General features: G+C 34.9%; 4 protein-coding genes across 6 annotated transcripts; 2 read left to right on the top strand and 2 right to left on the bottom strand.

The window, feature by feature from the left end:
• Positions 1–1,956: 1,956 nt before the first annotated feature.
• LOC133030260 (uncharacterized) lies at positions 1,957–4,309 on the bottom strand. Its single transcript, XM_061102808.1, has 2 exons — positions 3,925–4,309; positions 1,957–3,832 (listed from the first exon to the last, which is right to left on the bottom strand). The coding sequence occupies exon 2, from the start codon at positions 3,013–3,015 to the stop codon at positions 2,251–2,253; it is 765 nt and encodes a 254-aa protein (XP_060958791.1). The 5' UTR covers positions 3,016–3,832; positions 3,925–4,309; the 3' UTR covers positions 1,957–2,250.
• A 19,237-nt stretch (positions 4,310–23,546) lies between these two features.
• On the top strand, positions 23,547–27,991 carry LOC133030259 (uncharacterized). 3 transcript variants are annotated; one of them, XM_061102805.1, is made up of 4 exons: positions 23,547–23,992; positions 24,435–24,498; positions 25,783–26,680; positions 27,024–27,991. In XM_061102805.1, exons 3-4 carry the CDS (start codon positions 26,501–26,503, stop codon positions 27,588–27,590), a joined length of 747 nt encoding a protein of 248 aa, XP_060958788.1. In that variant the 5' UTR covers positions 23,547–23,992; positions 24,435–24,498; positions 25,783–26,500; the 3' UTR covers positions 27,591–27,991. The 3 variants fall into 3 exon arrangements, 2 of the variants coding, with proteins under 2 accessions (XP_060958788.1, XP_060958790.1); XR_009684113.1 differs by lacking the exon at positions 23,547–23,992 and having other exon boundaries at positions 23,999–24,498; positions 27,024–27,187; XM_061102807.1 differs by lacking the exons at positions 23,547–23,992; positions 24,435–24,498 and having other exon boundaries at positions 24,532–26,680.
• A 136-nt stretch (positions 27,992–28,127) lies between these two features.
• Positions 28,128–29,174, top strand: LOC133030258 (uncharacterized). The gene is made up of 2 exons (XM_061102804.1): positions 28,128–28,801; positions 28,906–29,174. Exons 1-2 carry the CDS (start codon positions 28,299–28,301, stop codon positions 29,045–29,047), a joined length of 645 nt encoding a protein of 214 aa, XP_060958787.1. The 5' UTR covers positions 28,128–28,298; the 3' UTR covers positions 29,048–29,174.
• A 133-nt stretch (positions 29,175–29,307) lies between these two features.
• Positions 29,308–30,283, bottom strand: LOC133030557 (uncharacterized). Its single transcript, XM_061103342.1, has 2 exons — positions 29,696–30,283; positions 29,308–29,391 (listed from the first exon to the last, which is right to left on the bottom strand). Exons 1-2 carry the CDS (start codon positions 30,281–30,283, stop codon positions 29,308–29,310), a joined length of 672 nt encoding a protein of 223 aa, XP_060959325.1.
• Positions 30,284–72,089: the final 41,806 nt, after the last annotated feature.

Here is a 72,089-nt window from a genome sequence, read left to right as displayed (position 1 = left end):
TTTAGAAGTTCATATTTAGGTTGTTAAATCAACATACTTGTGAGTAGATCTAAGTTCCTGGTAAAATAACTTCCAACAGCTAGATCTGTTTATTACCAAACTGAACAAGATTTTCTCACTCAAGGATCTTGGACCACTCAACTAATTTCTTGGCATTGAGTTATTTAGAGACAACATAGGGATATACCTCTCTCAAGGGAAGTATATAATAGAGCTGTTGCAAAAGGTTGAATCAACCAATCTAAAGCCTAATCGTACACCCATGGTTGCTGGAAAACCTCTATCTTTGTCTGATGGAGAACCACTCAACTCACCTACAACCTGTAGAAGCATAATTACAACTTAACAATATCTGAGTCACACCAAACCAGACATCTCATTTGCAGTAAACAAACTGAGCCAATTCCTTAAAGCTCAAACAACTGCTCACTGGAATGCTACCAAGAGAGTTCTCAGATACTTGAAAGGAACTATGTACCACGATATTCACATCTCACCAGACACTCAACTCAACTTGGTTGGCTTTTCCGATGCAGACTGGGCCTGCTGCCCAGATGATAGATTATCCATTGCAAGTTATTGTGTCTACATGGAGGATTCACTCATTTCTTGGTCATCTAATAAGCAATTTGTTGTTGCTCGCTCTAGCACTGAATCTGAGTCCAAGGCTCTTACTCAACTTGCCTCAGAATTGACTTGGTTACAAGAATTGTTCAAAGAAATGAAGTTGTATCTCTCTGCTCCACCAGTCATTTGGTGTGATAATATGAGTGTTAGTGCAGTAGCTTCTAACCCTGTTTATCATGCAAGAACTACATCAAGTTAGGTGTTCACTTCATAAGAGATAAGATGATACAAAGGAAATTAGAGATTCGCTATATACCCTCTCATGATTAAATAGCAGATTGCCTCATCAAAGGATTGTCACCTGCCAAATTTCAATTTTTGATTGACAAATTCCAAGTGAAAGAATCACCTTATCGTTTGAGGAGTGGTGTGAAGAAATGAGAGGTGACTTAGCTGCATACCGGTGTCTTATTTGGCAGCCTATATGACTCCCAAATATTTGGAGAATATGTCTGAAAGAATATTCTAGATTGTACAATTTGATTACAACAGTTTTTCTGCATTGTTCTCATTGTTTCTGTAATATTTTTTTTTTGTATAATCCTTTGCCATCTATCCTTTATTCAGTGGCTATGATTAAAGTTTGTAACACCTTAAATATCAATAAAACTGCTCATGCTAATTGAGCTGAGATTTACTTTCTTCCCTACTCTGCTTTTCGTCAAGTATTTCTACTCTTAACTTGTATATAATCTAGCTCAATTGAGCTCAATAATAAAACTCTCTTTTCTCTCCTCTAATACTCTTTTTTTTTTTTTTCTTTATCTTTTCTTGCATTTGTTACTTGTTCTTAATTCGATTTTTTCATCAATCAATGCATCAAAAATTCAACAATAATGGACATAAATCTAGACTAACTAGTTATAAAAATCTCAACTTTGAGCTGTGTTTTTCTTTACCCAAACAATCTAATTGTATATAAATACAATAAGTACATATATGTATATTTATATAAAGGAAATAATGTAGTTTGCCTCTGGTTAAAACTAGCTAGTAAGAATAAGAAAAGGCATTCTAGTTAAAATACGGGTCAGTACTGTACCCTGAAGATGAAATGTGTGTGAGATAGATGTTCAGATCCAATAAGTATATATAGCATATAGTTCTAAAAGTGATCAAAAGAAGACTAATGTCGAACCAAAAAAAAAAAAGAAAAAGAGAGAGCGATTAATCAACAGAGGAAATAAGAAAGAAGAAAAAGTGGGGCTTGCGATCCATGCCATAATCATCAACAAAATTTGTGAATTATAAAAATGGGCCATGCTATAACTGCTTTAAAGGGGTATCCAATTAAAGTTCATGATTATAAACATTTATTATTTGCAGATCTATAGAGAGTAGGTGAGTATACTGTATAGTGCACCACAATACAATATATTGCTTATTAATTTTTACTATTATAACACGACAAAAAAACACCCAAAGGAAAAAGTAGTGTACATGTAATAATTAAAATCCTAATAATAAGTGATATACCATTTCCAGCCAAATCCATGTAGTGGATCAAAAACTTTAAACTTGAATAGGAAAATTTAAAGTGAAAAAAGAAAAAAGAAAAGCATATATGGTCTCATATATTATAATTAGCTGTAAGTTAAGTAAAGCTAGCTCCTGATCATATCATCAAGCTTGAATCTCAAACCTGGAACACTTGATGGATCCCATAGATATATCAATCTCAATCAAATTTTCTTCTTCATTCATCTCATTAATCTCCGCCAATAACTCCATTAAGCTACGCTGTCTGAAGATATTATTGCATGATGAAACAACGTCCGGGAACAAATCTTTACTCATTATATTATTATTATTATCACTCTTCTGATGATGATCGACGTAATGCCCACTTCGGAGAGAGATCTCAATGAGGCTTTCCTCGTCAGAGATGGAACCACCGTCGTCGTCGTCGTCGGAGAAATTATCTCTGTTGCGCGGCCATTGTAGTTTCTCCATGTTCTTCTTTTCGTTTCTGTACGGCCATTGATGCTCATAATCAGCTTCATCTGAATCATCTGTCGTGGTAGAATGATAATCCAAGAACTCGCTTTCGGATTGTGAGTCATCATTATTTGGTGAGTTGGTATGAGGAGGAATAGTAGTAGTACTACTACTTGTAGTGATGATATCTTGGTTTTTTTCAAAGATTTGAACACTATCTTCTTCCTGGGATGGTACTAAACTTTGGACCAGTACAGATTTTGGCTTTGAGATTATATGTAATGTGAAGAGATAGATTATTGTAGATGTTATGATGAGAAGGGTAGAGAAGAAGAACTTGAGCCCAAAAACTAATCCCACAAAAGTTAACAGTAATGGAACAAGGAGTAGAAACCATGGTGGTGAGTTTCTAAAGGAGCATAAATGGTTGATTATCTCATATTCAACCATTTTGTTTTCTTCCCACTTTATGGATATATAGATCAAACTAATTAAAATAAAGGACGAAAATAGTATGTAGAGCTATGTGACAGTAAGCCACAAATAAACTTTTTCTATTAATATCTTTTATTTTCTCATCTATAGATTGGATATTATGAAGTAGAGATATGCTTGAAATATAAACAAGGATCGTATGGTGTCTATATGAACCCTTTTACACTAAAAATATTGTAATGTGGGAAAAGAAAGAAAGAATGAAACCAAGGAAATGGATGGATCTATATATATATGTCAGAATGAAAAGGCTTAATAGCTAGGATGAGGAAAGGAAAGGCTTACATGGGAGTTGAAAAGAGTACTCTGTAAAAGAGGGCATCAATATCAAGAAGGAAGAAAATGAACATAAGCTGTAAAATGCTTTGAGATGTGAAGAAACAAATATACATGATGAAGTACTGTTTGCAAAGAGGAAGCAGCAGGGGCAATAGTGAACACAAACATGAGACTTTTTTTTTTTTTTTTTCTATTACAAAATTAGTGGACTTTGCACCGAGAAAAGTTTGCAATTTGGCCCTCTTATCACATAAATCACACTTCCCCAAGTGCCAATTACTTTTTAAAATAATGGTAAAATATAAACAAAAGGGTTGATCCTTCAATTTAATAACACCAAGTCAGGTGGGTTTTCCCCTCTGCAACTGATGATTCTCTTGAAAACCCAAAACCCTTCTCTTTCCCCTGCTCTGATTTGGACTCTCTTTGCTTTGGTATCTGAGAAACCATGTGCACACATCTGAGCTCACCACATGGCACTTTTGCCTTCCAACTTCAATGCAGCCATATTTATATTAATATAATATATTATTATATTATCAGAAAATGCATGTTTTATTATTATTATTATGAGAAGCACCGTACCTGAAACTTCATGGAAGATCGATGATCATGTTAAACCTATTAATAATATAGGCTCACATACATAACTATTAACTCTATTGGTTATATTCTTTGGAAATGAAAAACTTGTCAAACCTAGCTTATATACTCTCAAACACTGGCCCTTCACTTGATGTAAAATTTGACAAATTAATAACAAAGTCTAAAAGGGGCCTACTTATTTCATTAAAATGAAGAAACCAATCTTTTCTCCCGCTAGTTTAGTTTCAGTGCCTATGCTGAATTTTCCAGGCCACGAAAACCAAATTTTATTGTTTGACACATATGGACAAAAAATGTCAGGCAGGTCCAACTCCTGTCTGGTAATATTGCAGGGATTCATTAATTGGAGTGTTTGACTGGAAATTAATCAAGTTCGTATCTTCAGAAATAAAGTATTTTACTCTTCTGCATAAGAAAAGGTACGCAAGGTGGTAACTTTATCGCTTCCTTTGTTTCTATTGGAGAACATTGTCCCACATGGATCAAATGTAATAGTATTGAGCCATATATAAGAACATGGGCTACTCCACTCATTGCCAATTGGTTTTGAGATGGATCACCATCTTGAGGAGGATATTGGAGAACATTGTCCCACATGATTCTCAACAGTTTCAAATAATTTTTCTATTAATTAATTTTTAGCAGAAAAGTGCAGTACTGCTCAACTGAGGTACAGGTTTTGTTTTAAACATTATTTACCTAATAAAAGTGGAATATTATTCCAAATTCTTAAGATCACAAGATATCAATTCCTTAGGGTTTAAATTGAAGAGTGATATATTAGACATGTAGCAAGTAGTATGCCTATCTTGAATAAAAATGATTGCTTGAAATTATTTGTTAATTAAATTTGTAAATAATTTATGCATGCACATGTTATCTTGATAAACATATTTTCCCATCTATCCCTTTTTTTTCTTTTCTTTTTTTTTTTTAATTTTTTTTTTATTATTTCTGTGGTGGCTGTTGACATTATATAAAAAAGGTTAATTAAGATTTTTGCCCTCTAGACTTTAACAGGTACCAAATTATGTGCACTGAATTTTTAAGGTCGTTAAAAATGCTCCCTGAACTATTGAGATTGTTAGATTTAAGGAATATTGTCTAATTTCATTCAATCTTACTATTTCAGTGATTTTTTATGTACTAAATCATACCCCTTAGACTTTGATATCTACCAAATCATGCCCCTCGAACTTTGAAATGTACTAAATTATGGCCCCTGAACTTTCATCCATGTTAGACTTGTTTTACTAAAATTAGAAAAAAAATCCTTAAATCCAACAATCCCAATAGTTCATGGGACATTTTTAACGACCTTAAAAGTTCAGGGAGTATTATTTAGTACATGTCAAAGTTCAGGGCGTAAAAATCCTAATTAGCCTATAAAAAAGCATAAAAAACATATTAAATAAATTAGGCAAAATCTCTAATACTTTCATCTCTCTATAAAGAATAATTAATAATTTATCTTCTAAATTTTCAGCAATACTGATTCAGGCCCCTAAAATATAGGACTTGTTAAGAATTCTCCATAAACTTTTACATTTATCGAAATTTAGTCCTTTTGTTAGGTTTCGTCACATTATTTCCTTTAAATGTTGACGTGTCTTTGTAAATTAGTAACTTTGGTTCCTAAACTTTGACAACTATTAAATTGTACTTCCTCTAAATAAAAATGAGAAAAATTCAATATTTTTTTTAGTAAATTTTAAAAAATTAATTTAAATGTTAAAAAAAAATATTTTGAATTATTAAGAAAATTAAAAAAGAAATTAAAATTTTAAAACTAATTTAGCGATTTAAAAAATTATTTATTTTTATTAAAAAATCTATTTTGATATAAAAGAATATATTAAAAAAATCATTTTTTTTTTTGTAATAACTAAAGAATATATGAATTTGTTTAAGCAAATATAATATTTTTTTTAGTTTAATTTGTAATTTTTTTAAAATAATTTTATATTTTATATTTTTTTTTATTTTTTATGATATGAGTTTATAAATATAAATAAGTTTGATTATTTTTTTTCAAAAAATCTTAGTTTGTTTGAATAATTTATTGTATTTTCAATCATTTTGTGTTATTTTTTAAGATATATGTTTATAAATAAAATAAAATTTAATTATTTTTTTTATAAATAATGTAGGTTTTTTTAAGTAAACTTAATATTTTTTTATATTAATTTAATATTTTTTATCAAATCTTTCAATAATTTTTATTGATTTTTTTCGGAAGTAGTAGAATATTATAATTTTTAAAATTAAATTTTTAATAAAGGGGGTAGAATTTTGTATTGGTCAATGTTCAGGGGGAAAATGCTAATTTTTAACGGTAAATGAATCAAAATCTAACAGAAGGGGCATAATTATGTAACTGATATATTTTAAGGGGAATTTTTTACAAGCTGTATATTTTAGGGGGCAAGATCAGGTAGTGTCAAATGTTCAGGGAGCAAAAATGCTAATTATTCCCCTATAAATTAACCCCCAAAACTTATTTATTGCTCGCAAAATCCCCAAAACCCCTTTTCAATAAAAAAAAAAAAAAAAAAAAAAAAAAAAAAAAAACTTGTAATCTATTACCAATTTATCATTTTCATTCATTTTAGGCTATTAAATGTTATGCCGGATTGTTATGTGTACACAATGTATTGTCCACATGATACATAACACAATTTAATTAGTCTACATAGATAAATATTTAAAAGTTTAAAATAAAAAATAGACCATTTTAAAATTAAAAAACGCATATGCTTGTATTTTATTTCAATGTTAATAAAAATACTATTTATTGAGTTTTTTTTTTTTTATTTAAAGTAGGTTTAAAAGGAAAATATCATTTACTATCTTTGAAAAAACCCCTATTACAAAAAATACCCATTTAATAAATCTATACAATTTTATCCTAATAATTCCACACTATACCCAAAAAAACTCTTCCCATTTATTTTGTTTTAAAAACCTAAAAAAATTATTTTTCTCTCTCTACATCTCTCTCATCAGCTTGTCCAAAAGGAATCGTCGCCCTCCTCCCACTATTTCTCTCTCTACATCCCTCTAATCCATCCAAAGAACCCGCCACCCTCAACTCATCTGGTCCTCCGTGGAAGTCCAAACATCCGCCATATCACATTATAATTGAAAGTCGTAGCTCATGGGTTAATGGGTAAATATTTTTTTTAATATTTTATTAAATGATTGTAAAAGTATAACATATTTTCGGTAGAGCTTTGTTTTTTTGTTGCAAAATTTATGCTATGCAAGTGCACACAGTCACAATTTGTAAAAAATCTTGGTAAGACCAAATATCGTCCCACAAGGACTGATTATTAGTTACCAAATAATTAATCTTTTCTTTCTATTTGATTTAATAAAATATTAGAGAAAAATGAATAAAACAAAATAAAAATTAAAATTTAGAGAAATAAACAATGAGTAAAAACAGGAATTACCCAACCATCTTTTCTTTTACTTCTTAAAGAAATTACCCAATTTCTCTTCTTCATATTCAATCGACAAATTGAATTAAATAGTTCATAATCTGATTAAGATTTACAAATTCCATCTATGTGAAAACTCCCTATATTTCTATGGAAAAATTTAATCATACAGAAAGTATTAAATACATCAACTCATAAAATTATACAAATAATCTAAATACTTTCGTTCTAAATCAATTTGCATCCATAACAATTAAAGTATATTCAAATCACTTTTAAGAATTTTGATTCGAATTCATAAAAATTATATGTGATCAATCAATAATTGCACAATTTAAATCAGATTTCATGTAATCGAAACAATAAAAAAAGATGAAATTGAATATCTACTTTAATCTATATATAAAAAAAAAATGAAAATAGTTCACATAATAATCCTAAAAGGATTTTGCCAATGACAATCATCTTAAACATCCAAGGATTAAATTAAAAACATAAAAGATGAAGAAAATGAGAGAGAACACTAATTGGAGTCCTCCAATGGTGATTCCTATGCTTTCAGCCATCATTCATTATCTCCTAATGTCCTGAAAAGGGAAATTTGAATTTTTATGCTTACATTACCATAAAATTTTCCCCTAAACTTATACTTACCAACATTTCTAATATATGACAACTTTATTATTTTGTCCAAAATACCCTCCCAAGTTACATCAACTCTTCTCTTCCCATCATCTTCCCCTAAATGTACATCGGACTCATTGGGCCCAAGGCATCGGGCCCAAGCACCCAAAAATCGGACCTTATATCGGGTCATCGGGCCCATCGGGCAGTTATCTTCAACCTCCAACCAAGCCCCCATCGGACGGGCATCGGGCCCGATCTAAAAAATCCAAATTTCGACCGATCTCTTCCTAATCTTCATAAATCTAACCCTAACTAACAGATTTCACACAAAATTGCAACATATTATGCTATTTCATGAATTTAAGCACCAAAAATTAATGGAAAATATTGGAAAAAAAATTATCTTAGACATTTTGGGTTTTGGGCGGTCGGTCGTGGGTCACGTAGGCCGGTAGGCTGCGTGGGTGGTCTGCGTGTGTGGGTGCGGCGAGGAGAGGTGACACCGAGCGAGGGAGAAAGAGAGAAAGAGAGAAAGAGAGAAAGAGAGGCGAAAGAGAGAGGGCATATTTCAAATGTGGGGGGGGGGGGGGGATAATGTGAGAATTAAGTAAATGTTGTCCCATTTTACCAATACCCCCTATTTTAGGTTTAGGGAAAAAATTACCCCCTAAGCATAAAAATTCAAATTTCTCCCTAAAAATTCGAATGTATCATGAAAACCTAGCCCCACTCATTTTTTATGTCAAAAATAGTCAAGAGTCGTGACCTTCGATAGAGAGTCGTGGCTCTAGGAATTTTTACATAATGCAATTATTCAATTTTTTCCAAAGGGTCTTTTCCATGGCTCTTGCTCAATATTACAGAATTGATACCATTTTGAAATCCTACTGCAACGACTGATGGTATTTTAGTCATAACTCTCTTGATATAACTCAGAATTGGATAATTCAAGATATTTTAAAAAGCTAAAAGAGAGGTCTAGAACTTTCATTCAGAAAGTTTTTCTTAAAACTGAACAGATTATAGCTGGAGAATGTTGAACATCCAAAACTTAGAATTTTTCACACATTATATCTTAAAACTCCAAAATTTATGCTAAATCCATAAAATTCATCTTATTTAGCATGTTTCCTCTCAATTCAATCCATATGATGTATTTTACCATTAAAACCTAAAATAAGAATAAAATAAGCGTAAACCTAAACAATAAAATATAAAAATACTAAAAATACACACTAAAATGGACTCTAAAAATACATAAAAATAAACCTAACAAATTTTTCCAAACTCATCCTTTACTCGTGCTCGAGTAAATATCAAGTTAAACTAACAAAACAAACACAATTGAACAAGCTAAACCCCCATTTCCATCTACATTGTTTTGCCACTACTCATGAATTCTCAATTGCATTATCAACGAGAACTTCAATCTAACCACTTTGAAAATTAACCTTAAAGCTCAAATTAGGGAATTTAATAATATAATTCACAAATGATCACAATAATTGGATTCTATAGTATATGCTCAACTCAAATCAAACAAGTCCACAAGCCAATTTTTAATATACTTGCATCATTTAACTTTCTCCAATAATGTCAATAACACATGTTCTGAAATCAAAAGAACTTTCACGGGCTATAATGTTAGGCTTAGGCAAGGTAGATGAAATTGTAATTTAGGCTCAGAATTACCATAAGCATATAAACTTTACAAACTAACAATAAACCAAATAATGCATCCAAGAAATAACCATTTGTGTCACTTGTTTTCAATATTGAGAAAATATTATTTTATACGACCATATAATAATTATTTTTTTTTCAAACTACATTCCTCCAAACTTATTTTTATCTATGCATAACAAGAGTGTAGCTATTTTTTTTTGAACAATTCTCTATCTTATTATTTTTTTTTTACTCTTCATCATTAAATTACATTACCAACACTCACAATCCATCACGTTACACTTTATTCCCCAATTATTCATCCATATACTCATGGTAAAATTCAAGGGAAGGGAAATTAATAAAATGTTTCAATTAGGCTCAAGAATGGTGTCATACAACAAAGAGATATTAAGCTCAAAAAGGATAACAATGGATAAATATTTAAGGCTCGCTTGAAAGGCTCAATCGTTCTAAAAATTTCCTAAATCTCTTTCCAAAACACATGTCATCAAGGATTTCGCCTCAAAGTCCAAATAATGCAAGTTCTAGCCAATTCAAATTAGCAAACCTCCAACCCTAGTCAAGCATATAAAATAGAGTCAAAAATATTGCAATTGCAAAATATATTATCAATTTCTAAAAACATTGCAATTAAACTCCAAAATGGTTAAACCAAGCACACGATTATTAATAGAATCTTTTTCATAAGTAAAGATAAAGCAACAACAGAGAAGAATATTGGCTTAAAGTTTTACTCTAAACAAAAAGCAAAAAAATTAAAAAAATAAAATACACAACAAATAAAAGTAAAAATTCATAAGCCCTCCCCCAAAATAAAGATGCACATTGTCCCTAAGGTAACATTTAAACTAAAGATAGAGAACTTCCCTCAAATACATACCACATCAATGAGCGGTTGATGCCCATAATAAGGGTCATCCATGACCACTTAGAATTTTCCATTGTGAATGCCCTCAAGCTTTGAAGGATATGAATTTGTTCCACATGTCACACCAACACTACAAACCAAAAACATTATTGATATTGAAATAAAAATAAAAAAAAAACAGAATGAAAATTAATTTTATTGATATTAATTAAAATCAGTCCTCGACATCGATGGTAAAAACTTGTTACAAAATTTATGTTATGTAAGTGCCCGCGGTAGCAATTTGTAATAAATCTTAGTATCATCCCGCGATAACTGATTATCAATTACCAAATAATTAATCTTTTCTTTCTATTTCATTAAATAAAATATTGGAAAAAAATGAATAAAAAAAACTACAATTAAAATTTAGACAAATAAACAATGAGGAACAAACAAGAATTATTATGATTCCCAACCATCTTTCTTTTACTTCTTAAAGAAATTATCCAATTTCTTTTCTTCCTATTCAATTGACAAGTTGAATTAAATAGTTCATAATCTGATTAAGACTTACAAACCCAATCTATGTGAAAATTCTCTACATTCCTATGACAAAGTTTAATCACACAAAGAGTATTAAATATAACAACTCATAAATTCATACAAATAATTTAGATACTTTCGTTTTAAATCAATCTATATCCATAACAATCAAAGCATATTCAAATCTCACTTTTAAGAATTTTGATTCAACTTCATAGATAAAAATTATATGTGATTAATTAATCATTTCACAATTTAAATTAGATTGCATAGAATTGAAATAATAGAAGAAGATGAAATTGAATATCTACTTTAATCCATAAAATAAATTAAAGAAGGATTCACATAATGATCCTAAAAAGATTTAGCCAATAAAAATCATCTTAAACCTCCCAAAGATTAAATTAAAAACATAAAAGATGAAAAAGATAAAATGGAACACTAATTGGAGTCCTCCAATTGTGACCCCTATGCTTTCAGTCATCCATCCTTGCCTCCCAATGTCTGGAAATTTCAAATATATCATGAAAACCTAGCCTCCACTCGTTTTTAGGTCGAAAATAGGAAACTGTCAAAATAGTCAAGAGCAGCGACCTTTGATATAGAGTTGCGACTATTAGAATTTTTACAAAACGCAATTTTTCAATTTTTTCCCAAAGGTCGCGAATCTTGCTCAATTTTACAAAATTGATGCAATTCTAAAATCGTGCTGTGACAACTGATGATGTTTTAGTCATAACTCTCTTGATATAACTCGGAATTAGATGATTCAAAATATTTTGAAAAGATCTAGAACTTTCATTCAGAAATTTCTTTCTGGAACTGAACGAATCATAGCCAAAAATTTGCTTGAAGCTTTAGACTTTATTTTTAATCACAAACTCAGCGTCCAAAACTTAGAATTTTTCACCCGTTGTATCTTACAACTCTAACATTCATGCGAAATCCCTAAAATTCATCTTATTTAGCATGTTTCCTCTCATTTCAATCCATAAGATATATTTTACCATTAAAATCTAAAATAAGAATATAACAAGCGTAAACCTGAACAATAAAGCATAAAAACACTAAAACCACACACTAAAATGGACTCTAAAAATACATAAGAAAATACACCTAATATTCTTCTTTGTATTTTTTTGGTTTTGATATATGCTTTGTTGAAATCGTGAGATCTAGTTTTTTGGAGTATTTTGTGTGTTCGTATTTTTTCGATGCTCTTTTGATATGTTTTCGATGGATTCTAGACGTAAATGTCCTAAGGTCAGTGAAGACCTTCCTCAATAGTTTCAGTAGGTTTTTCATTATTTATCGAATGACGAATAATTTTGTGTTCGTAACCATTCTTGACATGTTATCTACGTGTTCTTGATTCTTTATCGATAGTTTTTTGATGGTTTGTATATTTGTCTTTTTAAACTTCTTTGTCCCATGTTATCGACAACTTCTCGATTCATTATTGATTATTTCACGATGATTGATTGTTTATTATTTTCAACAATTATCGATTGCTTTTTGACAGATTCTCGATTGATTCTCGACTATTTATCAACAATATTTCCCAATATTTTAATTGATTGCTATTTCAATTATTTTGATTTAGTTGTTTTTGGTTTATATTGAATTGCAGGATTGTCTGTGTATCTCGTTGTATTGTATGATGGTGTTTGGAGTGTTAAGAGATTTAATTGGGTGTATAAAAGCGAAAGAAGTATGACATTGATAATTTAAACTAACACAACCTTATAATAAATGTGTAACATTTTATATGAAGAGTTGGAGGTTAACCGATTGGAGTATAATTTGAAATTGGTGATAAAATAGTAACACAGTCTCGAAATTTTAGCAGCTGTGGCGGTTCGGTCCATAACAGAGCTACATGCCAAACCCATGTTTGACGCATTGTTCAATGTTACTTAGGGTCCCTAAAACTGGTTCTGTTATATTTAATGCTAATTGGAACTGCTATTGTGAATTTTCATTATACTCTCGATGTTTTTTTCAATGCTTTTAAAAATTTAGTTGAAATGTATTTTTTTTTATGGTTTCTCGATGGAAAATCGATGTGTTCTTGATAGGTTTTTAATAATATTTCATGTGACGGCTCCAGATGTTTTCATTGAAATTTTTAAAATTTAATGATGGTATATCAATATGTAGTTCACGATGCTTTGTCGATGGTTTGTGTAGTCCTTTACAAAATTTAGTAAATGTGTTCTATGATGGTTTCTCGATGGAAATTTGATGTGTTATCGATGGTTTGTTAAGTCTAATTAATTAATATATTAAATGAAAATATTATTTAATAATTAATTTTTAGTTATTAAATAATTGAAATTGGTATTTAAGTGGTTAAATTAGAAAATTGGCATTTTTGAGAAAATAAGATTGGAAAATGACAAAATGGCAAAATTGTAAAGTGGAGCCCATTATCCAACCCATGGCCGGCCACTATGCATGGATTTTACCATTTATTTTTCTAATATTTTAATGCTAATTAAATCTAACCTAAGCCTGGTGGTTCCCTATAAATAGATAGTGATGGCTCACACTTAAAGTTGATGAAATTTCTCGCCTTCAGGATAAAGTGAGCCATCTTTCCTATACCATAGCCGAACCACCTTTTCTCTCTTTTCTTCTTCAAATTTTCATACCTTAAGTGATAGAGTGAGTGCCCACACACATCAAGTGGTATCTCAATCATAGTGTGTAAGACTGTGAAGAATCCAATCAACAAGAAGGAGAATCGGGCTCAAGAAGGAGAGAAAGAGATCCAGGTTCAGATCTTGATAATCCTCAGCTACAGAAATTAATCAAGGTCTAGAGATCTGAACGGAAGGAGTCATTATATTGCGCTGCAATCAATGTAAGGTTTCTTAAACTTTATATGTGTTTATTTCATTGTTTTAGAAATTCATATTAGGATGTTAATGAAACATACTTGTTAGTAAATCTGGATCCTGGTAAAATAATTCCAACACCTATATGGTTTAGATAGCTTATAGGGTTTTGTGTTTAATGTCTGTTGCATGTTAAATTTATCACGAGAGTAGAAAGTTTGCATGTCATTGAGATTTATATATCTGAGAAGACTATAAATTACCTTAGTAAACCTGCTATTGCATAGAAATTGATAATAGGGAGATAATTATATTAGGCCATAATCAATAGAAACAATTGAAACCGAAACCCTAGTTTTTATTATTTGCTTCTTACTAGTTTTCTTATTTTTAAATTTCTTTCTTAATTTTTATTTAACCAAATAGAAGTAAAAGTTTAATTTTAACATACATAACTACAATTCCTGTGGGATCGACCTCACTCCTAGTGAGTTTACTACTTGTAACGATACGTGCACTTGCGTGTGCAACATATCACAACAAAGCCGTAAAGCTTCCTTGAATGCTTCCGTAGTAGTCATAAATTCCAGTTCTGTGGTGGACAGAGCAACCACGAACTGTAACTAGACCTTCCAGCATACATAGTTCTGGTTTGTTATGAAACTAGGAAGTGGTTGATTTTCTCATATCTCTATTTTAGGCATAGTCAGCATCCACGAATCCATTCAACTCCAATTTTCCTTTTTCTTTCTCATAGGTAAGACCATAATCCCAAGTGCCCTTTAATTACTTTAATAACCATTTGAGGGCCTTCCAATATTCACTGCCCAGATTGGACATGGACCGACTCAGGATGCTTATAAGAGCATAGGTTATGGCCGACCTGGTGCTCACCATCACATACATTAAGCATCCTAATTCCACTGAATATGGTACATCCTTCATTTCCTATTTCTCTTTCGCAGTGTTTGGACATTGTTCCTTCAAAAAGACAAACTATTTGCCTAACAGAACGGATGTACTCTTTGCATCTTCCATGTTAAAATGTTGAATAACATTCTTTATGTACACAGACTACTTTAAGTGGATTGTCCTTTCCAGCGTATTCCTTGGAACTTCAATACCAAGTATCTTTTGAACTGGTCCAAAATCATTCATCTCTAACTCTATCTTGAGCTTGGCTTTAATACTTTTGATCACTGATTGGTCTTTTCTCATTATGAGCATGTCATCAACATAGATCAATAAGAACACAATTGTAGATTGCTCCAGATTCTTGAAATATAAGCAGTGATCATATGCAGATGTTTGAACCTGATTCATTGCATATAAGTATCAAATATTTTATTCCATCGTCTTGGAGTTTGTTTAAAACCATATAGAGACCTGTTGAGCTTGAAAAGTAACTTAAATCCCTTCCCTTCCACCTGAAACCCAGGTGGTTGCTTCTTATAGATCTCTTCATTGAAGAATCCATTCAGAAAGGCAGTCTTAACATCAAGTTATTTAACTTCAAACTCTATTTGAGCTGCCAAGGGCAGCATCAATCTTATCGTCTTTTGTTTTACCGCAACTGAGAAGATTTCAGTGTAGTCTATTCCTTCTACCTGATTAAAACCCTTAGTCACTAACCTGGCTTTGGACTGCACTGGTTCATTCTCATTAATTCCCTCTTTCACCTTGAGAATCCATTTGCACTCCACAATCTTTTTGTTCTCTAACTTCAATACAACAACCCAAGTCTTATGCTTCTAGAGTGAATCCATCTCCTCATTCATGGCCTAGAGCCATTTTTACTTGTTTCCACCTGAAATTGCCTCTTTGTAGCTTCTAGGTTCTTTAATTTCAGTTTGTTGTACTTATGCCAGTGCAAATTCTATTAAGTCAGCTTCCACAAACCTTTTTGGAGGGTGAATCTGGCTCCTGGTTCTATCATGCGCCAATTGATAACCTTCCAGATGAGCTTATCCGAATCCTTTTAAAACCTTTATTTGGTCTTCGTTATCTTTTGGCTTAGCATCAACTTTTGTCTGCACACTTTGACCTAGTTCCATAATCCCTTCCTACTGCGAACTCTCTTCTAGATGTTTCGTTCCTTATTCCATTTCCATGTGTGTAGTTTCTTGTTTCCTGTTTTTCCTGCATCACACGGAGATACACTACCTTTCATGGATGTCAAGTGAGGATATTCAACCTCGTCGAACATGCAAATTCTATACCCATTGGTACCTAAGGCATAACCTAAGGAAGTTTCCTTAACTAATTTAGGTTCCAACTAATCAATAGATTGTTGTACTTAAGCTATACACCTAAAGGTTCTTAGATGCATTAGGTTCGAGCTTCTGTCATACCACATTTCATAAGGGGTTTTTACGCCTGTAACACGGTTTGAGCTTCTATTTATAAGTTAGGTTGCAGTAGCTAAAGTTTCCCTCAAAATGGTTTCTCTAATCAAGAACTGAATAACAAACATCTAACTTTATTCAATAGGGTTCGGTTGATCCTTTCAACAACACCATTTTTCTTCGGGTTCTTCATTACAGTTTTATGTCTAGTGATCCCATACTCTTGGCACAACATGTCAAGTTCAAAGTTAATAAACTTTAACCCATTGTTCGTCCTAATAAGATTCTTAACTTTTAGACCAGTTTGGTTTTCCACCTGAGTTTTCCAAATTTTAAACTGTTTCAGGCACTCATTCTTAGTTGCTAGCAAATAGGTCCAAACACACCTACTATAATCATCAACTATATAGAAAAAAAATATTTCTTATCAAAGTGAGTAGGCACTTTGTATGGCCCCCAAAGATTAGCATGCACATATTCAAGTATCTTAATAGTTGTGTTACTTTTCGAAGTGAATTTTAGCTTATGTTGTTTCCATAAAACACAAGCTTCACAAAATAGTAAGGCACAAGAATTTAAATTTTCAATTATAACTTATTTATGCAGTTGTTTGAGGCCTTATTCACTGATATGCCCAAGTCTGTGATGCCACGACTGCATATTCGATTCTTGCCCTTTCACCATACTTGCTTCTCCATCTGGAACAATTTATTCTTGGAGAACGTATAAACCATTGATCTTTTTACCTTTCATTATTATTATCGAACCTTTGGTGATTCTCAAGCTTTCGTGTATGGACTTGTATCCATAACCCTCATATGTAAGCACTGTTGGGTTTTATGCCCTAAATAAAACTCTGTTTCAATGTAATCCAGATTATTCTATATCAATAAAGTAACAGAAGTAATTTTTCATTCACTTGTGTATGTTTTGGTTCACTTAATCAATTGCTTATCTATTTGATTTATAAATTCATCCAAACCCCTTTCACATACTTGAACATGTTTATTGTGTTGTCAACACAGTGGAAAATAAACATGACTATGTGAATAAAGTATTCCTAGATTTATCAGAACACTGGGTTTCACTGATATGACAATCTACAACAGAGTTTACTTACATTTGGAGAAATGTTATGTTCTTTCCAGAACATAGGTTAAAGTAAAGCTCAGGTTGGATGCATGGAGTATGCATTGGAATGGACCGATATTGAACTTTGAATTAGATTTTGAAACTTACCGTAAACATCTATTCAATTCAATATCAGAAGTTGATCCTAGATCACATGATCTAAATCCTGATATGGTTAGGCTTAATTTCAAGAGTGTTATTCGTGTTCTTTGATTTGTTAGTTAAGCCTAAAACTTTAGTCTGGGCAATACATACATTTTGGGAACACGGTAGTGCGATTGAGTGGGAGCGCTAACATAAATATGGAGTCTATAGCTTCTATCTGGCGAATAGTAAGCAAAGGGTGATTTCCTTCGAGCTTAACCAAACGAGATAAATGATTGAGTACTCATTTCACTTAGTTGAAATATCATTTATACAGGGTTAAGTGTTTTAAGGATAAAATACATTGTAGGGTGTTACGGTAATCTAAGTCCCTTTACAAAGGTAGATCATCCATATAGAGGATCATTGATCACATTAGGATTATAACAATGGATAACTAATAATGTGTCTATATGGTGGAACATATAGAGCATTCTATATACTGAGAGTGCAATTCTGAGTTCTATGTGTGGATTCAACGAAGAATTAATAAGTCAGTGAATTTAAGTGGTAAATTCAAGATCTGCTTATTGGAAGCTCGGATATATAGACCCATGGTCCCCTCACTAGTTGAGATGATATTACTTGTAGGACTCATTTAATTGATTTTAATTAATCAATTAAAAATTCTCAAGATAGATTTGTCAGTTTGAGAATTTAGCACTCATTAAGGGCAAAACAGTAAATAGAGATTTTGAAGGGCATATTTATTAATTAGGAAACTTTAATTAGTTTCATTATTAATAAAATAAATGATAATATATTATTTGATAATTATTTTTAATTATTAAGTAATTAGATTTATCATTAATATGGTTGAACAATGGAATTGGCAATATTTCACAAAAAGGGAAACTATCAAGTGTAGGAAAAAGGAAAGTTGGAAAAGAGGCAAGCCTTGTTTCCACATTGCCTAGGCCGGCCCCTTTACCTTCCTTTTCCCCTTGATTTTCTCAGTTCAAAATGTCAATCATAGCCCTTGGTGGTCTTCTATAAATAGAAGGCAAAGGCTTCAGATTTTAATATCTCTGTACAAGCTTTTCACAGCATTATTCTGAAAGAATTTTCTCTCAGAAAATTCTCTCTGAGCCGCCACCCTCTCTCTCTCTATACCTTCACTGTTTCGAAATGTATGAGTGCTAGAGTAGTGCCCACACACATCAAGTAATACCTCAATCATAGTGAGGAAGGCTGTGTAGATTTCAGAGACAACAAAGAAGGACTTTCGGGCTCAGATCTTGATTATACTCTGCTACAGAAAGGAATCAAGGGTTAGAGATCTGAGTGGGAGGAGACATATATATTCCGCTGCAATCACTGTAAGATTTTTGATACTCTTATGTGTTTAATTTCATATCGTTTTAGAAGTTCATATTTAGGTTGTTAAATCAACATACTTGTGAGTAGATCTAAGTTCCTGGTAAAATAACTTCCAACAAGCACATCCAAGGATATGAGGTTTCGTCTTAAATTCAGAATGTGTCTTATGTTTGTCAACACTTTGATTCCACCATCATACTGTTTCATGGCAACCTTTTTGGTTCCAATGACCCTGCAAAAATAGTCATTTCCCATTAGAACTTTACCTTCATCAATTGATTTATAATCAAAAAATGATTCTCGACTCAGACACATGTGATAACACTACTTAAATACCCAGAATTATTGACAATTTTACACTGTCGGGTAAAGAATTCTCGACGGTATATAAAACCGTCGCCGTGTCGCAATATTTGGTCGAATAGGCGATGGTAGAAAAATATCGGTATAAAAGAATTCTCAATGGTTTAATACTGTCAGCTATAGTCGATGCTATAGGCCACAGTTTAAAACCCCCGGCTATACTATAGCCAACGATTTTAAACTGTGGCCTATAGTATAGCTGATGGTTTTAAACCATCGCTATAGTGGATTGCCCTAAAAAATTATCTTCTTCATCCTCCTCAAAACCACTTCTCACATATGTCGAGCCGCTCCAAAACCTTTACAAGTTTCATTCTCCTCCTCCATCGTTGTGCTCGTCTTCATCCTACTTGAAATTTTCTTTTACAAGTTTCTGATTGCTTTTCACTTGACAATTTTGGAAACTTTCTTCAATTTGCAAGCTTTAGATTTATTTTGAACACACACAAATCAAGATTAATAAACCAAATCATGGCTAATAGAAATTTAAACAATAAATAAGAGAATGTTGTGCTTACCTTTGTGCTACCACGAGAGAGTGGAGAAGAGGGATATGGCGAGAGAGAGAGAGAGAGAGAGAGTGTGTGGAAAAGAGGGACGGTGTGGCTCGTGTTCAACAATATTTTCCCTCCAAATTATGGCTATTTATTATTATATTTATTTTTTTTGAACTTTTAATTAATATTATAAGCTAAAAATTAATCGTCTAAAATTATAATGTACTAAATAGATTTATTTTCTCTTTTTTTTTTTTCTATTTTTATTCTCCTAACTATTTTTTTAGTATGTATAATTTCAAAAATAAAAATAATATATCTATCACTACCAAAGATTTGTAATATTGTTAAGCTCTTTTACTTAATTTTGGCATATTTCTTATGTTTTAAAAAATAATTGCACATTCATTCAAAAAAAAAAAAATAATAATAATAATTGCACATTCATTTAGGTATAAAATGAGTAGCTAACCTATTGTTTAATTATTTTTATGTACAAAGCAAACCTATTGATAGAATGAGATATAATAATGATATGGACTAATTTGAATGTAGTACCTGCTAAAGTATAATATAGTGATGATAGTAGTTTCAAAATAAAATGATAATTTTTCTATAAATTTATCAATTATTATACATGTATATATAATTTAATTCTAATTTAATTTATTCAAATAATAATATATTTTGGAAATATTTTTTTTATGTTATTAAAAATAAAAAAATATTTAGTAAAATAATTACTCACATTATTAATATATATAAGTATCGAAATTTCAAAGTTAATTTTATGACTTAATTATCACTAAATAAAATACAACTACACGCGAAGCGCAATATATTTCTTAATTAATTATAATAAGAAAAAAATACCCAATATTTATTTCTACTCTAACATTTATTATCTGTGACAAAAAATATCATTCTTTCTCGTCAATATCTTTAACATTTGTTTTTTTTTTTTTTTTGATTTGGTGGGGCTAATTTTATTAACATTAATATTTGAGTTCCTTATAATAATTTATTTCACTTGGTTTAATTAGACAATGAATAGTAAATTATATCAGAATAATTATTAAATTTTCGAGTTGAGGTAAATAAGGTACAAAAATGAAAAGAAAGGGGATTTGGGATTGGTTGCATGAAATGATTTATGCAAATCCAAACAGGAAAAAGGTTTCGGGTTAAGAAGAATTAATGAGTGGAATGAAGAATTAAGGAGTGGAATGAAGCGACAATAGAAAAAGAATACACTATGGGTTACAATGTACATAGGGAAGGAGGATTGGAGGGTCTATGAGTCGCCTCCCAACAATAGCTGGTATTGGAAATAGGTAGTTCGAGTAAAAAAGAAATTGATGGAGCTAAATAACTTTCTAAAAAATTCAAGAGGTACGAATTTGATTAATGATTCTTATAGATGACATTGCCCAAAGTTCCCGACTGTTTACTGGCAAGGTAAAGTGTGGAATCGAATGTCTATATGTACCAAAACATAGAATTCATCTTAAAAGACTAGCTTTCAATACGGCTCCGGTGGGTTCCCTTAACTAAGCCACTGCCTATGAGTCGCCAACTCATTCTTCAACAAGCACGCGGTCAGAGCCCTAGGCTCAATATTACCAACTCGCCCAACATTACTAACTTAATTAATAAGTAGGGTGGAATCAAATTGATTCCTACTTCAAGCATTAGGTCTCCTGTCTTAGTTTAATGAGTCTTCCACTTATTTGATGGGATGGTAAGAGATTATCTGTTAGAGATATTATTACAATGGAAGAAAATCAAAATATTACAACTCTATTGTAATACAATACAAGGACCAACAAAGAGATTAAATAAATGTTACAACAACATAATATACAATATATATACACTATATATATTATATATAAGAAATGTAGAAGAAGATAAGAACACATGCAATATAAAATATGTATATATAATAAGAGAATAATATATATATAAACACTCACTCACAACCTTGAGTGTAGATTAGTGGGGATCACCATGACTTGAACAAGGTATTACACATTTGTCCAAAAGCTTATTTCCCCCTATCTCTAAGCACTAAGGGAACTCTAGCTTTGGGAATTATCAAGCCTTTTAGGGTTTTCTAGCAAAGTGCTTTCTTGATAGAAAACTTCATCTCCAAAATGAGCACCTTAGACCTCTTTATATAGTGTTTAGGATATCATCACCATTTGAAATTCAAACTCATAACCCAATAGATGTTATGGACTCAAATGTAACTCCTACACACACCATAACTCCTATAGCATTAAGAATTTCAAATTAAGATGTGTAACATCTTTTTACACTCTTAATGTTGGTGATGATGGTGGAGGTTACTCAAAGTAACAAGTAACTCCCAAATGTTACAAAAAGATGACAACTAATATACATTGTCATATGTTACATATTATTAGTTTATTACACATATTTAATCTATATATTATATTATTATAAATAATATAACAATCCCCCACTAGATTAAATATTATTTCTTTAGTAACAAACTTGTAACTTTTGTAACATTTATTTAATCAATCAAAAATATTATATCAAAATATAACATTCCCCCACTTTGATTGACTAAATACACACTTTTAAGAAGTCTTGCTTAGGTGCATTAGATAAAATGTCTTTCGACTTGAATTTTATTTTAGTGTAATTACCACAAAGTTTGATGAAATTTTGGTTGCCGTAGCATTGAACCATTATTCCTTTAATACAAACCGGTGATAACACACACACCCTCGCTAATGCTCACTTGAGACCGCATGTCTCGCTCTTGCACCGTTAATGACCATGTGCAAAATTCCAATTCATGGACTCTCTAGAGAATAACTCCATATTCTCATAAGAGGCGGCACCACATCTAGTCCATATAGGTGGAGTTTTAGTGTCTCACCACTCTTTAGACACTTCTTAAGCTTAAGCTCCATTAAAAAATCTTTCGATTTTAACCCTCAATTTTCACAACATGTACTCATTCATAGGTGGGACAATTGAGTACCATATTCACTCTATTGACTTGTTATTACCTATTGAACTTAAGGCTAGATGTTTACTAGTGTTAAGATAGGTTACCATCAATGAGAGAAACACTAAGGGAGTTTAGGTCCCATCCCTCGAAAATTCATGCTTTAATCTTGTACGGAGATTAAGCGATTTATTATAACCTCTCACTATTGATTTCATGTGAATCATGCATGCCAAAATATAGTGTTCACTTTGTGACCACTTTTCTCCTTAAGTACTTAAGCTTTGAAAATTCAATCATAAAAGATTAATTTTCACACAACTCAAATTCTCAATAATTTTGATACCAAACATATCAAAAATACACCAATTTAGACACCAAATATGTCTAAATTCTCATATTTTATTTTTAGACACCAAGTATGTCTAAACTTTCTCATATTAGAGTATACACCCCCACACTTTCACATTTCATTATCAAGACAATATCTTGATTTTCAAATATAAAAGACCACTTTGTCTCTATAACTCTTTTAATTAATTTCTTTCTTGAAATTATTTTCACTTAACTTTGATACCAAAATATGTCAAAATTTTACATATACACATAGCCAAATTTGATTTAGAATTTGAATTCAAAATCAAATAAATTAATCAATAATGTCTCAACACGTTTTGATTAAATTTGTGGCTCACCCCCACATTTTTACCATAAAGTGTATATAAAATATCACTTTTGTGCATTTTCCTCTTCAAATGACTCTTTAAGGCCACTTTAAAAATACCATTTGACATTTTTAGTTTTCTCAACAAAACTAAAATATCAAAGGGAAATTTGATAATTTATGCTAAAAAATTAGATAGGGTGTTTAATTATACCCAATTATTACACATAAAAAAACTATACCTATCTTTTAATTATCTTCCAAAAATACCCCTGTCTTTTCAAACTTCTCACATTCCCTCTAACTCTATTCTCTCTCTTCTACCTTCTCTCTCTTCATTCCCTCTCCCCACCGACGCTGCAAACAACAACCACACCAGACGTAGTCGACCACCAAACAACCAAAATCGCAGTCGACCACCAAACAACCACCAGACGACCAGGAACCCACAAACCCACGAACCCACGACGACGACGACGAACCCACGGGCACGAACCGAACCCTTGAACCCAGACGAACCCTCGAACCCACTCCAATCGACCCCATCGACTGACGCCTGAGCGAACAAGGAGACCCAGTCGAATCCCACGAACATAGCAATCCAGGTTAGTTTTCGTGGAATTTTTCTTTGAATTTTCTTCTTTAAAATGCATACATTTGTGGTTGAATCTGGTATTGAATTGAAAGTTGTTATTTTGTATGTTTTTTGGGGATAATTTGTGCAATAAAACTGTGGGATGAATGTGGGTTTCGAACAATAGATTTTTCTGGGTTTTTAGGTTATTGTGCGATTTTATGCGATTCTATGTGCGCTTTTGTGCGACGTTTCTGGAGTCTGTACATGTGTTTTTGTGTTTTTGCGACTTTTGTGCGATTTATGTGCGATCTTGTGCGATTAAGTTGTAGACTTTCTGTGTTGGGTATGTTAAGCGATATTATGCGATGTTGTGCGATTTTGAGCGATTTATAGAATGTGGTCAACGTCTTGAATTTTGGCGACATTATGCGATTTATTTGCGACTTATTGTGCGATTTTACTGACATCAGAAATTTCCAAGTGTTACCCACACGACCCACACGAGACCCACTCCAAGCACAATCCACGAACCAGGTATGGGCTAAACTTAACTTTTTTTTGGCAATTTATCATATACATTGTGCATCTGTGATATAACTGAAATGTATTTGTTTAAATTTATCAATTTTAGAGTTTGGGGAAGAAACTGAGTTTAGGGAGATAAATTTTGGGGTTTTTTTTATGTTGTGCGATTTTTGTGCGATTATGTGCGATTTCAAAGCGACATGTAGGAAGAACTTTTATCAATTCTGGAAAAAATTGAAAAATAGCGACGTTTCACGATTAAGTTAGCGACATATAGCGACATTAATGAAACTTTTATTTATTCAGTGAAAAGTCGATATTTAGCGACGTTTAACGATTACATTTGCGACTCAAAGCGAAGTGTAGCCTTGCAATATTTGCATAGAGATCCAGGCTTCACCTGTTTACCATTTAGATAACCTAACTTGCAGCGACGGCAGCCTTCGGGGAACCCTGGTGGTGGAGCCGGCCATACACCTGTTTTGTTAAATTTTTTTTCAAGTTTTAGAAACCTCCACTCGTTCATAAGCCGTTCATGTTCAAAACGTTTCATGTCGTCAAGCACTTTTTGCATTTGAGGCGTAATTTCCCCACAATCAGGCTCCTGCTTGATCTCTTCAGGAGTAAGAATCGGATATTTGCCCTTGTTCCTTCTAGTAGACATTGCTAAGAGAATTATCTTAAGAGGAAAAAAATTAAGAAAATATGTGTAACTTATGAGATAGACAATTGGCTTTTATAGAGAAAACTAGTGGTTGGGAAGGTGGGATAATAAATGTAAAAATTGAATTACACAATTGTACACATGTTTGTCATGCAAAAAGCAATCTGGGCAATTTTCGCGACATGTAGCGATTTATGTGCGATATGTTAGCGACATAATCAAGTAGTTGGTTAGGCGGGATAATAAATGTCACATTAATTACCATTTAATGTGGAAACGTCTTTTTGTGCGATTATTGTCGATTTCTTGTGCGACTTTGTGCGATTTTATTTATAGCGATTGTGTTTGCAATTTTTATATTTGTGCGATTTTTGTCGATTTCTTCTGCGACTTTGTGCGATTTTATGGCTATTGTGTTTGCAATTTTATATTTGTGCGATTTTTAGCGATTCCTTGTGCGATGGTGTGCGATTTATATTCAAATATGTTGCCAACCAGGATTATTCTGGTGTGCGATTTATGTGCGATTTATGTGCGAGTTTGTGCGATGTTGCATGTCATTCACTGGCTGTTATGCGATTTCTATGCGATTTCTATGCGATTAATAATCTTCCTGTTTGTATTTGCAGATGGCTCCAGAACTCATTCTCCCCTTGGCTGAGCATTTTCCTGGGCGTATCACTTACCGAGGAAATGGGTACTTTGCTTCTATTAAAGCAAAGTTTGAAGCCTTTAACCTGACCGAGAGGGTGAAGGAAACTCCTTTTGGAGTTTTTTGGAATGCGAATGAACTGAAATTCTCCGGGGTGATTGTGCATCAACTACTGTTGAGGAAAATGAAAGTGAGTGAGGTAAAGAATGATGAAGTGTGGTTTTACGTGGGTAAAACCGAGGCCAGATTTGGAAGATCTGAGTTTGGATTGATTACGGGACTGAAGATGAGCGGTGGCCCCTCGACTGAAGAATTGAATACACTATGTGAGTCTGATCGGATATTGCGGGACTACCTCAATAATGCCAAACGGGTCACTTTCAAAACCCTTTGGCTAGCTTTTGAGGCGTGCGATGTGGCCGACGACGTGTACAAGCTGGGGCTGTGTGCATTTGTTGAAGGAGTGCTTCTATCTAGGGCTGAGGGTGTTTACATATGGTCGGATATGCTGAAGTTGGTAGAAAACGAGGAGAAGTTCTTCGAATATCCGTGGGGCCTTCTTTCATATCAGAAGTTGTTGTCATCCACAGCCAAAAGTATGACTCGACACGAGGAAGAACTACCTTGATAAATCTACTAAGGATAAGAAGAAAGGGAAGAAGGAGAAAAAAATTACTCAACCGAGGCGAAGTACAATGTCTACGGATATGCACCGCGCTACAATGCGGGCCTTTGAGGTGATGCAAGATTTGGGGAAGAAGTACGGGCAGTGCAGAGGGACTAGATTCCCTCGAATGTTGAATTGGAGCACCCCCAACACAGTTACGAAACATGATGTCAAGCAACCTGATGTCGCTACCCTATTCGAGAAGAGGGTATGCCAATCTGACTTTCTTTGTTGTTTTGGTATTTCTTTTGCTAAATTGTGCTTTACAACGATTTTATGCGATTTTAATGCGATTTTTGTGCGATTTAAACATGTTTTTCATTTGCCTCTGTTTCATTTAGCGACTTTATGCGATATCAATGCGATTTTTGTGCGAGTTAGACCTATTTCATTTGCAACTGTTTCATTTTGCGAGTTTATGCGATTTTCGTGCGATTTTTGTGCGATTTCACTATGCTGAATAGGATTCTGCTATTATTCTGCTATTTTATGCGATTTTATGCGACGTGTGTGCGATTTTTGTGCGATAATTAATATATATTTTTTTCCAGATGGTTGTTCTTCAAATTCTGTATCCTAGGAATTGGGAGGTGGACTATTGGAAGAGCAATTGTGAGGGTGAGGTCCCCACGGTGGAAATGGGGTTGGATGAGGTCGAAGAAACGCAAGTCGGGGCGCAAGATTCGACCGCATTCCAGACCCAAGCCGAACGGGTGGCGGATTATGTGAAAAAGTCCAAAATTATTCCACCATCCCCACCCAAAGAAGCACCAGACGCCTCCACATCTGCCACCGTGCCCCCAACGCCTGCCACTGTGCCCCCAAGCTCTGCTCCAGCCAATGACTCGAACTACCTCTTGTTGGCTAAGAGGTTGGAGAAGGTAGAAGCGCAACAAGTTGCGATTCTCACTGCCCAGACTGAGATGAAGGCTGACTTCAAGAGAAGTCAGAAAGAGATGAAGAATCTTATCATGGATCAAATTGCGACCGTGATAAGTTTGTTACGTGCGACCTTCGGAGCCGACACAACCATCAGGGCCGGCACAGCAATCAGACCCCACACCATCAGACACGGCAGAGCCATTACAGACGGTACATCCATCACCGCCGACATATGATGATGATGATGATGTCTACCCAGAAGATTGGCAACCTGACGCATGTGACGTTCCTTCTACTCCTGCAAACGCCATTGTCATTTCGCTGGGTGATACTGAATCTCAGGATGTGGAAGAGTTGCAGGGGCCACCAGATGGAGTGGAGTTCTGTAGGCTTAGGCGAAAGCGCAAGCCGGTTTTCTTGAATGACTACACTGCTGGGAAGAAGAAACAACGACAAGGGCCCGTGGTAGTAGACACCCTGAAACCGGCGGACGCCCGGCTGTTAAAATTTTTCCAGAAGTGGATCACTTATGCTAGGGACAATGGCCGTCCTAGGGATGTTCACACTGGCGAAGCCACTAGATCGTGGTTCGTGAAGTTGATGGTGCTCAACGAATGGCTAGAAGATGCTGTAAGTTATTTCTTAACAGAATTAATTTATTGTGTTTTTTATTGTTTGTGCGACTTATATGCGATTTATATGCGATTTATACTCACTCTATATGTAATCTGGTTTATGCGACTTTATGCGATTTATGTGCGATGTGCTTGCGATTATAAACTGATTATGTTGGTTCGCGATTACTGTGCGATTTTTGTGCGATTGTTGTGCGATTATTTGAAACAATTTTGGTAATTTGCTGTGCGATTTCCTGCGATTCGTTGTGCGACTTTTATGCGACTTCTTTCTAACTGTTTTCATTTGGAACACAGCAAATTGATGCCATGGCGCACTTATTGAGAAGAAGACGGACCCTGTACCCGGAAGTCTACACCCGAAAAGGTGTAGTTTTGGACACATCTGCTCCACAGTTCTTTTCCATGTTTTGGAATATGTGTGAGGGTGACAGGAGCAAGATCAAATGGGATGAGAGCGTCATGAGCTACGTGCAGGGGATACCGCACAGATACTTGCCATGTTGGGAGAAGCAGGAGTACATATACTTTGTGTTGCACCTTCCCAAAGAGCGCCACTGGGTGGCAGTTGAGGTGGATATCGAGAACTGGGAGATCATTGTATATGATTCCGATATCGGTGCCACCGTTGAGGCAGCCATGGAGTCATATTTGAAGCCTTACAGCGAGCTCTTTGCAAATCTAATTCGAGATAGCGGTTATTTCCAATACAACAATTATGTACATCCGGTGGAGTTGGGCGATCTCAGTCAGCTCCTACCCCTCCATTATAGACGAGCTACCTCGGAGGTTGTACCACAAACGAACGGCAGGTGAATCTCTTTTTCTTTTGTATATTTTGAGTAATTTATTTAATTTTGCACTCCATTATGAATTACTTAACTTAATTGTTGCTAATATTTAGTTTTTTTTTTAGTGGCAATTGTGGAGTGTATGCCATGGAGCACATTGAGCACTTGATGCTGGATCGTTCGTTGGAGCATGTGCATGATGATAACATGCTCACCTTTAGACATAGGTGGTGTGTGGACCTATTTTACCAGAACTTAACGTGGTAGTTTTTTGTAGGTTTTTGCAATGTTAATCTTGTACACATAAACTCCCCTTTTGTAATTGTATTATAATCTCACCAAATTTATATATAACAAGTAAATTTAAAGCTATTTAAATTGTTGCTTGTATCAATTTATTTCTTTTTTAAATTTTTCATAAATCCTGTGAGAAGATGACTTGATAAATTATTTCACTAGGAATCGCATTAAAATCGCACATTCATCGCGCATAATATCGCCAAAATACACAAACTAACAAATCTAGATTACTTCACATCGCAGAAAAATCGCAGCATAATCGCACAATGTCGCCAAAAATACAGAACCAAAGCAAACTCAAAAACAGGATCCTGTCAGTTAACATCGCACAAAAATCGCACAATAATCGCAGGATATCGCCAAAAAATACAAAACAAACTGCAAACTAGCTCCTGTCAGTTACAAATCGCACAGTAATCGCATAATGTCGCCTAAAATCGGTAAACAAACCAAAAAATTATTAATCTAGGAGAAAAAAGCACAATATCCAACAACCAGCAATACAACACATATTCATTTAAAAATTGGAGAAATGGTTCAAACTCGAGCTTTGCATGTAGCTCTGTTGTGCCCTGAACCGTGACATAGCGAACAATGACGAGGTTCCACTACCACCTGACCACTAGACGGTCGACGCTTCGTCGGTCTTCTACCTGCATTGCTCTTCCTAGGCCGACCTACTGGTTTTTTCTCCACTGGTACCCCGATTCTTATGTTCTTGATATGTTCCGGTAGTACCCACTCATCCTCCTCGCCAACAATATTAATTGTGGCATCGTAGGTTTTCTTCCACGTTTCTTTAGTGTAATATGGAGAGCAAAGTGTGTACACGCTCACATTCTGACTAACTGCTGCGGCACATGCATGTGGACAAGGGATTTTCAGCATTTGGAAAAGTCCGCAAGTGCATGTTCTCTCCACTAAGTTCACATCACCACCTCTCTCACCTTGAGGACTCGTACCAACGTTGAACAATTGGGCACCATTACGAAGGACACTCCTGAACATACCATCTTTGTGTTGATCCTTTAAATCATTTTCAAAAGTAGTAGCCAAAGGAGTAGCGCACTTACTAGCCTTTTCGAGACGAGAAGCAAACCAATTTTGAAGTGTGAACCTGATGAAGTCAACCAAAATAGTTACTGGATATTTTCTGAATTCTTCTGTCACCTTGTTGAAGCTTTCGGCAGCGTTGCTTGTCATTATGTTGTACCGATCGCCTGGACAATAAGGACGAGCCCACTTTTCAAACCCTATTTGCTCGACGTATGTAGCAATGGCAGGTCCATCCGTTTCGGCACCTCAAAATGCCTATCACATTCCGTCTTGTTCCATGCGTAAGCTGCAAGCCATATTTGCTTGTTGCATACATCAGTCTTAAACTTGTGATTGACATTCATAGTAATATGCTTGAAGCATGCACAGTGGCATGCTTCTGGGAAAACAACATCAACAGCATGTTCAATGCTTTGATGCCTATCCGATATGAACATAAGATTTTCAACCGGACCAATGGCTTCCTTCAACTTTCGCAAGAAATACTTCCAAGAGTCATGATTCTCACTGTCAACAATTGCAAAGGCTACCGGAAACAATTGGTTGTTTGCATCGTACGCAACAGCAACTAACAGTGTTCCTCCATACTTCGTCTTCAAGAATGTTCCGTCGATACTAATCACAGGACGACAATACTTAAATCCCTTCCTACAAGCATCGAGTGACCAGAAACAGTACTTGAACCGGTTATCCTCGCTGACAATGTCAGTAATAGTGCCTGGATTATTCTGTTCCAGCATGTAGAAGTAACCATATAATTTCGTATAAGATTCTGCTGGAGTACCCCTCTTGTACATAACTGCCTTCTCTCTACATCTCCAAGCTTTCTCGTAACTCATCTTGATGCCATATTCATCAAACATATCCCTCTGTATGTCTTTTGCCTTGTAGTTAGATCATCTGATGTGTACTTGTTCTTAATAATGTGACCAATGACCCACGGTCTTTGCTTGCCGGTGATCAGAATGTCTAGAATCCAAGTTACATGTGTGTTCGTTGTGAAACACAGTAACCTCAAACATGTCACAAAGTGCCTTCTTCTTCCCCCTTAATCTCCATTTACAATTTTCATCCTTACAAGTAACGTAAAACACATCAGTGCCAGACTTACTTACCATCCACTCAAAATTATTTTTCAGTGCATACCTACCAACTACATTCTTCAATTCTTCCTTGTTTTTGTACAACTTGCCAAGATATATCTCCCCTGAAGGCGTACCACTAAGAGATGTTGTATACACATTATTTTCCTCTATGTCTTCCCTTGTCCACACAAGAGGTTTGAATTTAGTAGAAACTTCAAATTCAGATACAGGAGCACTATCAGAAGGACCTGGCCGATTGCTACTAGTTATTGGTGTTTGGCGATTCTCACTACGGGGGGGTCTTCTTTGTCGCTCTACTTGGTTGCTTGGAGTTAGTTCCATCCTCAGGGGAGGGACATCAGCAGCCACATCATCATCCACACCCAAATCGACCACAGGATCATTGTTGTAAAAGGGAGCATCGAACTCATCTGAATGATGAAATTCGATACCCACTCTCTCATCATCTACATTAGTGCCAACTAGTTCGTCCAAACCAACCCCCGGATCGGTTTACGGGACAAAGGTCCCAACAACACTTCTAGGGGTTACATTTCGAGTCCGCTCCAAATTCACATTCTTCTTCACCTTAGTCACAAATAGTGGCAACAAGTTGTCCACACTCATTTTTGCCTTCATGCTCAAGAACACTCGTAGTTGACTATCTTTCACTAAAACCTCGGTGTGGAAACTTAGTGCCTTTCATGTACATGTAAAGAACTTCTAACTTCAATTCAAACACCAAGGGGTCCACCTCCAACTCCTCATGCAAAACTTCATGCAACTTTTTCAAGCAGTACGAATGTCCAATATCAATGTCCTACTTTTTGAGGAATCAAATACCCAGTTCAAACCCTCCAAAGTCCAAACGCCATCATACAGTACAGGCACAAATACAGATGAATCTATCCCAAAGAAAAACAAACAAACTTACATTTAAAAATACCATACTATATCGCACACAGTATCGCACAATATCGTACAATAATCGCTTTACACAAATATGATATAAACCAGTTATGATGTCGCACAAACATCGCACAACAAAGGAAAGAAATCGCATAAAGTCGCACAATATCACATAGTCAACAAAATCGCATAACAATGCACAACATATCGCACACAAATCGCCAAACATCATTATCGCACATAACATCGTATAATAATCGTACAAAGTCGCCAAAATTAATCATGTCATCCCTAACCTCAGATTTCTCATGAAATCGCACAAAACATCGCATGATGTCGCATAAAATCGCAAAAAACAAAAAAACCCAGAAAACCACAGACTGTTAGCCACAAACTCTACCTCCATTTCAAGGACACAAAAGTCACATATTACAACTAACAATGTTCAGATCCATGCAATTCAACAAAAAACTAGACTATTTACTAAGAAAAACACTTACCCATTGCTTTGTTGAGTGAGGTGGAGGTTGAGGGTGAAAATGGTGGAGGTGGCAGTCGGCCGGGAGAGGGTCGATCGGCGGCAGTGACAAAAAGGGAGTGTGTGTGAAGAGAGAGAGAGAGTGCGTGAAGAGTGAGAGAGAGTGAAAGAGAGAGAGAGATCGTGAAGAGGAGAGAGAGAGTGCGTGAATGAAGATGAGAGGGAGAAGAGGCAAATTTTTTGGGTTAGAGGAGAGGGGTATTTTGGGGTCACTATTAAAAGATGAGAATAGTTATAAAATTTTTAAAAGGGTAGTATAATTAAACACCACCTCTAATCTTTAAGCATAATTTATCAAATTTCCCATATCAAACTCACATTACTACTCATAAAATAATGTGATTATTTTTACTCATAATTTTAAGGTTATTTCCTTATTGAGATTAGCCCAAAATTATACCAAAGTTAACAAAATTCTCATCAATTTTGTTCACAACTTTGATCATTTAAGATTTAAAATTGCTTCTCCAATTTTGTTATCTTTTCACTATTTTTGAATCCACATTGATTCATTTACTTTTGAGTCCAAAATTGCTCTTCCAATTTATGGCTCATTTCACAAGTTTGGATTCACTTTTAATCCATTTGTTCTTGCTTATGACAATGCAAGTCCAATAAAAGTGTAACTCTCTTAGTCCATTTTTTCTTATCTCAAATATGAGATGATTATCTCTTATAACCCAATAAAAGATGTAACTTCTCAAAAGCCATCTTTTATTATCTCATAAAGTAAGATGTTCACTACCAAATTAAAAAAAAATTTAAAATATTCTTTATTCACAAAATAGATGATAATAATTTCCACATCAATAGCAATAAATAATATTATATTATTACTATCAATATTATTATCATACTATATAACACATACATTAATATAATATGTATGTTACTAATCAACATCTTATATGTAACATACACATAATGTCAATATTAAATTCACAAATAAATATGTTACATATCTCATATACATGTAACATATATACTTTAATATATATCATATAAACATAATATATATTAATTACACAACTATATATATTACATATCTCACACATATATATAACATATATACACTTTAATATACATGGATGATATATATTATATACACATAATATATATTATATATAAATACATAGAAAATAAGTATTTCTACATATTTAATCTCGCAATATATCTCTATATTATATTATATCTTATCATATATATAATACACATAACTCATATTCATGCTATATATTATATATCTCATATATATACATATAATTAATAACATAATATAAAATCAAATATCATATTATATACTACTATATATATTAATATGATACAAACACATAATCACATATATGTCACATATATATAACTCATATATATCATATATATTATCACATTATATACCACCATGCTCACCCATGAATGGTTTTCACATAAAATCTCTTATCCTTGTATTCTCAAATCTTGATTTATCTCCTCTTCCATTGAAAAGGAATAAGCTTTTGATTGTTAGAGATATTATTACAATGGAAGAAAATTAAAATATTACAACTCTATTGTAATACAATACAAGGACCAACAAAGAGATTAAATAAATGTTACAACAACATAATATACAATATATATACACTATATATATTATATATAAGAAATGTAGAAGAAGATAAGAACACATGCAATATAAAATATGTATATATAATAAGAGAATAATACATATATATATATATAAACACTCACTCACAACCTTGAGTGTAGATTAGTGGGGATCACCATGACTTGAACAAGGTATTACACCTTTGTCCAAAAGCTTATTTCCCCTTATCTCTAAGCACTAAGGGAACTCTAGCTTTGGGAATTATCAAGCCTTTTAGGGTTTTCTAGCAAAGTGCTTTCTTGATAGAAAACTTCATCTCCAAAATGAGCACCTTAGACCTCTTTATATAGTGTTTAGGATATCATCACCATTTGAAATTCAAACTCATAACCCAATAGATGTTATGGACTCAAATGTAACTCCTACACACACCATAACTCCTATAGCATTAAGAATTTCAAATTAAGATGTGTAACATCTTTTTACACTCTTAATGTTGGTGATGATGGTGGAGTTACTCATAGTAACAAGTAACTCCCAAATGTTACAAAAAGATAACAACTAATATACATTGTCATATGTTACATATTATTAGTTTATTACACATATTTAATCTATATTTATATTATTATATCTATGGTTAAACTCTTCACTTGTGGTTTTGGATAGGCTGAGATTGAGAGCTAGATTGTTTAAATACAATATGTATATGAAGAATAGGGATGCCCAATTTGTGGGCTGAACAAAGAAACATGGGAGTGTTTATTCATCAAATGTGAGCAATTAGATATTGGCTAGCATCAAGGCTTGGATAAGATGGACTACTGCTGCTAACACTATTCATGGTGTGGATGAATCTCAAATGCTAAAACAAACAGGTTCAAACGTCAAGTATTCGCAACTATATATATCAGTGGACAAGGAATGAAGCTTTATGGAATATGAAAATATACACAATAAATTTTATTATAAAAATAATTAAACTTGATGTAAAGAGAACAGAACAGTAATGAGCATTATGCCCAATAAAATGGTAAAAAGGGATATAGGATGATTGGAAAAGTTATAATAGGAGTTGCATACCTATTATAATTAGTGCTGCTAATGGTGTAAAAACTTGGTTGTGGAATTAATATACTTGCCAAAAAAATACAAAAATAGAATTAATCAAAAGACTTTTTTTTTTTGGCTGAAATTAATCAAAAGACATTAATCTTCTTCTTAATATATATATTTTTTTGGGTATACCAGACATTAATCCTCATTGAACACATGCAGAGAATGAATAGAGATGAATGGTAGCTTGGGTACGAAGGTAATTAATTAGAAATATTAGAAACTATTAGTAAACGGTGATAACGAAGATGTTGCCACATGTCGCCTATTAATTTGCTTGTGTTTGTACAAAAAGTGTGATAAAAATCGTAAATGGATCATTGCCATGGTTTTTGGGTACAACACATTGGGAAGAAGGATTAATATTGATAATTAAGTTAATTGATAGATAAAAAATGAGGTTAATAAGGGGGTTTGGACATGTGTAAGATAAGTTAGCCTCAAGAAAAGGGAACCAAAATTCAAGATTGGGAAAACAGTCGGACCAGCCAGCGATTAATGGTTTTGGGAGTGTTACTCAAGGAATGTTGGCGGGGACCATACCTAAATCTTGATGATTGTTTCATCGTAATTACAATATTATTATTATTATTATAATATAATTTCTTTTCCACTGGGAGCTACCTAGCTAGGATTGCTAGCTACTTTGAACTTTCCATGATATTAATATGGCGAGATGAGTTTAATTTCAGTTTAATATATTTATATATATTTAACAAAAGTAGGTTTCCATTAATTTTCTAATTGCAACTGGACTGTTACAGCATACATGGATCTCATTACCTTTTTCATTAATATAATCATTTATAAATTTAAATTAATATACTAATATATTTTACAATTGGACTGACCACATAACAATTTAGAGTTTTTTTTTAAAAAAAAAAAAAAAGATTGTAAACAGTTAATTTAGAGTTCCAATTTATTTATTATTTTTTGCTAAAAAGTTTCAGTTTATTTAGTTGACATAACCCAAAATTTAAGTTTCTGGGGAAATTTAGAAAAAGTAAAGTGAAAGATCTCATTGTAAAAGTAAATTTATATCATCATATATATATATATATTGAATGAATGCGGCTTTAAAAGGCACTAAATATGTGTAAAACTATATAAGATTGATATATTATTATTACTGTAATTAAATATTAAGTTATGTACTCCTGACTCACAACTCATTTTATCAATTCTAATTACCTTGTTTAAACATGATGATGATTGGTTATAGCATTTTACTAGCCATGGCCACTATACAGTTAAGAGTGGATATAATCTGGCAATAAGAGGAGAAAATTTACAACCTTCATCATCAAATGAAGTTATGGCAGCTTGGTGGAGTTCATACTGGGCAATAAAAATTCTAAAGAAAATTTTACATTTTGGATGGAAGGGTTTTCATGAAATTTTACCCTCCTTTAGTGGTCTATTTCGAAGACAAAACTCATCTCATAGTAATTGTCCTATATGTGGTTTCGGGAATGATACCAATGCACATGCAATTTTTTGGTGCTCCTTCTCACAAGTTATATGGAAGGAAATGAGTTTCCCTTTTCTTGCAAGCCCAAAAGAGGACCTGACCTTCAAAGGAGTACTACTGTATGCATCAGAAATACTTGAAAAAGAAGATTTTGAGAAAGTGTTAATTTCAGCATGGACAATATGGTTTGAAAGAAATAAGAAAAGTCATGGAAGAACTATAAGAACTCCACACCAAATCAAGATATGGATCTCTTCTTATTATAATGAAATCTGTCGAGAAAGAAATAAAACTAAAAAAGGAGTTTCAACTGGGTGTACTAGTGAGCAAAGTAATACAGAGACTGAAGTTCTTAGCTATAAACTATATGTGGACGCAGTGATATCAACCCCTCAAAATGTGATTGGTTTTGGAGCAGTCATTTTCTCCTCAGGCAAACAAATGAAGGCAGCCTTATCTAAACCACTACAAGGTAAATCAGTCCAATTTACTAAGTATTATGTCTCTTATAGCAAGGACTGGGATAATACATACAATTTTAAAATAATATAGTAAATATCATTTGGGTCTATTTTTTAGTTTTCAGTTTATGTTTTCAAATTTACTTATGAAGGTATAAAACGATGTAATAATAACAAATGTGACTACAACTTAAATATTTTTAACTAAATAATTATAAATGGTTTTTATCTGGATTAACTTTAAAGAATTTTAATAGTTATGGTTTTTCAAAATAGATATATGATCCTTTTTAGCGTAGGGGTTATTTAAATTTATACTATTATATCATCCTGTTAAAAGTTAGATAAAGAGTCAAACCAAAGAGGTTTCCCTTTGATTTTGACTCTATAACAATTATACTCTAAAATTTGAGTTTTAAATTTAAATGAACTTATTGGTTTAACTATCTCATTTGCAGGTTCCTTTTCAGTTTACCAGGCAGAAACAGTTGCTTTACTAGTAGGATTGCGTTGGGCTCAAGATGTGGGACTTCCCGTGGAGAAAGTTTTTTCTGATTCACTTTCTTTGGTCTCAGCTTTGGAGGGCCAGACTGTGTATTTAAATGAACTGGGGGTTATCTTTTCTGATATTAAAGTCCTATTGTCTAGTTTTCCTGGGGCATCTCTTTCTCATGTTAGCCGCAACTTTAATGTTGAGACTCATAGATTGGCTAAGCATGTCCTTAGGATAGACAATGAACTTTCTTGGATGGAAGAAATCCCCCCTCCTTCTGTGTAATTTTTATTACCGTTGTTATCTTAACCTTTATCGGTTACTCCAACCAAAAAAAAAAAATTAAGTTATGTATCATTTTTCATCAAAAAAAAAAAAAAATTATGTATAATTTAATATAATAATTTTTTTTATAAAATCTTACTAATTAATCAAAAAGTATCACATTTAGACGGTGCTTATTGAGCAATAATGATGCCTAAATGCTTTCGTTGATGTTTAAAAAAATTATCAATAATTGTTATTCGGTACAGTAATATTTAATATTTTTAGATATATCTTCTTGTAATTAATTAACGATATTTTTTAAAAATTATTACATTAAACTATATAAAATTTAATAATTAGTTAAACTGGTTAACTTATAATAATATTAATAGATAAGAAAATGCGTGTATCAATATTTATGTGTATGTATGGTCGAAAGTTTTGGTGAATATAACAATATAAATCTATAATACGTTATTACTTGAGGACCAAACCTATTGTTCTTCACATAAACACTACTAAGACCTACTGTCATTGTTTTCGTCGACAGATATTGACCGATTTGGTATAGCATGGGTTTTATCATTCCAAACAATTTACACAATTTTATTTCTCCCAGCCCTAATTTTGTCTTTATACCTATTAATTAATATATATATATACATATATTATATATATACAGCATCCCGAGAAATGGTATATATGTTTATTTATACGGAGCACTAGAATGATGTATATTTTTAATTATTTAAAACTGATTATAAAATAAAAGATATATAAGTACAATAAAATATTTAAATTTTATAATTTTTAACTTGTTAAATTTATAATTTTTTAAATATTTATAAAATATTTTAAATGATTATAATATAGTGAATTAACACTTATAAAAAATCAAAATAAAACAAGAATACAAAAATTATAATGGTTAAATCAAACAATAACACAAATTAAAAAATAAATACTAGACAAACAAAATGAGGTTCATCATTCACGGGAAGAATTGTTATTTTTTTTTTTATTTAAGCCTTTATATATTACAATCATGCATAATTTGGGACTCGAACCCAAAACCTCCAACACAAACGTACTCTTCTATTACCACTTGAGTTAGCCTCAAGTGGTTGAAAGAATTGTCATTTAGCGAAGCATTATTCGATCATCATCAATAATGGAGAAATACTAAAGAGAATACAAAAGTTGAGCTCATCAACATTGGTATCTTTTACCTCAACAATGATATCTTACACCTTACAAATAAACTTAGAGAGTAGTGATCAAACACACACATCCTCCTTAACATAACAACTATTCTTACTCCTTACAAATGTAATTATCATCTAAATCTCTATATCATCACCTAAAGAAGTAATGCACAAAATCTTATATAGGTAACTTAATAAATTAAAATAACTTACTGTGGAGCTAATTGGACAAACTTGCAAATCTATAAGGTCACTCCATGAAAATAGCACTAGCAGTACACCATCTCATAGACAATGTACATTGTCTTATAAAAAATAATTAAAATTAATTAATATTATTTAAATGTCCAAATTAAACACAAAATGGGTGCATCAGTACTAGGGGTGTTTGCAGTACGAGTGGTGCGGTTTTTAACCATTTTTTCAAACCAACTTACACATGCGGTTTTTCCAATTTTTCCAAACTGCACCCACACCGCGATACTAAAAAATCGCAAAAACCGCACCGCAAAAAATGATGCGATGCGGTACGATTTCTACGGTTTATGCGGTTTTTGAACTATCACAATTTTTTTTTTTTTTAAAATCATCATAAAATAATTAAACTATCATTAATATAATTATTCCAAAACACTTAAGAAAATACAACAAACTTGAGACTAATAAAAGTTATAACAACAACAATAAGTCAATAATCTTTTTAAAATTTCAACAACACACCTAAATCAAAATAACAAACTTGAAACTAATTAAATTTCAACAATAATATAAATGTACAACTAATATACTTTTAACAATAGATTAAAAATAAAACAAACACAAACTTCCAACTCTAAATTTCAATACACATGTATGGGCTTGGGTTTATTGCTAAGAAGAGAGGGTTTGTGAAGAGTTATGGAATTTGCCCTAAGATTTATGGGCTTGGGTTGGACTCACATGTAGGGCTTAATTAAATAAATGGGAAATTTACATCTAGAGCCTTAAAATACATCTCAATTACATAAATAACGTGACTTTTAAAATAATCAAAGTTACTATTATATTTGTAACGTTTTCATTAATATTGGTTTTGTTTTTAGTTCATAAATTCTTTTCTTGGTTATCCTTGTAATGTACATTTTTTATTTTTTTTTTTGTACAATATATATCTCAATATTTGTATCAATTATCATGTCTTCCACACCTAATATTTTTTTACTGTACATATATTTAATAAATAATTAGATTTAAAATATTTTCTCTATCTTTTTTTTTTTTTTATATTTAATTTATTTATTTTTTTTGGCTACACTAATAATTATTTGATCTCAAAAATTGCATATTGTGATCTACACTTTAAGATAATCATTTTGATATGTGAGACACAAATATTTTTTTGCTAGCCAAAATCAAAGGTAATATTTTAGTTTCTTTAGTTTTTTTTTTTTTCATTTTTTTTTTATATTTAGTTTACCAATAATATTCAAACTATGAAGTATACTAAATAAAACTATTTCATATTTGTGCTTACTTCTTATATTATATATATGAAAACTAACTAGTTTCTACAATAAACTTAAAAGGTAACTAAAAATGTAATTTTAAAATAAGCAATTAATAATTTAAATGTTTACTAATTTTACTAATAAATTATGTGAGCTTTTTTTTTTTATTATTATAATTTATTAGTTTATTAAATAAACTTGTTGTTACAAAAGAACAATAAAAAGTAACGTAAAAGTTTAAAATAATTGAATAATTTAATAAGATTTAAAAATAAACACATAAATTTTAAAGTATCAAAAAGGTATACAAAATAATTGGTATATAAAAGTGGTAGCTTATTATATTACATAACAACTCATTAGTTTCAATAAATTTTAAGGTTACCAAAATATATTTTAAATAATAAGATACAATAATATAACTTAAAAATAATTAATTGATTATTAAGATGTTTACAAATAAATTTTGGAGGTAACCAAATTGTATCTCAAATTATATGATATAAAAATGAAGTTTTTTTTTTATGTAAAATTAACTAATTAGTTTCTTATCAACATTATAACTAAGTAAGCAAATAGTTACTTTTGAAAACGGAGGTAAATTAAAAATAAAAAGTTTGAGATTAATTTCGTTTCAGGCATATTAATTTCAAATTAAGGTATTTTTTGAAGACGTGGCAAGGTATTATTGTAAATGAGATTTGTTAAGGTATTTTTGAAATTAGTTTGTATTTTAAGTATATTATTGAAAAAATCCCTAAATAAATATAAAAATTGAAATTTTAAAACATGCGGTGCGGTGCAGTTTGAATCGCGGTTTAATAATTCAAAACCGCAAACTGCACCGCACCGCGCTGTTTGGAAAAAATTCAAACTGCAACCGCACCACAAAGAATTTCAAATCGCATTTTTTTTACGGTGCGGGCGGTTGGAGCGGTTTGATGTACACCCCTAATCAGTACACTAATTTAATTAAAAGGGGCACCGTAAAATTTCCCATATTATATAATTTGAAAGTATACCGTAGCTGCCTATAGTATTACATAGCTTCTTTAAAAACATAAAATAGTAAATTCGTAAATTCTAGGTATATTATTTCTATTACTTCTATTGACGTATTTGAATCAATGTCATATATGTTTCAGTCCTAGAGGTAATACGTTGATATGTCCAAGCTATCCACATTTGCAAGCCTAAAAATCAATATTAACCGATTAAGATTAAAAAAATAATAATAATAACTTTAACACGTAAAGAGTTTAATAATATTATGAATCTGAAAGAGCCAGTTTAATGTATGTACTCTGTCCAAATTATGAAAATTATGAAAGACTATGCATATTACTTGCAATGATCAAATGCCCATATAATAAAAAGTAATATCCATTTTGTAAAAGAACAATATACATGTTGTTCATTTTAATTTTTTTTGACATCTCTAACTTTCATTAGATAAAAATCATCAAGAACAAGTTACAAGCATTAAATCAGTTTGGAATCCATTCATGACTTGTCTAGATTGTTAATATCTGATATTGAAAATCACTTAATGGAGACACATCATCAAAGTATTTGTTTAAATGATTAACCAAAGAATGAGTGTCTCACTATAAAAAATCTTATTTTTAGTCACAATAAAATTTGTGAGTAAAAGTAAAAAATTTGTAACTAATTATAAATTATTATTCTTATGTTGTGACTAAAAGGTTCGTGTGGCTAAATGTATTAGTCACAAAAATTGCAATTTGTTGTGATTAAATATATTTTTAGTTACAATACTTGTGGTGACTAAAATTAAATTAATAATAATTTGTAACTAAATACTATGTTTTAGTCACAAGTAACATTTTGTTGTGACTATAAGTCATATTTAGTCACAAAAAAATTATGATGTTACTAAAAGTAGTAGATTTTGGTAGTGTATGTTTCCATATTTGTTATTAGTAGGTGCACGACTGAATACCAAAGAAGAATATCAAGCTGTTAGTTTAGGTGTGCCTACTAATACTTGTCCACGTGTACTATGAACTCTAGTAGTTTATTTCTAACAACCTAAGTGTATAAATAATTCGAAGGCTCATTTTTAAATCATTCATTTGTAATAAATACAAAATAATTAGAACTATTTATAAGTTTTCTCTCAATTTGTCTTACGAGATATTGAGTTCTTAGCAAGAAGGTTCAATCGAGTGAACCTATTCTGTTCTGGATTAAAATAAGATTGGTTCCTACCGAAAGTGATCTAAGTTTTTGACTCAACACCTGGTATCAGAGCTAGGAGATTGATTTGAGTCGAGTCTTGATTTCACTACAACAATTAAAAGTGATACCGGTGGAGACCTCCGCCGGTACTAATTGAGGAAACTGTCGTTATTGAGTATTATCGATAAAATTCGTCGATAATACTATTAGCGACCAAAATAAATTTCTGCCAATAATAATATTAATATCGGTAGATTAATAGCGGTGGGATCCGCCAGTATTAATGTTTGCCCTTTTAAACGCTGTCACATTAATACCGGCAAACCACATTTAGTATTCCGTCGGTATCAATATTTTTTATATAAAAAACTATTTCAGTTTTTAATATTTATATAATAAATAATTATAATGTTATATATAATAATTATAATATATATTTTATATAATAATTATTTTAAAAATATATTATTAGTTAGAATTTAAATTTAAGAAATCAAACATTAATGTTAATTTATCCATAACAATATACACTATTATCTTAAATAAAATTATAAAATTATCTTAAAATAAACTTTAAAACATAAAAATTTACTTAATTAAAAAATCAAATTATCATTGTTCAGATCAGTAAATTCTATAAAATCATCTGCATTCGAGCTAAGTCTTGAACCATCGCCATTATCACGAGATTGTGGAGCCGGCAGGATAGAGTAATAAGGTTGTCCAAATTGTTGCGTAGGTAAGATCTCCACAAATTATCGAGTCTGCGGACGAACCAAAGTAGGTTATTGTTGTTGCTGACTCTGCACATTGAAAATCAGACCATGCATAGGTTGTTGTGGAGATCCTCCCATTTGACCGTACACAGGTTGTTGCTGCAACAATGACTCAAATTGATCGTACACAGGTTGTTGTAGGGATGACCTAAATTGACCATACATAAAGTATTGTTGTTGCGATGAGCCTCCAAAATGGCCAACCATAGGTTGTTGTGTTTGAGATCTTCCTGTGGCATCTAGAAAAAATATAAGAGGAGACTGTGAGGGATGCCCGAACATGTAATGTAACTGAGGCAGTTTTTAGGAGCTAGCAGACATGTTGGGAGAATTGTTGTTGTTGTTGAAAGAAATGAGGCATTTGAGGCGATTGTTGTTGTTGTTGTTGTTGTGGCATTGACACTAGACGAGGGGTTGAAGTGGACGCACTACCTTGCTGTTGTGATGGTAAAAAAATTTGTAAAAAATTTTCAAACCGTGGGTCAAGTAGAGAAAGGTCACTAGAGGTGGCAGACTGATCAATCTTATCACGCATTTTTAACATAAATTCAGCAAAGACTCCCATATCTTCCGCACTAATGGATGGAGAAGGGCCTTGTGATCGAGCTTGACTTTGAGTACGAGAACTTGTCCCCCAGCAGTCTTTTAATTTATAACCCACTCCTCTTTAATAGTCTGACCGATTTCCAAGAACTTTACTCATAACTTAAAATTATACAAACTATAAATCTTAAATTTCTTTATCAACATATTATGTATGTATTATATATATAAAACATATATATCATATATATATACACAAAATTAAATAATATATTTTTTTAATGAATACACATATAAACAAATATTAAAAAATCTAACCTGTTAATTTTTGGACACCCAAACGTTGATGCTCCGACTGGCGTTACATGGAACCGAAAATTCAGTTACGGTCTGGTCGGTTTGATGGTCAGTTTCAGTTTTTCGGTTTTTATGAACACCCCTAGGTGCAAGGGGCAGTGGACTGCCAGAGAAGAGGAGTTGAAGGGGTTGAAGATGGTGAAGGGGGCGGAGAGGAATAAAATGGGCAAATATTGTAAGTTCAAATATTTGTGCGGTAAAATTCCCGCCCTCTTTTTTAGGGATGGGATTTCTACCGGTATTAATACCTATCCACCGGTATTAATGCATTTTAATTAAAAAAAATATTTATTTATTAGTTATTATCGACGGATAGCCTATTCTGCTGATAATACCCTTATTTGTAGAGGTGGGTATATTCAGCCAGTAATAATACCGCTGATATTAATTAAGTTTGTTGTAGTGTTTGAAGTTTTGTGTTTCAATTGTTTGAAGGTGATTCTTGAATTCAAGATTTTGGTGATCAATCAGGAGAGATGGAGAATGCCAAATTCGATTTGAAAAAATTTGATAGTGTTTACCCAAATTTTAACGACGATGACGTGTCAAGAGTAGCAACACGTGGCACAAAAATATCGAGACTAAATTAATGAAAAATATGTAAAGTCATGATCGTTAATCATGAAGAGTGGTCTGACCGTAGAATGAAAGTCAGACAGTCACCCTTACCCCTAGCTTGAGTAAGGTGGGGGTCTCCGAGAAGTAAAAATGATGGAATAACACCTTTGTAAGCGGAATGAATAATCACCACGCACCCACATGCCAAGTTAGTCTAGCGGGTATATTCTACTACCCCTTACCTCCTAAAGGGTTGGCCTAGGGGTATACCCTCACCCTCTACACCCTAATGATACAAGTCATGCATTTTAGATATGTCATTCTCAGAGGTATATGGGGACATCGACATTATACCATAACTACTGATAATGGACGAGAGGTCCACCCAACGAAGGTGGTGGTCACCCCCCTCAAGTTGGGTCCCGAGGGGTTACCCCATGATGGTGGTTGTCACCCCTTCCCCTCAAGTTGTATCCTGGGAGGATCACCCAAGGATGGTAATTGTCACCCCCCCTAAAGTTGGGTCTGGGGGGGCACCCAACGAGGATGGTTATCACTCCCCTCAACAAGAATCTCGGGGGTGTTGCCCCCGAGTATGGATTTCATCACTAAAGGTGGTCGACAACCTTGTCACACCCATAAGGGACTCTCATTGTCAGTAGCTCCTTCGAATGTTCAAATCCCACAAAAGGCTAAAAGTCAGTTGTCAATCCACAAAAACTGTGAGATATTATCATAAAAATCAAACTTCAACTACCTCTAAAAATCAAGGAGACGGTTGAGGTAGCTCCGCGTTGGTCGCATCTCCTGAAGCGAGAAGCACCAACCCCCCTCCTCTATATAAGGGGTCATCCATGACCTAGGAGGGGAATCCGCAATCTTGAACACTTAGAAAAATAAACACTTCTCATTCTTTGCAATCAAGAGCCTGTTCTTGACTTTTGGAACTCGGATCAATAAAACACAAGGGTAATAGGCTATTACCGACATCCGGGGCCAAATCTCTTTAAATTTTACTGCCTTTTATTAACATTTATTGCAAATTCTAGTATTATTAACTGCATTTATTATTGTGATTTTAGTTTAAATCTCATTTATTACGACTCCGCGTCGGTTGGCTAAAAATCCAGTCAATATTTTGGTGTTTTCATTGAGAGCTTTTGCCAAAATCTCGAAGTTTTTCACCAAAAAAAATGGTGTTAACCAGAAGATCTCAAGACCAACCTGACGAAGAGATGGAAAGTGCCCACCAAGTTCCATCAGCAAGCAATCTCGCTGGGAACAATGGAGAACGACCATCGCATTCGGGGAACGGCGACACAGCCACCACCGCTCAAATTGCTGGCCATGGAGAAATTGGCCAAACTGCAGCCACTGGACAGACAACTATTGGGCGTACCAATAACGCCACTACCGCAGGTTGCGGCACTACTGATGGCACCACCAGAATAGGTAATACTAGAAATTTTGTCCCACCTACTGATGGTGCGGGCCAAGCTCAAACTGGTCGCGGCCCTGGCATCTTCATGTCGCGGAATGAACCCCATGTGGACATTGAGGGAATTGACCCCGAGATGGATCAACTGCGAGATGCGATAGGCCAGATGCAAGGCCAGTTCCAAACTCTGCACCAAGAGCAAAATCAAGCTCGAGCGGCCTTGACTGAAAATCTCGCTAACCAAAGGAGAGAATTCCAATCTGGGTTGGAAGATCATGCTTGTGAGATTAGGCGGCACCAAGACGACTAAGATCATCGCACCAAAGAGGCTGCCGACTTAATACGGAGCTACTTCAACCAAAACACTCAAGGGAAGGGTACTGATGCCCATAATAAACAGATACCCCAAACCTATCCTTAGGAGGTCCCAATCGCGAGGAACTAGAGGGAGAGGGTGGTCTATGGACCTTAAGAGCGCCCAAGGAACCAAGAGAGGACTAGGAGTCATCTCTCCAACAAGGTTCCCTGCAATAATAATCGACCGCTCCCAGGCGATGAGGAAGTTCTACCCAGTCATCATATGGGACGCGATGACTCCCACGATGTCCGTCTAAGGTGGAGTGGTGGAGAAAACTCTAAGAACAACAATGGTGACTGTGGCAGAAACGGTGGAAGGATGCCCCAACGTAGGGAGTGGCAACCCCGCGACCAACACGGCCAACAACGAGATGGCGATGATCGCCCAAGAAATAGTAGGCCCAGGGGGAGAAGAGAAGACCCCGAGGTCAACAGTGACTACCGTCCAAATTACCCTGACGGTCATGGTGATGATGAAGCTGAAAGTCAGGCTAACAACCAACCAAATCCTGAGCTGGGGGGTTATCAAGCTGGAGGGCCGTATGCCCCTAATAGGCAACATCAAGCTGAGAATCTACCCCAAAGGGATAGGAATGACCAAGTACCACCCCCGGTTGATGGAAGGGCTGATAGTCAGAATGTAGGAGGAAGGCCAAGAACCGGGTAAGTTTTTGAACAAGTAGGCCCTCGAAGTGGTAGAGACCTGCAGGACTCTCTGAACAAAAATAGGGACAATCGTGGTTCCAACATAGTAAATCCACCTGAGTCGGTTCAAAGAGACCAAGCGAATACTGACGTTAATATTACTCAACCTCAAACAGTTGCACATCTGGTGATCCAGGCTTGGTTGGACGAGTTAACCCGATTGGTCAAGGACCTTACTGCACCAAAACCCACTAACTTGGATCTGGAAAGGAGGACAGGGTCTGCCTTCTCCCAAATGATCAATGACCTCCCTATTCCAACGAACTTCATGATGCCCACTTGCAAGTACACGGGTAGTGAAGACCCACTAACTCATGTGGAGAACTTCAAAATCCAAATGGACCTTCAAGGAATCATGGATGACCTTAGGTGTCGAATCTTTCCTGTAACCCTCACGGACACGGCGCAACAATGGTTTACTAAACTACTCCTAGGGAGAATAACTTTTTGGGATGAGTTTGAAGGGTTATTCTATACCTAATTCTTTTCAGCCCGACAGATACCAGTGGAGTTGGGTGACTTGGTCACCATCAAGCAGAAGCCTGATGAGCCACTAAAAGACTACATTCAACGCTTTATGTAGGAGGCAACCAAAGTAAAAAATCTGAGTGATGATGGCAAGCGAGCTGCCATCATGGGAGGCATTCTGGTGAGAAGTCGGTTGTGGGAGGATATATGGCAGAAACCAACCCATACTATGAGAGACTTCCTTGGCAGAGTTGATGAATTCATTAAACTAGAAGAGGTTTAGTGGAACGCCAAAGGCCTCAACCAAGCTAAGGGAAAGAAGAACGAAGCAAGCACTAGTGGCCAAGGCTCCCAGGGTTAGGCGAGTAATAATAAAAATGGCTTTAACAATGAAAAGTGGACCAACAACAATAATGGTTGAAATAACTTTATTAACAACAAAAAGCCAAACAAAGCATCTTCATGAATGACTATGTCCTTCTAATTGATACAATCCTCAGCCACATGCGATATTCCCCTTGTTCTTGCCTATGGGTATGGTAACCCATCATTCCACCAAAGGATGACTTACCACCAAGTATAGAGTACTTGAGGTCATCCCACCTAGAATATACAAGTTAGCATGTTATGGTGCCAACAAAAAGCTAGTACTAGTGTCTTGCCATTAAAACGGAGAGCACCTACAAAAGTACTACCAATATAAGTTGCTTTTCAGTAATGACTTAGGCTGGTTGGTGTACATGCAAAGTATATTTTCATAGCTGGTCGTCATACCTACAAACAAAGTTTGATAATGTAAAGGCACGAATTGCCCACTTTTGATGTAATAAGGCATGTTTGCCCATTTTATTTATAAAGAAAAAATTGCAAGTTATTTTTCATATAACGACACAACTTGTATGATTGTTATTGAATCAAATCGCAAGCCTAACTAAGGTCAAGAATGTATGAAATTATAGTGGAAAACCCGTGACAATAACAGTTCCTATGTGAAAGCCCTGATTACTTAACAAGTGATCAAGAGGTGAACCTACCTAGTCACTTGGGGGGCAACCGCGCTCATACATGGACTAGTAAGCATCAAACACACTCACTTAAAAAGATTTTATAATTATTGAAAATTTCCTTTCAAATTCTAAAGTGTTTGTGCATTGCTCAATGTCTCGAGAAACCTATATGTGGTACATGGTTAACTATAAAAAATGCTTACGCATAGTGTGGTACATGCCAGACAAGTTAACACATAGTAGCATATAGTATTAGAGCCACATAGCGCCAAAGTAAAAAAGAGGAAGGGAAACATGCATAACATTCAAAGTGCACGAGCAAAAAATTTTACAATGAGAGAACAACCAGTAATGTAGCTAAATGGAGGAAGCAATAATGACAATTACAAACTTAAAATTTTTACTAAGTGTGAAAAGCAAAAACAACACATGGAAGCATGTATATAAGACCCCGAGAGGTTGAAAAACAACAATCGTCTTCAATTCGCGAAGTTACCTTACGGTCGTCATGAAGCATCACACCCCCCATTGGTGGTCTCGGGTTGTACCACCCCGACCTCCCATAGGGTGGTCTTGGGGTGTACAACCCCGACCCCCACTTGGAGGTGATGCCTCGATAGCTGCAAAAAAAATGTGTATAGAGGGTCTTACTCGGGGTGTACCCCAACCCACCAAGGTCGGGGTAACACCCCAACCTCGGGGTAACAATGAAAAAAATTAAGTTACTTTGGGGTGCACACCCCAAACCCCAAGGGGGTAACTCAGGGGTAACACCCTGACCTCCAAGCCACGGGGTATACACACCCCGACCCCCAAAGGGGGTGTCTCAGGGTGCATACCCTGACCCCGTTATGGGGTACCTCAGGGTATCAATGTTGTAAAGGGTGCAAGCTTGGTTCATAGGGTACACATCCCAACCCTCAATAGGGTACCTCGGGGTGGTTTTCAACAATGAAGGCCGAGCTTCATACCTCCGTCACTCATGATCATCCAACAAATTTTTCCAAAGTGTATCACATCCCCACAAATACATTTTTACCCCTTTTATGAGAATCAAAATTGGAAAAATAGAGGGAGAATGAATTTTTTTTCATGTTCATGGAGATCTTCAATATTCAAGAACACAATCAATCAAGAGCTTCAAAATTATTCATTTTCTCACCAAATTACATCAAACCAGAACCAAAAACACATTACACATAGCCTATGCTACAGAATCCAATCGTCAAACACTCATATTTTATCAAAAACTCAAAAATCCCAAGAATTCAATGCCATTTTTGGCCATGGAAAAAACTATGAAAAAGAAGTGCAAAAAACTTCATCATATTTCAAATTTCAAGTAAGAAATTTGTAAGAAATTTGTAAGAGGAAGTGTAGAGAACTTACCCTCTATGAAGATGGAGACCTCAAAGCTTCCAAGGATTTTTATTTGTTTTGTAAATAATTTATTTTTCTTGTAAAGGGAAAAATTATCATTGGGATATGTTGTAAAATGTGAAAAACACAGCGGTTAGGGAAAATATTTTTGGGTTTTTGGAATGTAATTTTAGTAGAGGCATAATATTTTTGGTGTCAAGCCATCAACAACAAGGGCAAGACATGGACTACACAAGAAAGTTCCTACCACATGGTCATACCGCTAAAAGCTTGAGAGGCAAATGTTTACCCAAATTTTAACGACGATGACCTGTCAAGAGTAGCAACACGTGGCACAAAAATACTGAGACTAAATTAATGAAAAATATGTAAAGTCATGACCGTTAATCATGAAGAGTGGTCTGACCATTAGAATGAAAGTTAGACAGTCACCCTTACCCCTAGCTTGAGTAAGGTCGGCGTCTCCGAGAAGGAAAAACGAAGGACTAACACCTTCGTAAGCGGAATGAACAATCACCACGCACCCACATGCCAAGTTAGTCTAGGGGGTTCTTATACCCGATATTCGGCTGCCATATCAATAGAGGACACGTGTCAAGATAAAAGGAGTATGGATCGACGTAATCACTTTTTATGGGATAACTCATTAATTGCTTAAGTATTAGAGTATATTTGTAACCTGCTGACTGAAGGTCTTAGGCAAGGAATCAATATACAAACTGGTACTTAGCATACTAACAAGAAACCATATGTCGCTGAATGCGAATAGTAAGGCACCAAAGAAAGCGACACGTATCAATCGTGAAAGTCCTTAGCATACAATATACAAACTAAGTGTAAAAGTCAGATCGGCTTGAGACCAAGTAAGCGAGGTGCCTATCTCGCTATGGTAACTTCTTATAGCTCCATCCAGCTAGCGTTAGGGAGGCTTACAATCCTTACGAGCCGGAAGATAACATTTAAATGAGCCTTGAAGAACTCTTTGAGAACTGTGGTTGACACCAAACATGCATCGTCGACCTCGGAAGGACGATTGGCCCCAGCTCGCTATTGAGATCACTGGAACCAAGCTTTTGTCGAGACAACTCCAAAAATAATAATTAAAGGCGTGATTTAAAACACAAATCATTTTTTACCTAGTAAAAGTGGGAACATCACAACTATACGATTTTCAAATCATAAACCGCATTTACACTACGTGATATGTAATCAAATCCCATGATTTTAGGGATGATTGCTGTCAACATATTACAGTCAACTTTGTAATTAACTGTCCACTATGTAATTATAAATAGTGGAAAAGAAGATCAAAAAAGGGATGAAAAACTGATATAAGAGAGGCCCTGAAAAACAATCAGAAATCTGAATAAGATTAACTCGTGGACTATGCTAAATTTTAAATGCAAAACTACGTAAAAAAAACCCGGATTTCATATTTTTTCTTTCATAACTTTTATTTTTTCTGTATAAAATCACTACTATGAAGCTCAAATTTAGTTAACAAAAATTTGCGTTAACAGTTTGGTGCTTTCATTGAGAGCCTCGATGAAAAAGCTCAGAAAAAAAAACCCTCCCTTCTTTTGAAGAAAAACCACCTCCTTCATGGCTAAAAATCTAGAAAATATTAACACCCCACATGAGGAAACTAATAATCGTTCTGGGAAAGAGTCCATGGGCTCCGAAGGTCTACAAACTCGTGGTCATAAAGAACCACCCGTTCTAGGAGGGCCCAACCTGAGGGTGGCCCCAGTGTATGGACCACACGTTCCCGAAGAACCCAAACCTACATTGGTCTTAGTACGCGGACAACACGCTCGAGAAGAACTCAGCGTGGGAGTGGTTAGAACCCTGGGACGAGGGATGAAAAGCTCAATCGTGGAGGTGACCAATCTGTGGGAAAAGGAACTTATGAAACGAAAAACCGCCACCTGAGACGCCGTCTGGAAGAGGCGCAAAGTCGAAATGCTGAGTTAGAGCGTGATGCAGCCTCGGCCAGGGCGACACAGGGGACGAATGCTCAAAATCAACTTGAACCTGAAGTGAGAAGACCACGAGGCAAACCTCATAGCTCACGAAGCAAGAGACGGCAAAAGGCCCGGGAAGAACAACCTAGGGAAAATAAGACACCCCTTAAAAATTAGAACAAACAGCCAGATGGGAGACAACCGGAAACTGATCTATGAGAAATACCTCATGAGAATGAGGAGGATCTTGGGACTCAACCAGGAGAACGGAGGTCACCTGGTACAAATCACCAGCGTCATTCCCAAACCCACAGGGCGAGGACTCGTACAAACCCTGATGGGGAAAATACCACAAACTGCTCTCGGGGGGAAAGAACAGAGCGTGAAGAAGCAAGTGTGACTTCGAGGTGGTCAAGAACCCATAGTCGATCAACTCGAAGAGGAGAAAGTAGCCAATGAGCTAATGATCGAGCAAGTATGAAAACTAGTAAATCTGCGAGCCACTCAATGACAAAGTCTATGAGTAGGATGCGATCTGTGAGTAAGACAAGGTCTACCAGCAATTACTCCCAATCGGATCTGCAAGAGCACTTGAATCGAAAGAAACCTGACCTTTGCTAACAGCTTGGTCCAAAGCAAGAAGATCCAATCCAATTGTGGATAAACGAGCTGGAGGACAAGTTTAGGAGATATCAAGTCGGGGAATTAGGGAAACGATTTGGATACGACTCCGACGAGGAGCTTGAGCCGTATCATCCAGACATAATGAATACCCCTTTTCCTTCAGGATTCAAAAACCCGCATGTCTCGTCATATGATGGGACCACTGATCCAGTCGCGCATTTGAATAACTTTAACATAGTCATATGAGCGAGTAATGCGATGAACAATTTACGCTGTATTTTGTTCCCCACCTCGCTTGTTGGAGTAGCAAGTAACTAGTTTAACAAGTTTACTCATCATTCAATAACTTCCTGGGAGCAGCTGTCCAGGGATTTTAAGAAACAATTCCAGGCTGCTAGGGATAGGCGACCCGAAGCGGCCTCGCTAACCAATATAAAGCAGTAGCCCGTCGAGACACTTAAGGCGTACTTAAGTCATTTTAGCATGGCTGCGGCTAGGGTTAGGAATTTGGATGACAGCACGTAACTTATAGCCCTTCAGGCGGGGATCTCTACTGATCTATTAACCGCAAGGGGGGAGTTATGGGATGACGTACAAGGTCGTCTTGTGAGAAGCATTACTGAGTTCAATGAAAGGGCTCAGGTGTTCATTCGGAAGGAAGAAACCCAAAAGGAAATGAATCTGCTAAAAACAAGCTTGAGAGGCAAACCTAGCAATGTTTCAACAAGAATTGTTTCTACGAGAATTGATAACTCGGGGCTTCTGGTTCGAAGAGAAAGGATGGAGTTAAAGAACCGTTGAAGGATAAAAAGAAACAGAAGAAGCATGATAAGTATGTGCCGGAATATACAATATATACCGAGCTTAATGAAACTCGGGAGAATATTTACCTCGCATATGAGCAGAAGGTGGCCTTCGGCAAGCCCGAGCCCATGAGGAATTCGAGGAGTAAGAGGGATCCTAACAAGTATTGTAAATTCCATAAGGATATTGAGCGTACGACCGACGAATGTCGCCAATTGAAAGATGAGATAGAAAGTCTCATCGCTCGAGGCCATTTTAAGGTGTACATGAAAAGACAGGGCCATAAATACAACTAGCCCAGTCTGCCCAATAACCCAAACAACCAGGATTTACAACCTATTCCTGTTGAAGGGGAGGACATCCTGGTTATTTTGGGAGTGCCACATATCCCAGGGCAAAGCAATAATGCCCAGAAAAGATACGTGAAAGAGATAAAGAACGAGCAGGTAGCATTTGCCCCAGAACCTTCCAAGAAGGTAAAAACTGAAGAGACTCCCATTATATTCACGGAGGAAGATGAGAAAAACATGAGATACCCTCACATCGATCCATTGGTGATAACCATTCAACTTACCAATAAATGGATCAAGAGGGTGTTATTAGATAATGGGAGCTTGGTAAATATCCTTTATAAGGAGACTATACGGAAAATGGGGCTCGAAAAGGCCACATTAAGGTCTTGTATGGTGAACCTTTGCAAATTCACCGGAGACAGCATCACTAGCCTTGGCATAATCGAGCTCACATTAACCTTAGGCTAGGTACCTTTATCTGCTACTGTTATGCAAGACTTCTTAGTTGTCGACCTACCCTCAGCTTACAACATATTGCTGGGTTGTCCAGCACTGATCAGACTAGGGGCAGTCAATTCGATCAAGCACCTTTCTTTGAAATTCCAAACACCAAATGGCGTGGGAGTGGTGCGGTGTGACCAGATGCTGGCTTGCCATTGCTATCGCATTGAGCTGCATCATAGGAAAGCGGATGATCAATTGATGGCAATATTGGCAGAAGAAAACGAGAAGAAAGAAGAAGATCTTGAGCCCTGAGTTCAAGATGAGAGAAACCTATTAAAACCAATGGAGGAATTGAAAGAGGTTATTCTCGACCCAGGAATTCCCACAAAGTGTGTATACATTGGGAAGAACCTGGACAAGCAGCTCAAATAGCAGCTAATAAGCTTTTTGAAGGCGAACCAGGATCACTTTGCCTAGAGCCATGGAGATATGATAGGGATCGACCCTAATATTATCTGCCATCATTTAAATGTTGATCTAAGCTACCCAGCAAAGAGACAGAAAAGGAGACCCTTAAATTTCGAGAGGCAAGGGGCCATAAAATAGGAAGTGGACAAGTTGTTAGTCAACGACTTTATACCGAGGTGTTTAATTTCTCGTGGATAGCCAATCCTGTTCTATTCCTGAAGCCTAACGGAACTTGGAGAACTTGTATTGACTTCTTGGATCTGAACAAGGCCTGTCCAAAAGATTGTTTCCCACTTCTTAGGATCGACCAGTTAGTGGATACAACTGCTGGGCACGAGCTTATGGCATTTATGGACATAAATGACATATTGTTGGGTTGTCCAACACTGATCAGACTAGGGGCAGTCACCTCGATCAAGCACCTATCTTTGAAATTCCAAACACCAAATGGCATGGGAGTGGTGCGGGGTGACCAGATGCTGGCTCGTGATGGCTATCGCATTAAGCTGCAGCATAGGATAGCCGGTCATCAGTTGATGGCGATCTTCGCAGAAGAAAACAAGAAGAAAGAAGAAGATCTTGACCCCTGAGTTCAAGATGAGAGAAACTTATTAAAACTAATGGAGGAATTGGAAGAGGTTATTCTCGACCCAGGAATTCCACAAAGTGTGTATACATTGGGAAGAACCTGGACAAGCAGCTCAAATAGCAGCTAATAAGCTTTTTGAAGGCGAACCAAGATCAGTTCGCCTAGAGCCATGGAGATATGATAGGGATCGACACTAATATTATCTGCCACCATTTAAATGTTGATCTAAGTTACCCAGTGAAGAGACAGAAAATGAGACCCTTGAATTCCGAGAGGCAAGGGGCACTAAAATAGGAAGTGGACAAGTTGTTAGTTAACAACTTTATACCGAGGTGTTTTATTTCTCGTGGATAGCCAATCTTGTTCTCGTCCCGAAGCCTAACGGAACTTGGAGAACTTGTATTGACTTTTTGGATCTAAACAAGGCGTGTCCGAAAGATTGTTTCCCACTTCTTAGGATCGACCAGTTAGTGGATACAACTACTGGGCACGAGCTTATGTCATATATGGACGCATATTCTAGATATAATCAGATTAAAATGTATGTCCTAGAAAAAAAAAACATACAAGATTCATAACCAACATGAGACTCTATTATAAATTCTTGCCGTTCGGACTGAAGAATGGTGGGGCAACGTATCAGATATTGGTAAACAAAATGTTCGCAAACCAAATAAGGTAAAAATTGGAGGTTTACGTCGATAATATGTTGGTAAAATAAATAAAAAGTAAGGATTATACTTCAGATCTCGCGGAATGCTTTAAGATATTAAAGAAGTATAACATGAATCTAAACCTGAAAAAATGTTCCTTTGGGATTCATAGTTAACGCGAGGGGTATTGAGGCAAATCCTGAAAAAATCAAGGTATGAATAGACATGCCATCACCGACAAAGCCTATGGAAGTACTGTTGGGTTTTATGCCCTAAATAAAACTCATTTCAATATAATCAGATTTACTTATTAATATAGATCAGAAATAATATTTAATGTTGCATGGTTCACATGATTTATTTCATGATTATATGTACATAATGTATAGATTCATCTGAAACCCTTTTCACATACTTGATCCTGTTTATTGTGCCGTCAACACATTGGAAAGTAAACATGACTATGTGAATAAAGTTTCCTAGATTTATCAGACATAGGGTTTTACTGATATGATAATCTACAACAGAGTTTACTTGCATTTGGAGAAATGCTATGTTCTTTCCAGAGCATTGGTTAAAGTAAAGCTCAGGTTGGATGCATGGAGTATGCATCGAAAGGGACCGATATTGAACTTTGACTTAGATTTATTAAACTTACCGTAAAATCTATTCAAGTCAATATCGCCTAGTTGATCCTAGATCAAATGATCTTAATCCTGTTATGTTTAGGCTCAATCTTGAAAGGCTATTCGTGTTCTTTGATTTGTTAGTTAAGCCTAATTTTAGGTCAGGGTGATACGTACATTTTGGGAACACGGTAGTGCAATTGAGTGGGAGCGCTAGCATAAACATGGAATCTATAACTTCTATCTGGCGAATAGTAAGCAAAGGATGATCTCCTTCGAGCTTGACCAAACGAACATAAATGGTGGAGTACTCATTTCACATAAGCTGAAATATCATTTATACGGGGTCAAGTGCTTTAAGGAATAAATACATTGTAGGGTGTAACGGTAATTTAATCCCTTTACAGTGTAGATCATTCATATAGAGGATCATTGATCACATTAGGATTATAACAATGGATAACTAATGATGTGTCTATATGGTGGAACATATAGAGCATTCTATATACTGAGAGTGCAATTCTAAGTTCTATGCGTGGATTCAACGAAGAATTAATAAGTTAGTGAATTTTAGTGCTAAATTCTTGATCTACTTATTGGAAGCTCGGTTATATAGACCCATGATCCCCCCACTAGTTGAGATAATATTGCTTGTAAGACTCATGTAATTGGTTTTGATTAATCAATTATAATTCTCAAATTAGACTATGTCTATTTGTGAATTTTTCACTAAGTAAGGGCGAAATTGTAAAGAAAGAGTTTATAGGGGCATATTTGTTAATTATGATACTTTGTATGGTTCAATTAATGAATATGATAAATGACAATATTATTTAATAATTATTTATAGTTATTAAATAGTTAGAATTGACATTTAAATGGTTGAATTAGAAAATTGGCGTTTTTGAGAAAATCAGATGCAGAAAAGATAAAACTGCAAAATTGCAAAAAGTGAGGCCCAAATCCACTAGTATAGGGCCTGCCACTTTTGTAGGAAATTTAAACTGATATTTTCATTATTTTAATGCCAAATAATTCAAACCTAACCCTAGTGGAATGCTATAAATAGATAGTGAAGGCTTCAGGAAAATGACACTTAAATTTTCTATTTTTCCTTCAGAGAAAAACCTGAGCCTTCTCTCTCCCTATCTGGCTGACCACTCCCTCTCTTCTTTTCTTCTTCAATATTTTAAAATCCTTAGTGTATGAGTAGTGCCCACACACAGCAAGTGATACCTCAATCATAGTGAGGAAGATCGTGAAGAAAGATCATCAGCAAAGGAGTTTCAGCATCAAAGATTCAGAGAAAGAGATCCAGGTTCAGATATTGATAATGCTCTGCTACAGAAAGGAATCAAGGGCTAGATATCTGAACGGAAGGAGTCATTATATTCCGCTGCACCCAATGTAAGGTTTCCTAAACTTTATATGTGTTTAATTTATCGTTTTAGAAAGTTCTTATTTAGGATGTTAATAAACATACTTGTGAGTAGATCTAAGATCCTGGTAAAATAAATTCCAACAACTGGCCTCAGAGCCATGGTAATTTATTTACTTGCAAAAAATTTGGACTTTAAAACGATTGTTTGTATGTTCTTTGGATGGTATCATGTTGTATTGAGTGTTATTTGATGATTGATTGATGTTTGTGAAATTTTCGTGAAAAATAATTGCGATTTTATCTCTGGAATTATTTTTATTGGATAGTATGGAAACAATTAAGCAAGTTAGCCTTTTACAGAACTTAATTTGGATTTTATTTGAATTAGTTATGATTTTTTGAAGATTTGAAAAAATCGGAAATTTTGTCTTGATATTTTCCTGCGATCGCAAATCTGTCCGTACAGTTTCGAAATTTTTTGTTTTTCTTCAATTTTTCATGCTTTTTTATGGAATTAACTTCCAATTTTTTGTATAGTTTTGTATTTATACTATTACTATTCCTAATTCAATTCTAATTATCATTTTGAATTAATTTAATATTTTTAAATTTAATTCAAGATATTAGTGTAATTTGAATTTGAATAGAATTAGTATCTATCTTCTTGCTTAAAAATCTATCTTATTTTTAAATTTGATTATATCTTATTTTTTTAAAATTTAAAGTCAGATTTTATAAGATATTTATAAAATCTTTTAAGATATTTTTAAGATATCTTATCTTTTAAGATATTTTTAATTATATCTTATCTTTTAAGATTTTTTTTAAAAATCTTTTTAGATATTTTGACCTTATTTAAATTTAAAATAAGATATTTATAATCATGTAATTTTAAATAGATGTAAGATATTTTGCTAACTTTTAAATTTTGTTATTTTATTTATTTAAATTAAATTTAAAATCTGAAAAGATATTTCATTTGTCTTTTCTAATTTAAGTAGTTAGCAATTTTTTTTGAAATGAAATTTAGGTTGGTTGAAACCTAATTTTTCAAAAATTCTAGGTTTAATTTTAAATTTAAATTTTTTAAATTTTCGAATTTTTTTTATTAAATTTTCGATAAATAAATATTTTATTTATTTAATTAATTATTTCGAAATTAATTATTTAATTTAAAATTAAATAAATCCTACATCCAACTATCCAGCTAACCTTGTTGCAGGAGTATGTGTTTTAGCTTATGTGTAAGTTTTTAAAACCTATTATTACTTGATTGCAAATAGCCATGGTTACCTTTTGCCAGATCTAATGATCTGATTGCTCCCTTGGTCAAGATAATAATTTGTAACAGGTATATTTACAATCTTCTTTCATCTGTGTATGACCTAGCAACATGATAGGACCCATCCAAAGTGTGCCTGTGTGAGCCTATGTGTTTAATTTGATTATAGATACATATAGGTTGTTGTTGCTAAATAAATTATCATAGTTCTTGATAGAATTTATTTAGGCCCATTTAGTTTTTGGGCCTATTCAATTAATAACAGTTGTTCTTATTAAGGTTAAATTCCTCTCTTTTGGGCCTTGTGTGAGAGTTGGGAGCCATAGAAGTGGGTACGACATACTGAACCCAGCACCCCCTCACACAAACCACCCCAATTGTAAAGGCCCATTTGCCTGATTTGAACAACTGTACTAGGTTAATTACACTAGTTTAACCTAATAAAATTGATTAGCAACATAATTAATTTCATTTATTTTGAAATTAATTTAAGAAAATTATAGTTTAAAGAATTTTTATTCTAAGCTAAACTATATGTATTTTCTTGTATTTAATTAAATATAGAATTATAACCATCTAGATTCTTTCTGGAACTTAATTTAAATTTTTCATTAAATATTCTTATTTAGTTGATATTTAGTTATCTACAAGTAACCAACTTAAATCTGAATATCTTTTGAATTTCAAATTTCAAAATTAAGTTGAGGAATTTTAGGCATTGGTTATTAAGATTCTTTAGATATTTTTTAAGTTAATATCTTTTCAAATATTAACTTAAAATGGAATATTTTTGAATTAAGTGGTTACAACTTAATTTTTGATATTTAATTAAATTTAAATTTGAAAATATTTAAGTTCTAGATTTTTTCTAATACAACTTAAATTAGATATTTTTTTCAAATTTTGTGGAAAAGATACTTAGTCAAATAAGATATTTTCTAGATAATTATTTCTAGATTACTTATTATTTCTAATATTTAAAAGGAAAATATTATACATTGTGAAATTAATTATTTATATAATTAATTTTGGTACAATTTATTTTAAGTATATTTTTCCTAGTATTAAACTAGAGATTAATAATTAAGCCTTCTCTACACTTAATTATTTATTTCTTGAATTTAATACATTTAATTATTTTGAAAATTAAATATCTAAGTTGATTTTTATCATCATACTTAAATATTTCTTTTTCATGACATTTAATTAAATAGAAAATTATTTTTAGTTGAAATTTATTTTTTCAACTAAATTTAAATAATTTTCAAAATATATTTTTTCTTTATTTTATTAATCAATTTTCGAAATTGCATTTCTTAAATGCTAGAATTTCGAATTTTATCTTGAAAAATAGATTAAGTTGTAAATTAATTATTTATTTTAATTAATTCTTGGATCAACTTAAATCAATGACTTTTTCATTTATTGATTAATTTAAAATAAATTGAATTAAAGTATATTATTATTGAATTAATTAGTCAAAGGAAAATCTAGATAGATGATATTTTTGCTTGAAGTATTTTTCTAGTGTATTTAATTAAATAGAAAATTAATATTTAAGTTGATTTTCATCATCATACTTAAATATTTGAAATTTTTCTTATATATTTAATTAAATAGGAAAATTATATTTTTTTGTTGTAAATTAATTTTATTAATTAATTTTGGGCCAACATTAAATTAGAATAATTTTTCCAGGATTAATTTTTTTATTTTAACATGCATTTTCGAAAATTGTATTCTTAAATACTTTAATTTTTCGAAATGCAATATATATTTATAGAAAATTAAATTTGAGTTGTAAATTAATTTATATTAATTTTGTAACAACTTAAATTGAATATTTTTCTAAATATTTATTGGAAATTATTACTAAGATGGAAATAATTCATGTTATTTTCATATCCATCTAAGTAAAATTTATAAATATTAAATTAAAATTTATATTTAGAATTTTTCATTCTAAATTGGAAATTTTAAATAAATATATATTTAAAATAAATAAATTAAATAAAGAGAATCAAAGAGAATACAACTCACTTTAAATAATGAGCTTGATTATTATTAAGATATTCGATCTCCATTGTTGGTCTTACAAAAGTTAAATGTTTTCAATATAACCTCGAGACGCTAGACTTCGTCCCCCTATGGATGGTTATTCGTTGAACGCAATTAACACCGTAAGATTTCATTTGATAAGTGTTTTTTAAGTTTTCGTCTCTATTAGACTCTCCCCTACGGTGACTACTTAGAGATAAACTTATGAAACATGAAACAATGGTAGAGGCTCATGAAATGAGAATAACCTTGACTCTCGCCTACCGGGACAACGTTGGATTCTTATTTTGATCGAATAAAAGGTTGCTAGAATGGTTTCTATTTTAGATGAGCTGACAACTCTATTCAATAAATGATGCTTTGACTTTCGCCTACCGGGACACTGTATCAGTTTGTTGAAAACCTTGGAAATTATTTAGGATTGTATGTTTTAGTATTTTCACTAGTCATTCCTACTTGCTATATGTTTATAATTTCTAAATTGTGTATGAATTTATATTGAACCATGTTATTTTCTGTTATTAAGTTGTAGTTTAATTTCGAATCTTCATTGTTGGTCCAACATGTTTGTTTATCTAATGAGATAAATCCCTAGTGGATTTTCACCATTAGACATACATAATAGTGTAAGATCTCGAAAGATAAGTATTGTATATGCGACATCTAACTGTTCATCAATTGATGACACCTTAGACTAGTATTTTTACAATATGAAACAAGAAGATTACATAAATAAGATTACTTTGTCTTTCGCTAATCGAAGCATCGTTGGATTCTTATTTTAAACGAAATTATCCTAATTCCTCTTAGCTTATTCATTTCGAATTAGCTTTATAACATATCATTGGATGAATGGTCTATAAATCATTTCATGTCATTATATTTTCTCTTAAGAAATTAAATGACCGTATGATTATAATCCCGAAATTCTATTCCCAATTGATATAAATCCTCAATCTTAGAAATCTCCTACTTGTATGGGAAAATCTGACTTAGAGTTTGTATTAGTAGTGGTGGTCCAAGAAAGAATTACTCATTATATTTGGTTGAATTTAAGTCTTTGACTTTAATTTTAGAATCCAAACAGAAATTTTCTTATATTTCTAATTCCAGATACAATACAGTTACACTTTCTCAAGTGTTTAATATCCATCTTTTATTAATGGATTAAAACTGTATGGAATATGAGTTAGGTATTCTGTGACCAGGATCCACTTGAAGTATTCTAGAACTCTTTGATGTAACTAAACCTATGTCATCAATAGTCACTACCACATTTTTTTTAATCTATGGCATTTGTATCTTGTTCATAGTGGATTTGACAAGATCAATCTCTACAAAGAGTTAATATGCCTATATCCACTGAAAGTAGTTCATCTCATTCGCAGATGGATGTACATTCAGGGGTGGATATGAGTTTTTCGTTGTATTCTTAAAACGATAACTCTAGATTATACCTTTTAGCAAGAAATTTGAAATATTTAAAAATTTCATTAATTTCTAGCAATGGTTAATACCATTAAGGTAAGTGGTTAAAGATCTTGCGAACTGATAGGGGTGGAGAAATAGTTAGTAGATATGCAGTTCAAAGATCATTAATTTGATTTTTGAATTATATCCAAACTTACCTCCCTAGAAATTTCTAGTTGCATGTTGATGATTAGTTACTAGTCGTTGCCTAATTCCTTCTATGGTAATACAATTTCAGAATGATGTAATGGTTGTATACTTAATGTAAATCATTACTAGATTCATGGATGACCTAATCAAAATCTTAAGAAAAGCTAGAACTGTTAACCATGGTTTGTTAGCTATTCTAAGTGATTAGGGGTGGACCATCCCATAGTCAATAGATAAGAAAGTGTTTGATAAAACAAATACTACTTTTCTAAGAAAATGACTAAGTCTGAAAAACAAGTAGCAAATAAAGGAGAAATTTAATTCTTGATTCCAAAAGTGTTCTATCATCTTACATATGATGATCCCACTGCCTCTGTTGTCTTGTCACAACCGAAGAGATCAATACCATTTAGTTTTCTTAGACATAATTCACGGTGCCTTGTCGTAGTGGGAGAGTTTCTAGGAACTCACCTTCTTATGACTTGGGAAACACTAGTGATTAAAATCCATTGTGAGTTTAAACAAGTAATGGATTGTCAAGATAAGAAACTAAGAAGAAAGCCAATAGAACTATGGTTTAATCCATTCACATGGAATAACCTAAAGTTTTCTATTACAAGGACATAAAAGGAAATTTTCGTTTATAAGTCCATTCAATGGACTTAACAAAACTTCCTGTTCCTAGTATTATAGGTTTGAGTTTATCTAAACCTATGGCTTGTGGTATACCTGGTAATTACTTACTCTAATGCAAGCAACTTACTTTAGTAAGATGCTGAAGCATTTTCTTTCTAATGGCAATCTATAGAAGCTTCACAACTTCTTAGGTATAGATTTTATTTATCTAAGGAAAAGTCTTAACTATTCCAGAAAAGATAAAGCCATGAAAGAATTTCTTATATCAACAGTGAGAGGTCTTAGATATACTTTTGTATGCCTTAGACCAGACACTGTCTTGTTGAGTGGGAGTAATGAGTAGGTATCAGATTAATCCAGGAGAAGAACATTGGAAGACAATCAAGTAAATCTTAAGATAAAGAAGAGGAACTATATGTTAGTCTATAAGAGTGTGTTTAAAAACTCTTAGACTACACCATATCAGATTTCGAAATTTGCCTTAGTGCTAGAAAATCTTTCTGATAAGATGGTGGTTACTCTGGGGGTGGAATAGTGATTTTGGAGAAGTGTAAAAACCTATCTGAAGTTTCTAGGTCTACCAGAGAGGGACTGAATGTTAAAGCTGCAGGAAAGGTACTTATTCAGTCTAAGGAAAGTTCTATACATTTTGGCATCATTCCAAACTGCCTTAAACTACTAGTGTTAATTTCCTGATTAACCAAAAGTAGTTGCCAAAGATATAGAATCCAGTATCCCAAGAGAGTAGACATATAGAGAGGAATTTCACATTATCAATGATTTTGTGATTAAGGAAAAGTAATAGTGGAGAAAAGGTTGTGTTTAATTCAACCTTTCAGATCCTATTACGAGGAGTTTACTACTACTACACTTGATTTGTATATCGAGGTGTTGAGATTATTTGAAACGCACTTTTTGTTTTATATTAGTGCAAGTGGGAGTTTGTTGGGTTTTATGCCCTAAATAAAACTCATTTCAATATAATCAGATTTACTTATTAATATAGATCAGAAATAACATTTAATGTTGCATGGTTCACATGATTTATTTCATGATTATATGTACATAATGTATAGATTCATCTGAAACCCTTTTCACATACTTGATCCTGTTTATTGTGCCGTCAACACATTGGAAAGTAAACATGACTATGTGAATAAAGTTTCCTAGATTTATCAGACATAGGGTTTTACTGATATGATAATCTACAACAGAGTTTACTTGCATTTGGAGAAATGCTATGTTCTTTCCAGAGCATTGGTTAAAGTAAAGCTCAGGTTGGATGCATGGAGTATGCATCGGAAGGGACCGATATTGAACTTTGACTTAGATTTATTAAACTTACCGTAAAATCTATTCAAGTCAATATCGCCTAGTTGATCCTAGATCAAATGATCTTAATCTTGTTATGTTTAGGCTCAATCTTGAAAGGCTATTCGTGTTCTTTGATTTGTTAGTTAAGCCTACTTTTAGGTCAGGGTGATACGTACATTTTGGGAACACGGTAGTGCAATTGAGTGGGAGCGCTAGCATAAACATGGAATCTATAACTTCTATCTGGCGAATAGTAAGCAAAGGATGATCTCCTTCGAGCTTGACCAAACGAACATAAATGGTGGAGTACTCATATCACATAAGCTGAAATATCATTTATACGGGGTCAAGTGCTTTAAGGAATAAATACATTGTAGGGTGTAACGGTAATTTAATCCCTTTACAGTGTAGATCATTCATATAGAGGATCATTGATCACATTAGGATTATAACAATGGATAACTAATGATGTGTAAAGCCCGCTTAGTTAATTTGGAAATTAGCAGTTATTTATGTTAATCAGGAAATTATTTATAGCTATTTAAATAATTTATCATGGATATTTATGGAATTCAGATATGCATATTTATGTCATCAGCAGTTTTTATATTTCGCATTTCCGGTGTCCGGTATTTTGGAACGCGGCGTTTGGCTCAGTAGAAATCACAACTTAGTATGTTAGTATTTTGGGGACGGGTTTTAGACATTGGGAATGTCGGGAATGGCCGGGAATTTAGAATGTCCCAAAAATACCCCTTTAGTATGATTTTTGTGATTTTATGGTGGAGGGGCAAAATGGTCTTTTTGCCCCATTAGTGTTTGGTTTTATGTGATTTATTAAATGGAAAAATAAGTATTTATTTTATTAAATGTTGGCTGAAATGAGTTTAATTAAATGGCTTTATTATTTCCAAGTTCCTTCATTTTTAACACTTAGACAAAAAAAAAATAGAAATTTCAAAAAAATCACACTTTCAAGCTCTCTTTTCCTTCTCTCCATTTCGGCTTGGTCTTGGCTGCTAGGGCAGAGGTTTTTCTCTTCAATTCTTGTGATTTTCTTCTCATCTAAGTGTAATCCAATTGTAGGTAAGATCCTTGAACTTATTCTTCTATGTTTTCTTGAAATTAAGTGAAAATAGTTGAGTAAATGCATGTGATTTTGAGAGATGTTACTGCTGTGCTATTGTTGTTGATTTTTGAGGATTAAAGCATGATTATTGTTGTTGTTTAAGCTATGTTAGAAGCATGTAGGTTAGATTGTTAAAGCCTTGAGTTTTCTTTGCAAAAGTTATGAATTTTGAGAGAAAATGCCATGCTTTGTTTCTGTGAATTGCTGGTTGTTGTTGTTGTTTGTTTTCAGAGCTTATATTATGCTAGTTTAGGTTGATTTTAGTTGGTTTGCATGCTTGTCTTGGTGGTTGGCTCAAGCTTGAGTTTGGAACTCAAAGCTTGAGCTCCAATGGTGAATTTTGCATGTGGGATTTCTGGGTAGGTTTGAGGCCTTGGTATGGTCATTTGGGACCTATGTAGGAGGTCTGGAAAGTTTGGGACCATTTGGGTTCGAAATGGTCAAGTTATGGGAATGTTTGGTTGCTGCCTGCGAGGAACCGGAATTCCGGTTGAGCATCCGGAATTCCGGATGGGGGTTCAGATTTTCCCAGAACCGGAATTCCGGTTGGGCAACCGGACTTCCGGATGGGGGATTTTTCAGAACCCTAGTTTTCCTCGTTTTTGGGTTTTTAGGGGTATTGCCATGCTTTTTATCGATAGGGAAATTTTTAGTTTCGAGTTTTAGTCCCCGGGAAGTGATTTAGCGTGTCACTTATAGCGTTGTGGTTTTTATGGTTTAGGAGCCAGTAATCCGCCGTTCAGCTTCAGTTCCAGTCAGGTTGACCGGCACACCTGAAATCGGAATCCAGGTAAGATTAGTATAATAGTATGCATATGTAGTTTACATGTTTAGCGTGCATGTAGGAAGCCTGTTAGTTTACATTAGATATGTATTTAGGCTTCGAACCACCCAACCCTGTCACGTCGGTACAGGCTGGAGTATGACCAAGCAATGAGTATGACCGGTTCGACCGATCAGCCGACACCGGTTGGTGGTTCGATCTATTGACCTATCCCGTCGGTACAGCCGGAGTATGACCGGCGGCGGAGTATGACCGGTTCGACCGATCAGGAGGATACTTGTCAATAGTGCCGTCCCCTGAACGTTCAAAACTCAGTACCATGTTGGACATGGCAGTAGTGCTCAGTACCATGTTGGACATGGCAGTAGCGGGACTCAGTATCGTGTTGGACACGGCAGTCAGTTTTATGTATGATATTATTATGCTTTTCTTGCGAGTCCGTCGACTCACGGTTTACGTTGCATGTGTAGGTAAAGGCAAGGCGATTCTTGATGGACCGTGAGCGAGCTTATGGGATTGTACATGTCGGGGCGGTTAGGCCTGGAGCGTACGATCCTCGGGACAGCAGGGCTGAGATTTTTGTAACTGTCGTTAGACGACTTTCTTTTTGGATGTAAAAGTGAATAGTTAAAAAGTTTGTAAATATTTTTATAAATCGGGATCCCGAGACTTTTTGGTAAAATGGTTTATAAGTTTAATGAAAAAGCAAAATTTTAATTAATCACGTTTTTCCATAAACCTCGTTGATTAGCAACGAGCTGCACAGTACGTTTAAAAGTCACGTAATACGCCTAAATTAGTTAGGGTGTTACAATTTGGTATCAGAGCCGCCAGGTTGTCTTCCGAAGATCGTCACGACATGTACAATCATCATCAGCAGTTAGCTCGGTTCACGGTTCAGTAAGCCTTTATTGCTTTAGTAGTTTATTTTATTCAGTTATGAAAAAGAAAAGCCTGTTAGGAAGCATGTTAGTAGCCTGATAGTAGAATAGGCGCATGTTTCATTTCTAATTTCCAAATTAAGCGGCATTAGTAAGCTCGCCTTGAATACGACCTGATATGCCAACTCTTGGTTTCGCAGGCGGTTCTAATTAGATGGACGCCAGGCGGACTACCAGGAGTCGAGGCAACTCAGTGGGGTCGAATCAGGGAGAGGGAGCTCGGTTTCCCCCACCTGCTAGGGGCCGAGGTAGAGGTCCCCGAGGCAGGGCTCGTGGTCGGGATGATGAGAACCCGCCACAGGCTGCCTGAGCTCCCCCGGCGATCGGGGAGCTCCCGAACCGGGAGTTGCGGTTTGCGGAGATGCAAGCCGGGATCGAAGAGCAAGACCTCGAGATTCGAGAGGTTGAGACGACGGGGTGCTCCTGCAGGTCCAGTGCCCGTAGTCCCGGTGGCACCTCGCCCTGCCGCCTGTGCCGAGATGGTAGTGGCGGCCCACGGATTGGAACCTTTATATGAGCGGTTCGGAAGCAAGCACCTCCGTATTCCTGGGAGGTCCGGATGTGTTGAAAGCCGAGCAAAGGGCTTACGGTGATCACCGAATCTTGAACTTTATGGGTGTCACCGCAACGACAGAGTGGTGTGTGCCACATTTCAGTTCCAGGAGGATGCCCTGGTATGGTGGGACATGGTGTCTCAGATTCATGATGTCACCACCATGACTTGGGAGAGGTTCCAGGAACTTTTCAACGCGAAGTACTACAACGAGGCGGTTAGAAGCGCCAAGAGAAAGGAATTCGTTCACCTGACCCAGCGGGAGAACATGAGTGTCACTGAGTATACTACTCGGTTGTGGGATGGCGAGGTTAGCCTCGGGAATTGTGCCGACCGACTTCGGCGGAAAGGAGAAGTATCCGGACGGGTTGCATCCCAAGATCAGGCATGACCTGATGATTACCACAGACGACAGCACCACCTACGCTCAGATGGTGGAGAAGGCACTGCGAGCTGAGGGCGCAGTGGGGTGCATGTCAGAGTCAGCTAGTACTCCGGTTGGTGGCGGAGCCCCTACCCCTCCTGCATCGAGGCTTCGGCGGGGAGTAGTGGTTCGGCCATTGATCGGAGGAAGAGGGCACCCACGCTTCGGCGGCTCGAGTCGAACAAGAGGTTCGGGGGAACCGCAACGGAGGGAGTCGTCCTGGTGGTAATGAGACTCGCTTCTCCTACCCCGAGTGCCCTAGCTGCAAGAGGCACCATCGTGGAGAGTGCAAGGGCGGGGATGCTTTCATTGTGGCATGCCGGGCACTTCAAGAGGGAATGTCCCCGGCTCGGCCGGAGGCACCGAGAGCTCCGGCGATGCCCACTCCGGCCGGGGTATTCGCGATCACGCAGCCGATGCGGATGCCGGCCCATCGGTTGTTACAGTCGGATTCTTATTAACGACTCGCTTTATTCGGTCTTTGTTCGATTCTGGGGCTACCCGTTCTTATGTGGCGGCCAGAGTCTTTAGTAAGTTGGGTAGACCCTTTGATAGATATGAGTCGGGGTTTGGAACCCCGTTACTCAGCGGAGAATTGGTTATCTCCAATAGGTGGATTAGGTCTATGCCGATCAGGATAGATGGTAGAGAGTTGAGCGCTGATCTGATAGAGATGAGCTTAGTCGAATTTGATATTATTTTAGGAATGGATTTCCTATCTAAATATTCGGCGAGCATTGATTGCAAGAGGAAGATGGTGGTCTTCCAACCCGAAAGTGAAGAACCGTTCGTATTTGTGGGTTCGGTTCAGGGATCTCGGATCCCGGTGATCTCGGCTATGTCAGCGAGAGAATTATTGCACGGTGGGTGCTTAGGGTTTACGGCCGTGGTGGTGGACACCACTCGGCCGTACACCATTCGGCCGGCCGAAGGACATCAGCGTGGTTCGGGAATTTTTGGACGTTTTTCCCGAAGAACTTCCAGGGTTACCACCTCAGCGGGAGATTGACTTTGTGATTGACTTGGCACCAGGGGTGGATCCGGTTTCTAAAGCCCCGTATAGGATGGCTCCGGCTGAACTTAAGGAGTTAAAGATTCAGCTCCAGGGGTTGCTTGACATAGGGTTCATTCGGCCCAGTGTGTCACCCTGGGGAGCCCCGGTTTTGTTCGTGAAGAAGAAGGATGGATCGATGAGGATGTGCATCGACTACAGAGAGTTGAACAAGCTGACGGTGAAGAATAAATATCCATTACCTAGGATCGATGACTTGTTCGATCAGCTTCAGGGGAAGACGGTCTTTTCTAAGATTGATCTCCGTTCGGGTTATCATCAGTTGAGGATCCGAGAGGAGGACATTCCAAAGACGGCTTTCCGCACTAGGTATGGACACTACGAGTTCCTGGTTATGTCATTCGGACTAACCAACGCTCCTGCAGCATTCATGGACCTGATGAATAGGGTATTCAAGGATTTCCTCGATATCTGTGTGATTGTGTTTATCGATGACATCCTCGTGTACTCTCAGTCAGAAGAGGAGCATGAGTTACATCTTCAGATGGTACTGCAACGACTTCGAGAACATAGACTCTACGCCAAGTTCAAGAAATGTGAGTTCTGGTTGTCTCAGGTGTCCTTCCTAGGGCACATTGTGAGTAAAGATGGGATCAAGGTGGATCCCGGGAAGATCGAATCCGTCAGGGATTGGCCGAGACCGAAGACAGTGACAGAGATCAGAAGCTTTTTGGGATTAGCTGGGTATTACCGTAGGTTCGTGGAGGGGTTCTCCAAAATTTCAATGCCCCTAACCGAGCTTACAAAGAAGAATCAGCGATTTATCTGGACAGATAAATGCGAAGCTAGTTTTCAGGAGCTGAAACAGAGATTGATTACTGCTCCGGTACTAGCTTTGCCTTCGGACGAGGAGAAGTTCGTGGTCTACTGTGACGCATCCAAACAGGGTTTGGGGTGCGTATTGATGCAAGCCGATCGGGTTATCGCTTATGCCTCCCGTCAGTTAAAGGATTATGAACAGCGATACCCGACTCATGATTTAGAATTGGCCGCAGTGGTTTTTGCACTGAAGATTTGGCGGCATTACTTGTATGGTGAGAAGTGCGAGATCTATACCGACCATAAGAGTCTCAAGTATTTCTTTACTCAGAAAGATTTGAACATGAGACAAAGGCGTTGGTTGGAGCTAGTGAAGGATTATGATTGCGAGATCCTCTATCATCCCGGAAAAGCCAATGTAGTGGCCGATGCCCTGAGTAGAAAGGGGCCCGGGCAGGTAGCTAGCATGGTTCAGATCTCACCTCAGCTAGCAGAGGATATGGTCAGGTCCAGCATTGAGTTTGTGGTAGGTCAGCTACACAACTTAACGCTGCAATCTGATCTGTTAGAAAGAATAAAAGTTGCTCAGACGACAGATCCGGAGTTAGTAAAGATCCGAGATGAGGTATTGGCTGGTCAAGCCAAGGACTTTTCAGTGTCAGATAGTGGGATGCTTTTGTATAAAGCCAGGGTTTGCGTTCCGAACAGTGTGGACTTGAGGAACGAAATCTTTGAGGAGGCTCATTCTACCCCGTATTCTCTGCATCCCGGCACCACCAAGATGTACCAAGACTTGAAACCGTACTTCTGGTGGAACGGTATGAAGAAGAATTTGGTAGAATTCGTATCGAGATGCCTCACGTGTCAGCAGATCAAGGCTGAACATCGAGACCGACGGGGTTGTTGCAGCCTCTAACCCTACCAGAATGGAAATGGGAGGATATTACTATGGATTTTGTGGTTGGGTTACCTAGGACCACGGGTATGTATGATTCCATCTGGGTAGTGGTGGACCGATTTACGAAATCTGCTCATTTTCTGCCGGTCAGAACGACGTTTACAGTGGATCAGTTGGCAGAGTTATATGTCAGGGAGATAGTGAGACTTCACGGGGTACCGAAGTC

Source organism: Cannabis sativa, chromosome 8 (genome assembly GCF_029168945.1).
Source record: "Cannabis sativa cultivar Pink pepper isolate KNU-18-1 chromosome 8, ASM2916894v1, whole genome shotgun sequence".
Lineage (NCBI taxonomy): Eukaryota > Viridiplantae > Streptophyta > Magnoliopsida > Rosales > Cannabaceae > Cannabis > Cannabis sativa.
The sequence above is the reverse complement of the archived record's forward strand: the minus strand, read 5'-3'. Positions and strand labels throughout refer to the sequence as shown.

Excerpts from the sequence above, each read along its gene's own strand:
- LOC133030260 (XM_061102808.1), bottom strand. The coding sequence starts at position 3,015 with ATGGTTGAATATGAGATAATCAACCATTTATGCTCCTTTAGAAACTCA.
- LOC133030259 (XM_061102805.1), top strand. The coding sequence starts at position 26,501 with ATGTCTACGGATATGCACCGCGCTACAATGCGGGCCTTTGAGGTGATG. Across the intron at positions 26,681-27,023 it reads CTACCCTATTCGAGAAGAGG|ATGGTTGTTCTTCAAATTCT; the intron begins GTATGCCAATCT and ends ATTTTTTTCCAG.
- LOC133030258 (XM_061102804.1), top strand. The coding sequence starts at position 28,299 with ATGGCGCACTTATTGAGAAGAAGACGGACCCTGTACCCGGAAGTCTAC. Across the intron at positions 28,802-28,905 it reads GTACCACAAACGAACGGCAG|TGGCAATTGTGGAGTGTATG; the intron begins GTGAATCTCTTT and ends TTTTTTTTTTAG.
- LOC133030557 (XM_061103342.1), bottom strand. The coding sequence starts at position 30,283 with ATGACAAGCAACGCTGCCGAAAGCTTCAACAAGGTGACAGAAGAATTC. Across the intron at positions 29,392-29,695 it reads GTCGACCGTCTAGTGGTCAG|GATCCTGTTTTTGAGTTTGC; the intron begins GTGGTAGTGGAA and ends GTTAACTGACAG.